The sequence below is a fragment of the Microcaecilia unicolor genome, chromosome 1, assembly GCF_901765095.1.
Source record: "Microcaecilia unicolor chromosome 1, aMicUni1.1, whole genome shotgun sequence".
Classification (NCBI taxonomy): Eukaryota; Metazoa; Chordata; class Amphibia; order Gymnophiona; family Siphonopidae; genus Microcaecilia; species Microcaecilia unicolor.
In genome coordinates, this window is record NC_044031.1 from 642,501,292 (window position 1) to 642,573,380 (window position 72,089).

A 72,089-nucleotide genomic window follows, 5' to 3' on the forward strand; every position below is an offset into this window, starting at 1 on the left:
TTCTGATAGAAAAGCAAGATAGTACCCCTTTTCAAGTGAGCAATCTGCCAAAATTATCAGAACTATTGAAAGAATAAGTTCAAATCAGTTTTCTATAGAGTAAAAAAAAATAAATTTTTGTTAATAAAGCATGAATATTTTAGTTACACTCATAGTAGTTAGAGTAAACAGGTCAGCAGTATTAAGAAAAAATTATATGAGTAGTTCCTGAAAGTCAGACTTAAATTCCTTAAATGACTGTCAGTGAATTTATGTGATTCCTTGCTTACTGTATTCTAGGCAGATGTAGAGAATAACAGCAAATTAAATACTCAAAAAGGGTGCACTTTCCAATAGAAAAGAAAGATAGTACCCCTTTTCAAGTGAGCAATCTGCTAAAAATATCAGAACTATTGAAAAGAATAAGTTCAAATCAGTTTTCTATAGAGTAAAAAAAATAAATTTTAGGAAATAAAGCATGAATATTTAGTTACACTCATAGTTGTTAGAGTAAACAGGTGAGCAGTATAAAGAAAAAAAATATATGAGCACTTAATGAAAGTCAGACTTATTTTCCTGGTGTCACTGGCTGTGAAATTAAGTGTTTCTTTGCTTACTGTATTCTAGGTAGATATAGAGAATAACAGCAAATTAATTACTCAAAAAGGGAGCACTTTCTGATAGAAAAGCAAGATAGTACCCCCTTTCAAGTGAGCAATCTGCCAAAAATATTAGAACTATTGAAAAGAATAAGTTCAAATCAGTTATCTATAAAGATAAATTAAATTAAATTAAAGGAAAAAAAGCATGAACATTTTAGATACACTCATAACTTTGAAAGATATGATGAAAGTGAAGAGAAAATATATAATAACCATTTGCTTTTATTCTCATGACAGATCTGGGTGGACTAGTTTTCTATAGTGTAAACAAATTAAATTTTAGGAAATAAAGGATGAATATTTTAGTTACACTCATAGTTGTTAGAGAGGTCAGCAGTATTAAGGAAAATTATATGAGTAGTACCTGAAAGTCAGACTTAAATTCCTTAAATGATTGTCAGTGAATTTAAGTGTTTCTTTGCTTACTGTATTCTAGGCAGATGTAGAGAATAACAGCAAATTAATTACTCAAAAAGGGAGCACTTTCTGATAGAAAAGCAAGATAGTACCCTTTTTCAAGTGAGCAATCTGCCAAAATTATTAGAACTATTGAAAAGAATAAGTTCAAATCAGTTTTCTATAGAGTAAAAAAATAAATTTTAGGAAATAAAGCATGAATAGCTGTTAGAGTAAACAGGTCAGCAGTACTAAGAAAAAATTATATAAAGAATTCCTGTAATTCAGACTTCAATTCCTTAAGAGTTTGTGAACTTGTTTCTTTGCTTACTGTATTTCAGCTACATATAGAGAATAACAGCAAATCAATTACTCAAAAAGGGTGCACTTTCCAATAGAAAAAAAAAGATAGTACCCCTTTTCAAGTGAGCAATCTGCCAAAATTATCAGAACTATTGAAAAGAATAAGTTCAAATCAGTTATCTATAGAGCAAAGAAAATTAATTTAAAAGAAATAAAGCATGAACATTTTAGTCACACTCATAACTTTGAAAGATCTGAGGACGGTGTTAGCGGTTGTCCCTATAAATGTCTGTGAATGGAATTCTGATAAAGGGAATGTAAAATATTTTTATCATTTTTCCTAATGAATTATCTTGTGGAAGGGATAGCATAGGGATGAACAATTATACATTATTGTTACCTGGGTGAGTTAGTGCAAAAAAGTACTAAGATTAGACATAGACAGAATTTTAAGAGCTGTTGTATTAGGTAAATGGTAGGGTTTTCCTTCTTTTCATTTATTAAAGCTTAGTGTAGTAGGTATTCAGGTTCTGGGTTCCTGCTTCCTGGCAAAAATTTAAAAAACTACTGAGGTGGTTGAACAAAACAGGAGGAGCGACACCAGAATAACAAGTGCACCAATGTCAAGAAAGACCAAAGGTTTTGCATGCAAGAAAGTTCAGCAAAATACAGCTAAGTACACGCATCACAGTCTACAACTGTTCAGGGACACTACATTTAGAATTATATATTTACCTGGAAATTGATGCGTTTGCTCATTTTACTGTATTCTAGGCAGATGTAGAGAATAACAGCAAATTAATTACTCAAAAAGGGAGCACTTTCTAATAGAAAAAAAAGATAGTACCCCTTTTCAAGTGAGCAATCTGCCAAAATTATTAGAACTATTGAAAAGAATAAGTTCAATCAGTTTTCTATAAAGAAAAATTAATTTAAATTAAATAAAGCATGAACATTTTAGTTTCTCATAACTTTGAAAGATATGATGAAAATGATGAGAAAATATGTAAGCTAGATAAACACATACATAGATACAGCTATTTCAACATATAACCAAATCAGAAATTCATTCTCTATATACCATGTTGCAGTCTTTGAATGATACACCCACAAAGGAGGCACTTTCTGGAATTCACAGAAAGAGTGTACTTCTTTGTCAGGTTAACCGTGTGCTCTTATTCTCAAGACAGACTTCACAAACAAAAAACTAAGGTGGCCGGTTATCTAAAATGAGAAATATCAAGCAAACTAAATTTGTTCAAGTCCTCCACAGCACCTGGTGGGAGAGCTGGGCACCTAGGGCGGAGGCCCTGAGTGGATCGGGGTGGACCTGGGCATCACCCCGGATATAGCTGTGAGGAAATGCAGAAGGGCTGCTAGTCCTCCACAGTACCTGGTGGGAGCACTGGGCACCTAGAGCAGAGGCCCTGAGTGGATTGGAGTGGACCGGGGAGTCACCCCGGAGAAGGCTGTAAAGGATATGCAGATGAGCTGCAAGTCCTCCACAGCACTTGAAAGGCAGCCGGGTGTAGAGCTGGGCACCTCTCAGCTGAGGAAAAGGCTTACCAGGGGTTAGGCCGAAGCCAGCATTCCTCCCCCTGAGGGTCGACTAATCCTAGCCAAAAACCACCTGGAAACTCTGGCACCTGGAGCGAGGGCCCTAGGAAGATCAGGGTGGACCTGGGAGTCACCCCGGATACAGCTGTGAGGAAATGCAGAACTATTGAAAAGAATAAGTTCAAATCAGTTTTCTATAGAGTAAAAAAAATAAATTTTAGGAAATAAAGCATGAATATTTAGTTACACTCATAGTTGTTAGAGTAAACAGGTGAGCAGTATAAAGAAAAAAAACATGAGGAGTTAATGAAAGTCAGACTTATTTTCCTGGTGTCACTGGCTGTGAAATTAAGTGTTTCTTTGCTTACTGTATTCTACGTGGATAGAGAATAACAGCAAATTAATTACTCAAAAAGGGGGCACTTTCTGATAGAAAAGCAAGATAGTACCCCTTTTCAAGTGAGCAATCTGCCAAAATTACTACAACTATTGTAAAGAATAAGTTCAAATCAGTTATCTATAAAGAAAAATTAAATTAAATTAAAGAAAATAAAGCATGAATATTTAGTTACACTCATAGTAGTTAGGGTAAACAGGTCATCAGTATTAAGAAAAAATTATATGAGTAGTTCCTGAAAGTCAGACTTAAATTCCTTAAATGACTGTCAGTGAATTTATGTGATTGCTTGCTTACTGTATTCTAGGCAGATGTAGAGAATAACAGCAAATTAAATACTCAAAAAGGGTGCACTTTCCAATAGAAAAGAAAGATAGTACCCCTTTTCAAGTGAGCAATCTGCCAAAAATATCAGAACTATTGAAAAGAATAAGTTCAAATCAGTTTTCTATAGAGTAAAAAAAAAAAAAATTTCAGGAAATAAAGCATGAATATTTTAGTTACAGTCATAGTTAGAGTAAACAGGTCAGCAGTATTAAGAAAAAAATATATGAGCACTTAATGAAAGTCAGACTTATTTTCCTGGTGTCACTGGCTGTGAAATTAAGTGTTTCTTTGCTTACTGTATTCTAGATAGATATAGAGAATAACAGCAAATTAATAACTCAAAAAGGGAGCACTTTCTGATAGAAAAGCAAGATAGTACCCCTTTTCAAGTGAGCAATATGCCAAAAATATTAGAACTATTGAAAAGAATAAGTTCAAATCAGTTATCTATAAAGATAAATAAAATTAAATTAAAGGAAAAAAAGCATGAACATTTTAGATACACTCATAGTTGTTAGAGTTGATGAAAGTGAAGAGAAAATATATAATAACCATTTGCTTTTATTCTCATGACAGATCTGGGTGGACTAGTTTTCTATAGTGTAAAAAAATTAAATTTTAGGAAATAAAGGATGAATATTTTAGTTACACTCATAGTTGTTAAAGAGGTCAGCAGTATTAAGAAAAATTATATGAGTAGTACCTGAAAGTCAGACTTAAATTCCTTAAATGATTGTCAGTGAATTTAAGTGTTTCTTTGCTTACTGTATTCTAGGCAGATGTAGAGAATAACAGCAAATTAATTACTCAAAAAGGGAGCACTTTCTGATAGAAAAGCAAGATAGTACCCTTTTTCAAGTGAGCAATCTGCCAAAATTATTAGAACTATTGAAAAGAATAAGTTCAAATCAGTTTTCTATAGAGTAAAAAAATACATTTTAGGAAATAAAGCATGAATAGCTGTTAGAGTAAACAGGTCAGCAGTACTAAGAAAAAATTATATAAAGAATTCCTGTAATTCAGACTTCAATTCCTTAAGAGTTTGTGAACTTGTTTCTTTGCTTACTGTATTTCAGCTACATATAGAGAATAACAGCAAATCAATTACTCAAAAAGGGTGCACTTTCCAATAGAAAAAAAAAGATAGTACCCCTTTTCAAGTGAGCAATCTGCCAAAATTATCAGAACTATTGAAAAGAATAAGTTCAAATCAGTTATCTATAGAGCAAAGAAAATTAATTTAAAAGAAATAAAGCATGAACATTTTAGTCACACTCATAACTTTGAAAGATCTGAGGACGGTGTTAGCGGTTGTCCCTATAAATGTCTGTGAATGGAATTCTGATAAAGGGAATGTAAAATATTTTTATCATTTTTCCTAATGAATTATCTTGTGGAAGGGATAGCATAGGGATGAACAATTATACATTATTGTTACCTGGGTGAGTTAGTGCAAAAAAGTACTAAGATTAGACATAGACAGAATTTTAAGAGCTGTTGTATTAGGTAAATGGTAGGGTTTTCCTTCTTTTCATTTATTAAAGCTTAGTGTAGTAGGTATTCAGGTTCTGGGTTCCTGCTTCCTGGCAAAAATTTAAAAAACTACTGAGGTGGTTGAACAAAACAGGAGGAGCGACACCAGAATAACAAGTGCACCAATGTCAAGAAAGACCAAAGGTTTTGCATGCAAGAAAGTTCAGCAAAATACAGCTAAGTACACGCATCACAGTCTACAACTGTTCAGGGACACTACATTTAGAATTATATATTTACCTGGAAATTGATGCGTTTGCTCATTTTACTGTATTCTAGGCAGATGTAGAGAATAATAGCAAATTAATTACTCAAAAAGGGAGCACTTTCTAATAGAAAAAAAAGATAGTACCCCTTTTCAAGTGAGCAATCTGCCAAAATTATTAGAACTATTGAAAAGAATAAGTTCAAATCAGTTTTCTATAAAGAAAAATTAATTTAAATTAAAGAAAATAAAGCATGAACATTTTAGTTTCTCATAACTTTGAAAGATATGATGAAAATGATGAGAAAATATGTAAGCTAGATAAACACATACATAGATACAGCTATTTCAACATATAACCAAATCAGAAATTCATTCTCTATATACCATGTTGCAGTCTTTGAATGATACACCCACAAAGGAGGCACTTTCTGGAATTCACAGAAAGAGTGTACTTCTTTGTCAGGTTAACCGTGTGCTCTTATTCTCAAGACAGACTTCACAAACAAAAAACTAAGGTGGCCGGTTATCTAAAATGAGAAATATCAAGCAAACTAAATTTGTTCAAGTCCTCCACAGCACCTGGTGGGAGAGCTGGGCACCTAGGGCGGAGGCCCTGAGTGGATCGGGGTGGACCTGGGCATCACCCCGGATATAGCTGTGAGGAAATGCAGAAGGGCTGCTAGTCCTCCACAGTACCTGGTGGGAGCACTGGGCACCTAGAGCAGAGGCCCTGAGTGGATCGGAGTGGACCGGGGAGTCACCCCGGAGACGACTGTAAAGGATATGCAGATGACCTGCAAGTCCTCCACAGCACCAGAAAGGCAGCCGGGTGTAGAGCTGGGCACCTCTCAGCTGAGGAAAAGGCTTACCAGGGGTTAGGCCAAAGCCAGCATTCCTCCCCCTGAGGGTCGCCTAATCCTAGCCAAAAAGCACCTGGAAACTCTGGCACCTGGAGCGAGGGCCCTAGGAAAATCGGGGTGGATTTGGGAGTCACCCCGGATACAGCTGTGAGGAAATGCAGAAGGGCTGCAAGTCCTCCACAGCACCTGGTGGGAGCGCTGGGCACCTAGAGCGGAGGCCCTGAGTGGATCGGAGTGGACCTGGGAGTCACCCCGGAGAAGGCTGTAAAGGATATGCAGATGAGCTGCAAGTCCTCCACAGACTTATTTTCCAGGTGTCAATGGCTGTGAAATTAAGTGTATCTTTGCTTACTGTATTCTATGTAGATATAGAGAATAACAGCAAATTAATTACTCAAAAAGGGAGCACTTTCTAATAGAAAAAAAAGATAGTACCCCTTTTCAAGTGAGCAATCTGCCAAAATTATTAGAACTATTGAAAAGAATAAGTTCAAATCAGTTATCTATAGAGCAAAGAAAATTAATTTAAAAGAAATAAAGCATGAACATTTTAGTCACAGTCATAACTTTGAAAGATCTGAGGACGGTGTTAGCGGTTGTCCCTATAAATGTCTGTGATTGGAATTCTGATAAAGGGAATGTAAAATATTTTTATCAGTTTTTCTAATGAATTATCTTGTGGAAGGGATAGCATAGGGATGAACAATTATACATTATTTTTACCTGGGTGAGTTAGTGCAAAAAAGTACTAAGATTAGAGATAGACTGAATTTTAAGAGCTGTTGTATTAGGTAATTGGTAGGGTTTTCCTTCTTTTCATTTATTAAAGCTTAGTGTAGTAGGTATTCAGGTTCTGGGTTCCTGCTTCCTGGCAAAAATTTAAAAAACTACTGAGGTGGTTGAACAAAACAGGAGGGCGATACCAGAATAACAAGTGCACCAATGTCAAGAAAGACCAAAGGTTTTGCATGCAAGAAAGTTCAGCAAAATACAGCTAAGTACATGCATCACAGTCTACAACTGTTCAGGGACACTATATTTAGAATTATATATTTACCTGGAAATTGATGCGTTTGCTCATTATAAAGTGGGGAAATTTGATCCCTGAAAAAGAAAAGTGACACAAAGAATCAATTCTTTGATGGGATTATTAGTTGAAATAAATTCTAAGTAACAACATAATTAAGCAGCATTTATACTTATCTGATAGATTTTGATGAAGGCTTGGATAAATGAAGATTAGTAGTTGGAGGTAGACATGTTGTCTACAATTTAAAGGAAAAGTTGCAGTTTACATTTGCTTATTCTTATAATACAATATAAAACTGTTTGCATTTTGGAATTTGTATTTATATATGATTGAACATATAAATATTACGTTTTAAATACAGCTGTTTATTAAAAGAGAAACTATTTATTGCAAGTATTTAAAGAACCCATCTGGTGCAATAAATTATTTCAATTTAATTCATTATTTAGTGTGCAACATTGTTATTATTACAATTCTGAACATCAAGGGAAATTCGACTAACATTCAAAGTTGCACACTCTATAGTTAAAAGAATTTCTAAATTTTTCTGTAAAACTTCACAATGGTGAGTGTGGGCGTGGGGAACCGCTGAACCGTGATCGGAACATCCAATCACCCTATTTGCACCTCATCATTTGTAGAAGTTGTACATTACACTCATAGTTGTTAGAATAAACAGATCAGTAGTATTAAGAAAAAATTATATGAGGAGTACCTGAAAGTCAGACTTAAATTCCATAAATGATTGTCAGTGAATTTAAGTGTTTTGTTTGCTTACTGTATTCTAGGCAGATGTAGAGAATAACAGCAAATTAATTACTCAAAAAGGAGCACTTTCCATAGAAAAGAAAGATAGTACCCCTTTTCAAGTGAGCAATCTGCCAAAATTATCAGAACTATTGAAAGAATAAGTTCCAATCAGTTTTCTATAGAGTAAAAAAAATTAAATTTTTGTTAATAAAGCATAAATATTTTAGTTACAGTCATAGTTAGAGTAAACAGGTCAGCAGTATTAAGAAAAAAATATATGAGCACTTAATGAAAGTCAGACTTGGCTATGAAATTAAGTGTATCTTTGCTTACTGTATTCTACGTAGATATAGGGAATAACAGCAAATAAATTACTCAAAAAGGGAGCACTTTCTGATAGAAAAAAAAAGATTGTACCCCTTTTAAAGTGAGCAATCTGCCAAAATTACTACAACTATTGAAAAGAATAAGTTCAAATCAGTTATCTATAAAGAAAAATAAAATTAAATTAAAGAAAATAAAGCATAAATATTTAGTTACACTCATTGTAGTTAGAGTAAACAGGTCAGCAGTATTAAGAAAAAATTATATGAGTAGTTCCTGAAAGTCAGACTTGAATTCCTTAAATGACTATCAGTGAATTTAAGTGTTTCTTTGCTTACTGTATTCTAGGCAGATGTAGAGAATAACAGCAAATTAATTAGTCAAAAAGGGAGCACTTTTTGATAGAAAAAAAAGATAGAACCCCTTTTCAAGTGAGCAATCTGCCAAAAATACGAGAACTATTGAAAAGAATAAGTTAAAATTAGTTTTCTATAGAGTAAAAAAAATAAATTTCAGGAAATAAAGCATGGATATTTAGTTACACTCATAGTTGTTAGAGTAAACAGGTCAGCAGTATAAAGAAAAAAAACATGAGGGGTTAATGAAAGTCAGACTTATTTTCCTGGTGTCACTGGCTGTGAAATTAAGTGTATCTTTGCTTACTGTATTCTACGTAGATAAAGAATAAAGCAAATTAATTACTCAAAAAGGGGGCACTTTCTGGTAGAAAAGCTAGATAGTACCCCTTTTCAAGTGAGCAATCTGCCAAAATTATCAGAAGTATTGAAAATAAGTTCCAATCAGTTTTCTATAGAGTAAAAAAAATTAAATTTTTGTTAATAAAGCATGAATATTTTAGTTACAGTCATAGTTAGAATAAACAGGTCAGCAGTATTAAGAAAAAAATATATGAGCACTTAATGAAAGTCAGACTTGGCTGTGAAATTAAGTGCATCTTTGCTTACTGTATTCTACGTAGATATAGGGAATAACAGCAAATAAATTACTCAAAAAGGGAGCACTTTCTGATAGAAAAAAAAAAGATTGTACCCCTTTTAAAGTGAGCAATCTGCCAAAATTACTACAACTATTGAAAAGAATAAGATCAAATACAGTTATCTATAAAGAAAAATTAAATTAAATTAAAGAAAATAAAGCATGAATATTTAGTTACACTCATAATAATTAGAGTAAACAGGTCAGCAGTATTAAGAAAAAATTATATGAGTAGTTCCTGAAAGTCAGACTTAAATTCCTTAAATGACTGTCAGTGAATTTATGTGATTCCTTGCTTACTGTATTCTAGGCAGATGTAGAGAATAACAGCAAATTAAATACTCAAAAAGGTTGCACTTTCCAATAGAAAAGAAAGATAGTACCCCTTTTCAAGTGAGCAATCTGCCAAAAATATCAGAACTATTGAAAAGAAAAAGTTCAAATCAGTTTTCTATAGAGTAAAAAAAAAATAAATTTTAGGAAATAAAGCATGAATATTTTAGTTACAGTCATAGTTAGAGTAAACAGGTCAGCAGTATTAAGAAAAAAATATATGAGCACTTAATGAAAGTCAGACTTATTTTCCTGGTGTCACTGGCTGTGAAATTAAGTGTTTCTTTGCTTACTGTATTCTACGTGGATAGAGAATAACAGCAAATTAATTACTCAAAAAGGGGGCACTTTCTGATAGAAAAGCAAGATAGTACCCCTTTTCAAGTGAGCAATCTGCCAAAATTACTACAACTATTGTAAAGAATAAGTTCAAATCAGTTATCCATAAAGAAAAATTAAATTAAATTAAAGAAAATAAAGCATGAATATTTAGTTACACTCATAGTAGTTAGGGTAAACAGGTCAGCAGTATTAAGAAAAAATTATATGAGTAGTTCCTGAAAGTCAGACTTAAATTCCTTAAATGACTGTTAGTGAATTTATGTGATTGCTTGCTTACTGTATTCTAGGCAGATGTAGAGAATAACAGCAAATTAAATACTCAAAAAGGGTGCACTTTCCAATAGAAAAGAAAGATAGTACCCCTTTTCAAGTGAGCAATCTGCCAAAAATATCAGAACTATTGAAAAGAATAAGTTCAAATCAATTTTCTATAGAGTAAAAAAAAAAATAAATTTCTGGAAATAAAGCATGAATATTTTAGTTACAGTCATAGTTAGAGTAAACAGGTCAGCAGTATTAAGAAAAAAATATATGAGCACTTAATGAAAGTCAGACTTATTTTCCTGGTGTCACTGGCTGTGAAATTAAGTGTTTCTTTGCTTACTGTATTCTAGATAGATATAGAGAATAACAGCAAATTAATAACTCAAAAAGGGAGCACTTTCTGATAGAAAAGCAAGATAGTACCCCTTTTCAAGTGAGCAATCTGCCAAAAATACGAGAACTATTGAAAAGAATAAGTTAAAATTAGTTTTCTATAGAGTAAAAAAAATAAATTTCAGGAAATAAAGCATGAATACTTAGTTACACTCATAGTTGTTAGAGTAAACAGGTCAGCAGTATTAAGAAAGAAATATATGAGCAGTTAATGAAAGTCAGACGTCTTTTCCTGGTGTCACTGGCTGTGAAATTAAGTGTATCTTTGCTTACTGTATTCTACGTAGATAGAGAATAAAGCAAATTAATTACTCAAAAGGGGGCACTTTCTGATAGAAAAGCTAGATAGTACCCCTTTTCAAGTGAGCAATCTGCCAAAATTATCAGAACTATTGAAAAGAATAAGTTCCAATCAGTTTTCTATAGGGTAAAAAAAATTAAATTTTAGTTAATAAAGCATGAATATTTTAGTTACAGTCATAGTTAGAGTAAACAGGTCAGCAGTATTAAGAAAAAAATATATGAGCACTTAATGAAAGTCAGACTTGGCTGTGAAATTAAGTGTATCTTTTCTTACTGTATTCTACGTAGATATAGGGAATAACAGCAAATAAATTACTCAAAAAGGGAGCACTTTCTGATAGAAAAAAAAAGATTGTACCCCTTTTCAAGTGAGCAATCTGCCAAAATTACTACAACTATTGAAAAGAATAAGTTCAAATCAGTTATCTATAAAGAAAAATTAAATTAAAGAAAATAAAGCATGAATATTTAGTTACACTCATAGTTGTTAGAGTAAACAGGTGAGCAGTATAAAGAAAAAAAACATGAGGAGTTAATGAAAGTCAGACTTATTTTCCTGGTGTCACTGGCTGTGAAATTAAGTGTTTCTTTGCTTACTGTATTCTACGTGGATAGAGAATAACAGCAAATTAATTACTCAAAAAGGGTGCACTTTCCAATAGAAAAGAAAGATAGTACCCCTTTTCAAGTGAGCAATCTGCCAAAAATATTAGAACTATTGAAAAGAATAAGTTCAAATCAGTTTTCTATAGAGTAAAAAAAATAAATTTGACGAAATAAATCATGAATATTTAGTTACACTCATAATTGTTAGAGTAAACAGGTCAGCAGTATTAAGAAAGAAATATATGAGCAGTTAATGAAAGTCAGACTTATTTTCCTGGTGTCAATGGCTGTGAAATTCAGTGTTTCTTTGCTTACTGTATTCTAGGTAGATATAGAGAATAACAGCAAATTAATTACTCAAAAAGGGGGCACTTTCTGATAGAAAAGCAAGATAGTACCCCCTTTCAAGTGAGCAATCTGCCAAAATTACTACAACTATTGTAAAGAATAAGTTCAAATCAGTTATCTATAAAGAAAAATTAAATTAAATTAAAGAAAATAAAGCATGAATATTTAGTTACACTCATAGTAGTTAGAATAAACAGGTCAGCAGTATTAAGAAAAAAATATATGAGCACTTAATGAAAGTCAGACTTATTTTCCTGGTGTCACTGGCTGTGAAATTAAGTGTTTCTTTGCTTACTGTATTCTAGATAGATATAGAGAATAACAGCAAATTAATAACTCAAAAAGGGAGCACTTTCTGATAGAAAAGCAAGATAGTACCCCTTTTCAAGTGAGCAATCTGCCAAAAATATTAGAACTATTGAAAAGAATAAGTTCAAATCAGTTATCTATAAAGATAAATAAAATTAAATTAAAGGAAAAAAAGCATGAACATTTTAGATACACTCATAGTTGTTAGAGTTGATGAAAGTGAAGAGAAAATATATAATAACCATTTGCTTTTATTCTCATGACAGACCTGGGTGGACTAGTTTTCTATAGTGTAAAAAAAGTAAATTTTAAAAAAATAAAGGATGAATATTTTAGTTACACTCATAGTTGTTAAAGAGGTCAGCAGTATTAAGAAAAATTATATGAGTAGTACCTGAAAGTCAGACTTAAATTCCTTAAATGATTGTCAGTGAATTTAAGTGTTTCTTTGCTTACTGTATTCTAGGCAGATGTAGAAAATAACAGCAAATTAATTACTCAAAAAGGGAGCACTTTCTGATAGAAAAGCAAGATAGTACCCTTTTTCAAGTGAGCAATCTGCCAAAATTATTAGAACTATTGAAAAGAATAAGTTCAAATCAGTTTTCTATAGAGTAAAAAAATAAATTTTAGGAAATAAAGCATGAATAGCTGTTAGAGTAAAAAGGTCAGCAGTACTAAGAAAAAATTATATAAAGAATTCCTGTAATTCAGACTTCAATTCCTTAAGAGTTTGTGAACTTGTTTCTTTGCTTACTGTATTTCAGCTACATATAGAGAATAACAGCAAATCAATTACTCAAAAAGGGTGCACTTTCCAATAGAAAAGCAAGATAGTACCCCTTTTCAAGTGAGCAATCTGCCAAAATTATCAGAACTATTGAAAAGAATAAGTTCAAATCAGTTATCTATAGAGCAAAGAAAATTAATTTAAAAGAAATAAAGCATGAACATTTTAGTCACACTCATAACTTTGAAAGATCTGAGGACGGTGTTAGCGGTTGTACCTATAAATGTCTGTGATTGGAATTCTGATAAAGGGAATGTAAAATATTTTTATCAGTTTTTCTAATGAATTATCTTGTGGAAGGGATAGCATAGGGATGAACAATTATACATTATTGTTACCTGGGTGAGTTAGTGCAAAAAAGTACTAAGATTAGACATAGACAGAATTTTAAGAGCTGTTGTATTAGGTAAATGGTAGGGTTTTCCTTCTTTTCATTTATTAAAGCTTAGTGTAGTAGGTATTCAGGTTCTGGGTTCCTGCTTCCTGGCAAAAATTTAAAAAACTACTGAGGTGGTTGAACAAAACAGGAGGAGCGACACCAGAATAACAAGTGCACCAATGTCAAGAAAGACCAAAGGTTTTGCATGCAAGAAAGTTCAGCAAAATACAGCTAAGTACACGCATCACAGTCTACAACTGTTCAGGGACACTACATTTAGAATTATATATTTACCTGGAAATTGATGTGTTTGCTCATTTTACTGTATTCTAGGCAGATGTAGAGAATAACAGCAAATTAATTACTCAAAAAGGGAGCACTTTCTAATAGAAAAAAAAGATAGTACCCCTTTTCAAGTGAGCAATCTGCCAAAATTATTAGAACTATTGAAAAGAATAAGTTCAAATCAGTTTTCTATAAAGAAAAATTAATTTAAATTAAAGAAAATAAAGCATGAACATTTTAGTTTCTCATAACTTTGAAAGATATGATGAAAATGATGAGAAAATATGTAAGCTAGATAAACACATACATAGATACAGCTATTTCAACATATAACCAAATCAGAAATTCATTCTCTATATACCATGTTGCAGTCTTTGAATGATACACCCACAAAGGAGGCACTTTCTGGAATTCACAGAAAGAGTGTACTTCTTTGTCAGGTTAACCGTGTGCTCTTATTCTCAAGACAGACTTCACAAACAAAAAACTAAGGTGGCCGGTTATCTAAAATGAGAAATATCAAGCAAACTAAATTTGTTCAAGTCCTCCACAGCACCTGGTGGGAGAGCTGGGCACCTAGGGCGGAGGCCCTGAGTGGATCGGGGTGGACCTGGGCATCACCCCGGATATAGCTGTGAGGAAATGCAGAAGGGCTGCTAGTCCTCCACAGTACCTGGTGGGAGCACTGGGCACCTAGAGCAGAGGCCCTGAGTGGATCGGAGTGGACCGGGGAGTCACCCCGGAGAAGGCTGTAAAGGATATGCAGATGAGCTGCAAGTCCTCCACAGCACTTGAAAGGCAGCCGGGTGTAGAGCTGGGCACCTCTCAGCTGAGGAAAAGGCTTACCAGGGGTTAGGCCGAAGCCAGCATTCCTCCCCCTGAGGGTCGACTAATCCTAGCCAAAAAGCACCTGGAAACTCTGGCACCTGGAGCGAGGGCCCTAGGAAGATCAGGGTGGACCTGAGAGTCACCCCGGATACAGCTGTGAGGAAATGCAGAAGGGCTGCAAGTCCTCCACAGCACATGGTGGGAGCTCTGGGCACCTAGAGCGGAGGCCCTGGGTGGATCAGAGAAGTCCTGGGAGTCACCCCGGAGACGACTGTAAAGGATATGCAGATGACCTGCAAGTCCTCCACAGCACCAGAAAGGCAGCCGGGTGTAGAGCTGGGCACCTCTCAGCTGAGGAAAAGGCTTACCAGGGGTTAGGCCAAAGCCAGCATTCCTCCCCCTGAGGGTCGCCTAATCCTAGCCAAAAAGCACCTGGAAACTCTGGCACCTGGAGCGAGGGCCCTAGGAAAATCGGGGTGGATTTGGGAGTCACCCCGGATACAGCTGTGAGGAAATGCAGAAGGGCTGCAAGTCCTCCACAGCACCTGGTGGGAGCGCTGGGCACCTAGAGCGCAGGCCCTGAGTGGATCGGAGTGGACCTGGGAGTCACCCCGGAGAAGGCTGTAAAGGATATGCAGATGAGCTGCAAGTCCTCCACAGACTTATTTTCCAGGTGTCAATGGCTGTGAAATTAAGTGTATCTTTGCTTACTGTATTCTATGTAGATATAGAGAATAACAGCAAATTAATTACTCAAAAAGGGAGCACTTTCTAATAGAAAAAAAAGATAGTACCCCTTTTCAAGTGAGCAATCTGCCAAAATTATTAGAACTATTGAAAAGAATAAGTTCAAATCAGTTTTCTGTAGAGCAAAAAAATAAATTTTAGGAAATAAAGCATGAATAGTTGTTAGAGTAAACAGGTCAGCAGTACTAAGAAAAAATTATATAAAGAGTTCCTGAAATTCAGACTTCAATTCCTTAAGAGACGGTGAACTTATTTCTTTGCTTACTGTATTTCAGCTAGATATAGAGAATAACAGCATATCAATTACTCAAAAAGGGTGCACTTTCCAATAGAAAAAAAAAAAAAGATAGTACCCCTTTTCAAGTGAGCAATCTGCCAAAATTATCAGAACTATTGAAAAGAATAAGTTCAAATCAGTTATCTATAGAGCAAAGAAAATTAATTTAAAAGAAATAAAGCATGAACATTTTAGTCACAGTCATAACTTTGAAAGATCTGAGGACGGTGTTAGCGGTTGTCCCTATAAATGTCTGTGATTGGAATTCTGATAAAGGGAATGTAAAATATTTTTATCAGTTTTTCTAATGAATTATCTTGTGGAAGGGATAGCATAGGGATGAACAATTATACATTATTTTTACCTGGGTGAGTTAGTGCAAAAAAGTACTAAGATTAGAGATAGACTGAATTTTAAGAGCTGTTGTATTAGGTAAATGGTAGGGTTTTCCTTCTTTTCATTTATTAAAGCTTAGTGTAGTAGGTATTCAGGTTCTGGGTTCCTGCTTCCTGGCAAAAATTTAAAAAACTACTGAGGTGGTTGAACAAAACAGGAGGGCGATACCAGAATAACAAGTGCACCAATGTCAAGAAAGACCAAAGGTTTTGCATGAAAGAAAGTTCAGCAAAATACAGCTAAGTACATGCATCACAGTCTACAACTGTTCAGGGACACTATATTTAGAATTATATATTTACCTGGAAATTGATGCGTTTGCTCATTATAAAGTGGGGAAATTTGATCCCTGAAAAAGAAAAGTGACACAAAGAATCAATTCTTTGATGGGATTATTAGTTGAAATAAATTCTAAGTAACAACATAATTAAGCAGCATTTATACTTATCTGATAGATTTTGATGAAGGCTTGGATAAATGAAGATTAGTAGTTGGAGGTAGACATGTTGTCTACAATTTAAAGGAAAAGTTGCAGTTTACATTTGCTTATTCTTATAATACAATATAAAACTGTTTGCATTTTGGAATTTGTATTTATATATGATTGAACATATAAATATTACGTTTTAAATACAGCTGTTTATTAAAAGAGAAACTATTTATTGCAAGTATTTAAAGAACCCATCTGGTGCAATAAATTATTTCAATTTAATTCATTATTTAGTGTGCAACATTGTTATTATTACAATTCTGAACATCAAGGGAAATTCGACTAACATTCAAAGTTGCACACTCTATAGTTAAAAGAATTTCTAAATTTTTCTGTAAAACTTCACAATGGTGAGTGTGGGCGTGGGAAACCCCTGAACCGTGATCGGAACATCCAATCACCCTATTTGCACCTCATCATTTGTAGAAGTTGTACATTACACTCATAGTTGTTAGAATAAACAGATCAGTAGTATTAAGAAAAAATTATATGAGGAGTACCTGAAAGTCAGACTTAAATTCCATAAATGATTGTCAGTGAATTTAAGTGTTTTGTTTGCTTACTGTATTCTAGGCAGATGTAGAGAATAACAGCAAATTAATTACTCAAAAAGGAGCACTTTCCATAGAAAAGAAAGATAGTACCCCTTTTCAAGTGAGCAATCTGCCAAAATTATCAGAACTATTGAAAAAATAAGTTCCAATCAGTTTTCTATAGAGTAAAAAAAATTAAATTTTTGTTAATAAAGCATAAATATTTTAGTTACAGTCATAGTTAGAGTAAACAGGTCAGCAGTATTAAGAAAAAAATATATGAGCACTTAATGAAAGTCAGACTTGGCTGTGAAATTAAGTGCATCTTTGCTTACTGTATTCTACGTAGATATAGGGAATAACAGCAAATAAATTACTCAAAAAGGGAGCACTTTCTGATAGAAAAAAAAAAGATTGTACCCCTTTTAAAGTGAGCAATCTGCCAAAATTACTACAACTATTGAAAAGAATAAGATCAAATACAGTTATCTATAAAGAAAAATTAAATTAAATTAAAGAAAATAAAGCATGAATATTTAGTTACACTCATAATAATTAGAGTAAACAGGTCAGCAGTATTAAGAAAAAATTATATGAGTAGTTCCTGAAAGTCAGACTTAAATTCCTTAAATGACTGTCAGTGAATTTATGTGATTCCTTGCTTACTGTATTCTAGGCAGATGTAGAGAATAACAGCAAATTAAATACTCAAAAAGGTTGCACTTTCCAATAGAAAAGAAAGATAGTACCCCTTTTCAAGTGAGCAATCTGCCAAAAATATCAGAACTATTGAAAAGAAAAAGTTCAAATCAGTTTTCTATAGAGTAAAAAAAAAATAAATTTTAGGAAATAAAGCATGAATATTTTAGTTACAGTCATAGTTAGAGTAAACAGGTCAGCAGTATTAAGAAAAAAATATATGAGCACTTAATGAAAGTCAGACTTATTTTCCTGGTGTCACTGGCTGTGAAATTAAGTGTTTCTTTGCTTACTGTATTCTACGTGGATAGAGAATAACAGCAAATTAATTACTCAAAAAGGGGGCACTTTCTGATAGAAAAGCAAGATAGTACCCCTTTTCAAGTGAGCAATCTGCCAAAATTACTACAACTATTGTAAAGAATAAGTTCAAATCAGTTATCCATAAAGAAAAATTAAATTAAATTAAAGAAAATAAAGCATGAATATTTAGTTACACTCATAGTAGTTAGGGTAAACAGGTCAGCAGTATTAAGAAAAAATTATATGAGTAGTTCCTGAAAGTCAGACTTAAATTCCTTAAATGACTGTTAGTGAATTTATGTGATTGCTTGCTTACTGTATTCTAGGCAGATGTAGAGAATAACAGCAAATTAAATACTCAAAAAGGGTGCACTTTCCAATAGAAAAGAAAGATAGTACCCCTTTTCAAGTGAGCAATCTGCCAAAAATATCAGAACTATTGAAAAGAATAAGTTCAAATCAATTTTCTATAGAGTAAAAAAAAAAATAAATTTCTGGAAATAAAGCATGAATATTTTAGTTACAGTCATAGTTAGAGTAAACAGGTCAGCAGTATTAAGAAAAAAATATATGAGCACTTAATGAAAGTCAGACTTATTTTCCTGGTGTCACTGGCTGTGAAATTAAGTGTTTCTTTGCTTACTGTATTCTAGATAGATATAGAGAATAACAGCAAATTAATAACTCAAAAAGGGAGCACTTTCTGATAGAAAAGCAAGATAGTACCCCTTTTCAAGTGAGCAATCTGCCAAAAATACGAGAACTATTGAAAAGAATAAGTTAAAATTAGTTTTCTATAGAGTAAAAAAAATAAATTTCAGGAAATAAAGCATGAATACTTAGTTACACTCATAGTTGTTAGAGTAAACAGGTCAGCAGTATTAAGAAAGAAATATATGAGCAGTTAATGAAAGTCAGACGTCTTTTCCTGGTGTCACTGGCTGTGAAATTAAGTGTATCTTTGCTTACTGTATTCTACGTAGATAGAGAATAAAGCAAATTAATTACTCAAAAAGGGGGCACTTTCTGATAGAAAAGCTAGATAGTACCCCTTTTCAAGTGAGCAATCTGCCAAAATTATCAGAACTATTGAAAAGAATAAGTTCCAATCAGTTTTCTATAGGGTAAAAAAAATTAAATTTTAGTTAATAAAGCATGAATATTTTAGTTACAGTCATAGTTAGAGTAAACAGGTCAGCAGTATTAAGAAAAAAATATATGAGCACTTAATGAAAGTCAGACTTGGCTGTGAAATTAAGTGTATCTTTTCTTACTGTATTCTACGTAGATATAGGGAATAACAGCAAATAAATTACTCAAAAAGGGAGCACTTTCTGATAGAAAAAAAAAGATTGTACCCCTTTTCAAGTGAGCAATCTGCCAAAATTACTACAACTATTGAAAAGAATAAGTTCAAATCAGTTATCTATAAAGAAAAATTAAATTAAAGAAAATAAAGCATGAATATTTAGTTACACTCATAATTGTTAGAGTAAACAGGTGAGCAGTATAAAGAAAAAAAACATGAGGAGTTAATGAAAGTCAGACTTATTTTCCTGGTGTCACTGGCTGTGAAATTAAGTGTTTCTTTGCTTACTGTATTCTACGTGGATAGAGAATAACAGCAAATTAATTACTCAAAAAGGGTGCACTTTCCAATAGAAAAGAAAGATAGTACCCCTTTTCAAGTGAGCAATCTGCCAAAAATATTAGAACTATTGAAAAGAATAAGTTCAAATCAGTTTTCTATAGAGTAAAAAAAATAAATTTGACGAAATAAATCATGAATATTTAGTTACACTCATAATTGTTAGAGTAAACAGGTCAGCAGTATTAAGAAAGAAATATATGAGCAGTTAATGAAAGTCAGACTTATTTTCCTGGTGTCAATGGCTGTGAAATTCAGTGTTTCTTTGCTTACTGTATTCTAGGTAGATATAGAGAATAACAGCAAATTAATTACTCAAAAAGGGGGCACTTTCTGATAGAAAAGCAAGATAGTACCCCCTTTCAAGTGAGCAATCTGCCAAAATTACTACAACTATTGTAAAGAATAAGTTCAAATCAGTTATCTATAAAGAAAAATTAAATTAAATTAAAGAAAATAAAGCATGAATATTTAGTTACACTCATAGTAGTTAGAATAAACAGGTCAGCAGTATTAAGAAAAAAATATATGAGCACTTAATGAAAGTCAGACTTATTTTCCTGGTGTCACTGGCTGTGAAATTAAGTGTTTCTTTGCTTACTGTATTCTAGATAGATATAGAGAATAACAGCAAATTAATAACTCAAAAAGGGAGCACTTTCTGATAGAAAAGCAAGATAGTACCCCTTTTCAAGTGAGCAATCTGCCAAAAATATTAGAACTATTGAAAAGAATAAGTTCAAATCAGTTATCTATAAAGATAAATAAAATTAAATTAAAGGAAAAAAAGCATGAACATTTTAGATACACTCATAGTTGTTAGAGTTGATGAAAGTGAAGAGAAAATATATAATAACCATTTGCTTTTATTCTCATGACAGACCTGGGTGGACTAGTTTTCTATAGTGTAAAAAAAGTAAATTTTAAAAAAATAAAGGATGAATATTTTAGTTACACTCATAGTTGTTAAAGAGGTCAGCAGTATTAAGAAAAATTATATGAGTAGTACCTGAAAGTCAGACTTAAATTCCTTAAATGATTGTCAGTGAATTTAAGTGTTTCTTTGCTTACTGTATTCTAGGCAGATGTAGAAAATAACAGCAAATTAATTACTCAAAAAGGGAGCACTTTCTGATAGAAAAGCAAGATAGTACCCTTTTTCAAGTGAGCAATCTGCCAAAATTATTAGAACTATTGAAAAGAATAAGTTCAAATCAGTTTTCTATAGAGTAAAAAAATAAATTTTAGGAAATAAAGCATGAATAGCTGTTAGAGTAAACAGGTCAGCAGTACTAAGAAAAAATTATATAAAGAATTCCTGTAATTCAGACTTCAATTCCTTAAGAGTTTGTGAACTTGTTTCTTTGCTTACTGTATTTCAGCTACATATAGAGAATAACAGCAAATCAATTACTCAAAAAGGGTGCACTTTCCAATAGAAAAAAAAAGATAGTACCCCTTTTCAAGTGAGCAATCTGCCAAAATTATCAGAACTATTGAAAAGAATAAGTTCAAATCAGTTATCTATAGAGCAAAGAAAATTAATTTAAAAGAAATAAAGCATGAACATTTTAGTCACACTCATAACTTTGAAAGATCTGAGGACGGTGTTAGCGGTTGTACCTATAAATGTCTGTGATTGGAATTCTGATAAAGGGAATGTAAAATATTTTTATCAGTTTTTCTAATGAATTATCTTGTGGAAGGGATAGCATAGGGATGAACAATTATACATTATTGTTACCTGGGTGAGTTAGTGCAAAAAAGTACTAAGATTAGACATAGACAGAATTTTAAGAGCTGTTGTATTAGGTAAATGGTAGGGTTTTCCTTCTTTTCATTTATTAAAGCTTAGTGTAGTAGGTATTCAGGTTCTGGGTTCCTGCTTCCTGGCAAAAATTTAAAAAACTACTGAGGTGGTTGAACAAAACAGGAGGAGCGACACCAGAATAACAAGTGCACCAATGTCAAGAAAGACCAAAGGTTTTGCATGCAAGAAAGTTCAGCAAAATACAGCTAAGTACACGCATCACAGTCTACAACTGTTCAGGGACACTACATTTAGAATTATATATTTACCTGGAAATTGATGTGTTTGCTCATTTTACTGTATTCTAGGCAGATGTAGAGAATAACAGCAAATTAATTACTCAAAAAGGGAGCACTTTCTAATAGAAAAAAAAGATAGTACCCCTTTTCAAGTGAGCAATCTGCCAAAATTATTAGAACTATTGAAAAGAATAAGTTCAAATCAGTTTTCTATAAAGAAAAATTAATTTAAATTAAAGAAAATAAAGCATGAACATTTTAGTTTCTCATAACTTTGAAAGATATGATGAAAATGATGAGAAAATATGTAAGCTAGATAAACACATACATAGATACAGCTATTTCAACATATAACCAAATCAGAAATTCATTCTCTATATACCATGTTGCAGTCTTTGAATGATACACCCACAAAGGAGGCACTTTCTGGAATTCACAGAAAGAGTGTACTTCTTTGTCAGGTTAACCGTGTGCTCTTATTCTCAAGACAGACTTCACAAACAAAAAACTAAGGTGGCCGGTTATCTAAAATGAGAAATATCAAGCAAACTAAATTTGTTCAAGTCCTCCACAGCACCTGGTGGGAGAGCTGGGCACCTAGGGCGGAGGCCCTGAGTGGATCGGGGTGGACCTGGGCATCACCCCGGATATAGCTGTGAGGAAATGCAGAAGGGCTGCTAGTCCTCCACAGTACCTGGTGGGAGCACTGGGCACCTAGAGCAGAGGCCCTGAGTGGATCGGAGTGGACCGGGGAGTCACCCCGGAGAAGGCTGTAAAGGATATGCAGATGAGCTGCAAGTCCTCCACAGCACTTGAAAGGCAGCCGGGTGTAGAGCTGGGCACCTCTCAGCTGAGGAAAAGGCTTACCAGGGGTTAGGCCGAAGCCAGCATTCCTCCCCCTGAGGGTCGACTAATCCTAGCCAAAAAGCACCTGGAAACTCTGGCACCTGGAGCGAGGGCCCTAGGAAGATCAGGGTGGACCTGAGAGTCACCCCGGATACAGCTGTGAGGAAATGCAGAAGGGCTGCAAGTCCTCCACAGCACATGGTGGGAGCTCTGGGCACCTAGAGCGGAGGCCCTGGGTGGATCAGAGAAGTCCTGGGAGTCACCCCGGAGACGACTGTAAAGGATATGCAGATGACCTGCAAGTCCTCCACAGCACCAGAAAGGCAGCCGGGTGTAGAGCTGGGCACCTCTCAGCTGAGGAAAAGGCTTACCAGGGGTTAGGCCAAAGCCAGCATTCCTCCCCCTGAGGGTCGCCTAATCCTAGCCAAAAAGCACCTGGAAACTCTGGCACCTGGAGCGAGGGCCCTAGGAAAATCGGGGTGGATTTGGGAGTCACCCCGGATACAGCTGTGAGGAAATGCAGAAGGGCTGCAAGTCCTCCACAGCACCTGGTGGGAGCGCTGGGCACCTAGAGCGCAGGCCCTGAGTGGATCGGAGTGGACCTGGGAGTCACCCCGGAGAAGGCTGTAAAGGATATGCAGATGAGCTGCAAGTCCTCCACAGACTTATTTTCCAGGTGTCAATGGCTGTGAAATTAAGTGTATCTTTGCTTACTGTATTCTATGTAGATATAGAGAATAACAGCAAATTAATTACTCAAAAAGGGAGCACTTTCTAATAGAAAAAAAAGATAGTACCCCTTTTCAAGTGAGCAATCTGCCAAAATTATTAGAACTATTGAAAAGAATAAGTTCAAATCAGTTTTCTGTAGAGCAAAAAAATAAATTTTAGGAAATAAAGCATGAATAGTTGTTAGAGTAAACAGGTCAGCAGTACTAAGAAAAAATTATATAAAGAGTTCCTGAAATTCAGACTTCAATTCCTTAAGAGACGGTGAACTTATTTCTTTGCTTACTGTATTTCAGCTAGATATAGAGAATAACAGCATATCAATTACTCAAAAAGGGTGCACTTTCCAATAGAAAAAAAAAAAAAGATAGTACCCCTTTTCAAGTGAGCAATCTGCCAAAATTATCAGAACTATTGAAAAGAATAAGTTCAAATCAGTTATCTATAGAGCAAAGAAAATTAATTTAAAAGAAATAAAGCATGAACATTTTAGTCACAGTCATAACTTTGAAAGATCTGAGGACGGTGTTAGCGGTTGTCCCTATAAATGTCTGTGATTGGAATTCTGATAAAGGGAATGTAAAATATTTTTATCAGTTTTTCTAATGAATTATCTTGTGGAAGGGATAGCATAGGGATGAACAATTATACATTATTTTTACCTGGGTGAGTTAGTGCAAAAAAGTACTAAGATTAGAGATAGACTGAATTTTAAGAGCTGTTGTATTAGGTAAATGGTAGGGTTTTCCTTCTTTTCATTTATTAAAGCTTAGTGTAGTAGGTATTCAGGTTCTGGGTTCCTGCTTCCTGGCAAAAATTTAAAAAACTACTGAGGTGGTTGAACAAAACAGGAGGGCGATACCAGAATAACAAGTGCACCAATGTCAAGAAAGACCAAAGGTTTTGCATGAAAGAAAGTTCAGCAAAATACAGCTAAGTACATGCATCACAGTCTACAACTGTTCAGGGACACTATATTTAGAATTATATATTTACCTGGAAATTGATGCGTTTGCTCATTATAAAGTGGGGAAATTTGATCCCTGAAAAAGAAAAGTGACACAAAGAATCAATTCTTTGATGGGATTATTAGTTGAAATAAATTCTAAGTAACAACATAATTAAGCAGCATTTATACTTATCTGATAGATTTTGATGAAGGCTTGGATAAATGAAGATTAGTAGTTGGAGGTAGACATGTTGTCTACAATTTAAAGGAAAAGTTGCAGTTTACATTTGCTTATTCTTATAATACAATATAAAACTGTTTGCATTTTGGAATTTGTATTTATATATGATTGAACATATAAATATTACGTTTTAAATACAGCTGTTTATTAAAAGAGAAACTATTTATTGCAAGTATTTAAAGAACCCATCTGGTGCAATAAATTATTTCAATTTAATTCATTATTTAGTGTGCAACATTGTTATTATTACAATTCTGAACATCAAGGGAAATTCGACTAACATTCAAAGTTGCACACTCTATAGTTAAAAGAATTTCTAAATTTTTCTGTAAAACTTCACAATGGTGAGTGTGGGCGTGGGAAACCCCTGAACCGTGATCGGAACATCCAATCACCCTATTTGCACCTCATCATTTGTAGAAGTTGTACATTACACTCATAGTTGTTAGAATAAACAGATCAGTAGTATTAAGAAAAAATTATATGAGGAGTACCTGAAAGTCAGACTTAAATTCCATAAATGATTGTCAGTGAATTTAAGTGTTTTGTTTGCTTACTGTATTCTAGGCAGATGTAGAGAATAACAGCAAATTAATTACTCAAAAAGGAGCACTTTCCATAGAAAAGAAAGATAGTACCCCTTTTCAAGTGAGCAATCTGCCAAAATTATCAGAACTATTGAAAAAATAAGTTCCAATCAGTTTTCTATAGAGTAAAAAAAATTAAATTTTTGTTAATAAAGCATAAATATTTTAGTTACAGTCATAGTTAGAGTAAACAGGTCAGCAGTATTAAGAAAAAAATATATGAGCACTTAATGAAAGTCAGACTTATTTTCCTGGTGTCACTGGCTGTGAAATTAAGTGTTTCTTTGCTTACTGTATTCTAGATAGATATAGAGAATAACAGCAAAATTAATAACTCAAAAAGGGAGCACTTTCTGATAGAAAAGCAAGATAGTACCCCTTTTCAAGTGAGCAATCTGCCAAAAATACGAGAACTATTGAAAAGAATAAGTTAAAATTAGTTTTCTATAGAGTAAAAAAAATTAAATTTTAGTTAATAAAGCATGAATATTTTAGTTACAGTCATAGAGTAAACAGGTCAGCAGTATTAAGAAAAAAATATATGAGCACTTAATGAAAGTCAGACTTGGCTGTGAAATTAAGTGTATCTTTTCTTACTGTATTCTACGTAGATATAGGGAATAACAGCAAATAAATTACTCAAAAAGGGAGCACTTTCTGATAGAAAAAAAAAGATTGTACCCCTTTTCAAGTGAGCAATCTGCCAAAATTACTACAACTATTGAAAAGAATAAGTTCAAATCAGTAATCTATAAAGAAAAATTAAATTAAAGAAAATAAAGCATGAATATTTAGTTACACTCATAGTTGTTAGAGTAAACAGGTGAGCAGTATAAAGAAAAAAAACATGAGGAGTTAATGAAAGTCAGACTTATTTTCCTGGTGTCACTGGCTGTGAAATTAAGTGTTTCATTGCTTACTGTATTCTACGTAGATAGAGAATAAAGCAAATTAATTACTCAAAAAGGGGGCACTTTCTGATAGGAAAAAAAAAGATTGTACGCCTTTTCAAGTGAGCAATCTGCCAAAATTACTACAACTATTGAAAAGAATAAGTTCAAATCAGTTATCTATAAAGAAAAATTAAATTAAAGAAAATAAAGCATGAATATTTAGTTACACTCATAATTGTTAGAGTAAACAGGTCAGCAGTATTAAGAAAGAAATATATGAGCAGTTAATGAAAGTCAGACTTATTTTCCTGGTGTCAATGGCTGTGAAATTCAGTGTTTCTTTGCTTACTGTATTCTAGGTAGATATAGAGAATAACTGCAAATTAATTACTCAAAAAGGGGGCACTTTCTGATAGAAAAGCAAGATAGTACCCCCTTTCAAGTGAGCAATCTGCCAAAAATATTAGAACTATTGAAAAGAATAAGTTCAAATCAGTTTTCTATAGAGTAAAAAAAATAAATTTTAGGAAATAAAGCATGAATATTTAGTTACACTCATAGTTGTTAGAGTAAACAGGTGAGCAGTATAAAGAAAAAAAACATGAGGAGTTAATGAAAGTCAGACTTATTTTCCTGGTGTCACTGGCTGTGAAATTAAGTGTTTCTTTGCTTACTGTATTCTACGTGGATAGAGAATAACAGCAAATTAATTACTCAAAAAGGGGGCACTTTCTGATAGAAAAGCAAGATAGTACCCCTTTTCAAGTGAGCAATCTGCCAAAAATACGAGAACTATTGAAAAGAATGTTAAAATTAGTTTTCTATAGAGTAAAAATAAATAAAGTTTAGGAAATAAAGCATGAATATTTAGTTACACTCATAGTAGTTAGGGTAAACAGGTCAGCAGTATTAAGAAAAAATTATATGAGTAGTTCCTGAAAGTCAGACTTAAATTCCTTAAATGACTGTCAGTTAATTTATGTGATTGCTTGCTTACTGTATTCTAGGCAGATGTAGAGAATAACAGCAAATTAAATACTCAAAAAGGGTGCACTTTCCAATAGAAAAGAAAGATAGTACCCCTTTTCAAGTGAGCAATCTGCCAAAAATATCAGAACTATTGAAAAGAATAAGTTCAAATCAGTTTTCTATAGAGTAAAAAAAAAATAAATTTTAGGAAATAAAGCATGAATATTTTAGTTACAGTCATAGTTAGAGTAAACAGGTCAGCAGTATTAAGAAAAAAATATATGAGCACTTAATGAAAGTCAGACTTATTTTCCTGGTGTCACTGGCTGTGAAATTAAGTGTTTCTTTGCTTACTGTATTCTAGGTAGATATAGAGAATAACAGCAAATTAATAACTCAAAAAGGGAGCACTTTCTGATAGAAAAGCAAGATAGTACCCCTTTTCAAGTGAGCAATCTGCCAAAAATACGAGAACTATTGAAAAGAATAAGTTAAAATTAGTTTTCTATAGAGTAAAAAAAATAAATTTCAGGAAATAAAGCATGAATACTTAGTTACACTCATAGTTGTTAGAGTAAACAGGTCAGCAGTATTAAGAAAGAAATATATGAGCAGTTAATGAAAGTCAGACGTCTTTTCCTGGTGTCACTGGCTGTGAAATTAAGTGTATCTTTGCTTACTGTATTCTAAGTAGATAGAGAATAAAGCAAATTAATTACTCAAAAAGGGGGCACTTTCTGATAGAAAAGCTAGATAGTACCCCTTTTCAAGTGAGCAATCTGCCAAAATTATCAGAACTATTGAAAAGAATAAGTTCCAATCAGTTTTCTATAGGGTAAAAAAAAATAAATTTTAGTTAATAAAGCATGAATATTTTAGTTACAGTCATAGAGTAAACAGGTCAGCAGTATTAAGAAAAAAATATATGAGCACTTAATGAAAGTCAGACTTGGCTGTGAAATTAAGTGTATCTTTCCTTACTGTATTCTACGTAGATATAGGGAATAACAGCAAATAAATTACTCAAAAAGAGAGCACTTTCTGATAGAAAAAAAAAGATTGTACCCCTTTTCAAGTGAGCAATCTGCCAAAATTACTACAACTATTGAAAAGAATAAGTTCAAATCAGTTATCTATAAAGAAAAATTAAATTAAAGAAAATAAAGCATGAATATTTAGTTACACTCATAGTTGTTAGAGTAAACAGGTGAGCAGTATAAAGAAAAAAAACATGAGGAGTTAATGAAAGTCAGACTTATTTTACTGGTGTCACTGGCTGTGAAATTAAGTGTTTCTTTGCTTACTGTATTCTACGTGGATAGAGAATAACAGCAAATTAATTACTCAAAAAGGGTGCACGTTCCAATAGAAAAGAAAGATAGTACCCCTTTTCAAGTGAGCAATCTGCCAAAAATATTAGAACTATTGAAAAGAATAAGTTCAGATCAGTTTTCTATAGAGTAAAAAAAAATAAATTTTAGGAAATAAAGCATGAATATTTTAGTTACAGTCATAGTTAGAGTAAACAGGTCAGCAGTATGAAGAAAAAAATATATGAGCACTTAATGAAAGTCAGACTTATTTTCCTGGTGTCACTGGCTGTGAAATTAAGTGTTTCTTTGCTTACTGTATTCTAGGTAGATATAGAAAATAAAGCAAATTAATTACTCAAAAAGGGGGCACTTTCTGATAGAAAAGCTAGATAGTACCCCTTTTCAAGTGAGCAATCTGCCAAAATTATCAGAACTATTGAAATGAATAAGTTCAAATCAGTTTTCTATAGAGTAAAAAATAAATTTTAGGAAATAAAGCATGAACATTTTAGATACACTCATAACTTTGAAAGATATGATGAAAGTGAAGAGAAAATATATAATAACCATTTGCTTTTATTCTCATGACAGATCTGGGTGGACTAGTTTTCTCTAGTGTAAAAAAATTAAATTTTAGGAAATAAAGGATGAATATTTTAGTTACACTCATAGTTGTTAGAGAGGTCAGCAGTATTAAGAAAAATTATATGAGTAGTACCTGAAAGTCAGACTTAAATTCCTTAAATGATTGTCAGTGAATTTAAGTGTTTCTTTGCTTACTGTATTCTAGGCAGATGTAGAGAATAACAGCAAATTAATTACTCAAAAAGGGAGCACTTTCTGATAGAAAAACAAGATAGTACCCTTTTTCAAGTGAGCAATCTGCCAAAATTATTAGAACTATTGAAAAGAATAAGTTCAAATCAGTTTTCTATAGAGTAAAAAAATAAATTTTAGGAAATAAAGCATGAATAGCTGTTAGAGTAAACAGGTCAGCAGTACTAAGAAAAAATTATATAAAGAATTCCTGTAATTCAGACTTCAATTCCTTAAGAGTTTGTGAACTTGTTTCTTTGCTTACTGTATTTCAGCTAAATATAGAGAATAACAGCAAATCAATTACTCAAAAAGGGTGCACTTTCCAATAGAAAAAAAAAGATAGTACCCCTTTTCAAGTGAGCAATCTGCCAAAATTATCAGAACTATTGAAAAGAATAAGTTCAAATAAGTTATCTATAGAGCAAAGAAAATTAATTTAAAAGAAATAAAGCATGAACATTTTAGTCACACTCATAACTTTGAAAGATCTGAGGACGGTGTTAGTGGTTGTCCCTATAAATGTCTGTGATTGGAATTCTGATAAAGGGAATGTAAAATATTTTTATCAGTTTTTCTAATGAATTATCTTGTGGAAGGGATAGCATAGGGATGAACAATTATACATTATTGTTACCTGGGTGAGTTAGTGCAAAAAAGTACTAACATTAGAGATAGACAGAATTTTAAGAGCTGTTGTATTAGGTAAATGGTAGGGTGTTCCTTCTTTTCATTTATTAAAGCTTAGTGTAGTAGGTATTCAGGTTCTGGGTTCCTGCTTCCTGGCAAAAATTTAAAAAACTACTGAGGTGGTTGAACAAAACAGGAGGAGCGACACCAGAATAACAAGTGCACCAATCTCAAGAAAGACCAAAGGTTTTGCATGCAAGAAAGTTCAGCAAAATACAGCTAAGTACACACATCACAGTCTACAACTGTTCAGGGACACTACATTTAGAATTATATATTTACCTGGAAATTGATGCGTTTGCTCATTTTACTGTATTCTAGGCAGATGTAGAGAATAACAGCAAATTAATTACTCAAAAAGGGAGCACTTTCTGATAGAAAAGCAAAATAGTACCCTTTTCAAGTATGCAATCTGCCAAAATTATTAGAACTATTGAAAAGAATAAGTTCAAATCAGTTTTCTATAAAGAAAAATTAATTTAAATTAAAGAAAATAAAGCATGAACATTTTAGTTTCTCATAACTTTGAAAGATATGATGAAAATGATGAGAAAATATGTAAGCTAGATAAATAAATACATAGATACAGCTATTTCAACATATAACCAAATCAGAAATTCATTCTCTATATACCATTTTGCAGTCTTTAAATGATACACCCACAAAGAAGGCACTTTCTGGAATTCACAGAAAGAGTGTACCTCTTTGTCAGGTTAACCGTGTGCTCTTATTCTCAAGACAGACTTCACAAACAAAAAACTAAGGTGGCCGGTTATCTAAAATGAGAAATATCAAGCAAACTAAATTTGTTCAAGTCCTCCACAGCACCTGGTGGGAGAGCTGGGCACATAGAGCAGAGGCCCTGAGTGGATCGGAGTGGACCTGGGAGTCACCCCGGAGAAGGCTGTAAAGGATATGCAGATGAGCTGCAAGTCCTCCACAGCACCTGAAAGGCCTCCGGTGGTAGATCTGGGCACCTCTCAGCTGAGGAAAAGGCTTACCAGGGGTTAGGCCGAAGCCAGCATTCCTCCCCCTGAGGGTCGACTAATCCTAGCCAAAAAGCACCTGGAAACTCTGGCACCTGGAGCGAGGGCCCTAGGAAGATCAGGGTGGACCTGGGAGTCACCCCGGATACAGCTGTGAGGAAATGCAGAAGGGCTGCTAGTCCTCCACAGTACCTGGTGGGAGCACTGGGCACCTAGAGCAGAGGCACTGAGTGGATCGGAGTGGACCTGGGAGTCACCCCGGAGAAGGCTGTAAAGGATATGCAGATGAGCTGCAAGTCCTCCACAGCACCTGAAAGGCCTCCGGTGGTAGATCTGGGCACCTCTCAGCTGAGGAAAAGGCTTACCAGGGGTTAGGCCGAAGCCAGCATTCCTCCCCATGAGGGTCGACTAATCCTAGCCAAAAAGCACCTGGAAACTCTGGCACCTGGAGCGAGGGCCCTAGGAAGATCAGGGTGGACCTGGGAGTCACCCCGGATACAGCTGTGAGGAAATGCAGAAGGGCTGCAAGTCCTCCACAGCACCTGGTGGGAGCGCTGGGCACCTAGAGCGGAGGCCCTGGGTGGATCAGAGAAGTCCTGGGAGTCACCCCGGAGACGACTGTAAAGGATATGCAGATGACCTGCAAGTCCTCCACAGCACCAGAAAGGCAGCCAGGTGTAGAGCTGGGCACCTCTCAGCTGAGGAAAAGGCTTACCAGGGGTTAGGCCAAAGCCAGCATTCCTCCCCCTGAGGGTCGCCTAATCCTAGCCAAAAAGCACCTGGAAACTCTGGCACCTGGAGCGAGGGCCCTAGGAAGATCAGGGTGGACCTGGGAGTCACCCCGGATACAGCTGTGAGGAAATGCAGAAGGACTGCAAGTCCTCCACAGCACCTGGTGGGAGGAGCGCTGGGCATCTAGAGCGGAGGCCCTGGGTGGATCAGAGAAGTCCTGGGAGTCACCCCGGAGAAGACTGTAAAGGATATGCAGATGACCTGCAAGTCCTCCACAGCACCAGAAAGGCAGCCGGGTGTAGAGCTGGGCACCTCTCAGCTGAGGAAAAGGCTTACCAGGGGTTAAGCCAAAGCCAGCATTCCTCCCCCTGAGGGTCGACTAATCCTAACCAAAAAGCACCTGGAAACTCTGGCACCTGGAGCGAGGGCCCTAGGAAGATCGGGGTGGATTTGGGAGTCACCCCGGATACAGCTGTGAGGAAATGCAGAAGGGCTGCAAGTCCTCCACAGCACCTGGTGGGAGCGCTGGGCACCTAGAGCGGAGGCCCTGAGTGGATCGGAGTGGACCTGGGAGTCACCCTGGAGAAGGCGGTAAAGGATATGCAGATGAGCTGCAAGTCCTCCACAGACTTATTTTCCAGGTGTCAATGGCGGTGAAATTAAGTGTATCTTTGCTTACTGTATTCTATGTAGATCTAGAGAATAACAGCAAATTAATTACTCAAAAAGGGAGCACTTTCTGATAGACAGGAAAGATAGTACCCCTTTTCAGGTGAGCAATCTGCCCAAATTATCAGAACTATTGAAAAGAATAAGTTCAAATCAGTTTTCTATAGAGTAAACAAAATTAAATTAAAGGAAAAAAAGAATGAACATTTTAGATACACTCATAACTTTGAAAGATATGATGAAAGTGAAGAGAAAATATATAATAACCATTTGCTTTTATTTTCATGACAGATCTGGGTGGACTAGTTTTCCATAGTGTAAAAAAATCAAATTTTAGGAAATAAAGGATGAATATTTTAGTTACACTCATAGTTGTTAGAGAGGTCAGCAGTATTAAGAAAAATTATATGAGTAGTACCTGAAAGTCAGACTTAAATTCCTTAAATGATTGTCAGTGAATTTAAGTGTTTTGTTTGCTTACTGTATTCTAGGCAGATATAGAGAATAACAGCAAATTAAATACTCAAAAAGGGAGCACTTTCTGATAGAAAAGCAAGATAATACCCCTTTTCAAGTGAGCAATCTGCCAAAATTATCAGAACTATTGAAAGAATAAGTTCCAATCAGTTTTCTATAGAGTAAAAAAAATTAAATTTTTGTTAATAAAGCATAAATATTTTGGTTACAGTCATAGTTAGAGTAAACAGGTCAGCAGTATTAAGAAAAAAATATATGAGCACTTAATGAAAGTCAGACTTGGCTGTGAAATTAAGTGTATCTTTGCTTACTGTATTCTACGCAGATATAGGGAATAACAGCAAATAAATTACTCAAAAAGGGAGCACTTTCTGATAGAAAAAAAAAGATTGTACCCCTTTTAAAGTGAGCAATCTGACAAAATTACTACAACTATTGAAAAGAATAAGTTCAAATCAGTTATCTATAAAGAAAAATAAAATTTAATTAAAGAAAATAAAGCATAAATATTTAGTTACACTCATTGTAGTTAGAGTAAACAGGTCAGCAGTATTAAGAAAAAATTATATGAGTAGTTCCTGAAAGTCAGACTTGAATTCCTTAAATGACTATCAGTGAATTTAAGTGTTTCTTTGCTTACTGTATTCTAGGCAGATGTAGAGAATAACAGCAAATTAATTACTCAAAAAGGGAGCACTTTTTGATAGAAAAAAAAGATAGTACCCCTTTTCAAGTGAGCAATCTGCCAAAAATACGAGAACTATTGAAAAGAATAAGTTAAAATTAGTTTTCTATAGAGTAAAAAAAATAAATTTTAGGAAATAAAGCATGGATATTTTAGTTACACTCATAATTGTTAGAGTAAACAGGTGAGCAGTATAAAGAAAAAAAACATGAGGGGTTAATGAAAGTCAGACTTATTTTCCTGGTGTCACTGGCTGTGAAATTAAGTGTATCTTTGCTTACTGTATTCTACGTAGATAGAGAATAAAGCAAATTAATTACTCAAAAAGGGGGCACTTTCTGATAGAAAAGGTAGATAGTACCCTTTTTCAAGAGAGCAATCTGCCAAAATTATCAGAACTATTGAAAGGAATAAGTTCATCAATCAGTTTTCTATAGAGTAAAAAAACATTAAATTTTAGTTAATAAAACATGAATATTTTAGTTACAGTCATAGTTAGAGTAAGCAGGTCAGCAGTATTAAGAAAAAAAAATATGAGTTAATGAAAGTCAGACTTATTTTCCTGGTGTCAATGGCTGTGAAATTAAGTGTATCTTTGCTTACTGTATTCTACGTAGATAGAGAATAAAGCAAATTAATTACTCAAAAAGGGGGCACTTTCTGATAGAAAAGCAAGATAGTACCCCTTTTCAAGTGAGCAATCTGTCAAAAATACGAGAACTATTGAAAAGAATGTTAAAATTACTTTTCTATAGAGTAAAAAAAATAAATTTTAGAAAATAAAGCATGAATATTTAGTTACACTCATAGTTGTTAGAGTAAACAGGTCAGCAGTATTAAGAAAAAAAACATGAGGAGTTAATGAAAGTCAGACTTAAATTCCTTAAATGACTGTCAGTGAATTTATGTGATTCCTTGCTTACTGTATTCTGGGCAGATGTAGAGAATAACAGCAAATTAATTACTCAAAAAGGGGGCACTTTCTGATAGAAAAAAAAAGATTGTACCCCTTTTCAAGTGAGCAATCTGCCAAAATTACTACAACTATTGAAAAGAATAAGTTCAAATCAGTTATCTATAAAGAAAAATTAAATTAAATTAAAGAAAATAAAGCATGAATATTTAGTTACACTAATTGTAGTTAGAGTAAACAGGTCAGCAGTATTAAGAAAAAATTATATGAGTAGTTCCTGAAAGTCAGACTTAAATTCCTTAAATGACTGTCAGTGAATTTATGTGATTCCTTGCTTACTGTATTCTAGGCAGATGTAGAGAATAACAGCAAATTAAATACTCAAAAAGGGTGCACTTTCCAATAGAAAAGAAAGATAGCACCCCTTTTCAAATGAGCAATCTGCCAAAAATATTAAAACTATTGAAAAGAATAAGTTCAGATCAGTTTTCTATAGAGTAAAAAAAAATAAATTTTAGGAAATAAAGCATGAATATTTTAGTTACAGTCATAGTTAGAGTAAACAGGTCAGCAGTATTAAGAAAAAATATATGAGCACTTAATGAAAGTCAGACTTATTTTCCTGGTGTCACTGGCTGTGAAATTAAGTGTATCTTTGCTTACTGTATTCTAGGTAGATATAGAGAATAACAGCAAATTAATTACTCAAAAAGGGAGCACTTTCTGATCGAAAAGCAAGATAGTACCCCTTTTCAAGTGAGCAATCTGCCAAAAATATCAGAACTATTGAAAAGAATAAGATCAAATCAGTTTTCTATAGAGTAAAAAAAATAAATTTTAGGAAATAAAGCATGAATATTTAGTTACACTCATAGTTGTTAGAGTAAACAGGTCAGCAGTATTAAGAAAAAAATATATGAGCACTTAATGAAAGTCAGACTTATTTCCTGGTGTCACTGGCTGTGAAATTAAGTGTATCTTTGCTTACTGTATTCTACGTAGATAGAGAATAAAGCAAATTAATTACTCAAAAAGGGGGCACTTTCTGGTAGAAAAGCTAGATAGTACCCCTTTTCAAGTGAGCAATCTGCCAAAATTATCAGAAGTATTGAAAGAATAAGTTCCAATCAGTTTTCTATAGAGTAAAAAAAATTAAATTTTTGTTAATAAAGCATGAATATTTTAGTTACAGTCATAGTTAGAGTAAACAGGTCAGCAGTATTAAGAAAAAAATATATGAGCACTTAATGAAAGTCAGACTTGGCTGTGAAATTAAGTGTATCTTTGCTTACTGTATTCTACGTAGATATAGGGAATAACAGCAAATAAATTACTCAAAAAGGGAGCACTTTCTGATAGAAAAAAAAAAGATTGTACCCCTTTTAAAGTGAGCAATCTGCCAAAATTACTACAACTATTGAAAAGAATAAGTTCAAATCAGTTATCTATAAAGAAAAATTAAATTAAATTAAAGAAAATAAAGCATGAATATTTAGTTACACTCATAATAGTTAGAGTAAACAGGTCAGCAGTATTAAGAAAAAATTATATGAGTAGTTCCTGAAAGTCAGACTTAAATTCCTTAAATGACTGCCAGTGAATTTATGTGATTCCTCGCTTACTGTATTCTAGGCAGATGTAGAGAAAGCAGCAAATTAAATACTCAAAAAGGGTGCACTTTCCAATAGAAAAGAAAGATAGTACCCCTTTTCAAGTGAGCAATCTGCCAAAAATATCAGAACTATTGAAAAGAATAAGATCAAATCAGTTTTCTATAGAGTAAAAAAAAATAAATTTTAGGAAATAAAGCATGAAAATTTAGTTACACTCATAGTTGTTAGAGTAAACAGGTGAGAACTATAAAGAAAAAAAATATGAGGAGTTAATGAAAGTCAGACGTCTTTTCCTGTTGTGAATGACTGTGAAATTAAGTGTATCTTTGCTTACTGTATTCTAGGCAGATATAGAGAATAACAGCAAATTAAATACTCAAAAAGGGTGCACTTTCCAATAGAAAAGAAAGATAGTACCCCTTTTCAAGTGAGCAATCTGCCAAAATTATCAGAACTATTGAAATGAATAAGTTCAAATCAGTTTTCTATAGAGTAAAAAATAAATTTTAGGAAATAAAGCATGAACATTTTAGATACACTCATAACTTTGAAAGATATGATGAAAGTGAAGAGAAAATATATAATAACCATTTGCTTTTATTCTCATGACAGATCTGGGTGAACTAGTTTTCTATAGTGTAAAAAAATTAAATTTTAGGAAATAAGGGATGAATATTTTAGTTACCCTCATAGTTGTTAGAGAGGTCAGCAGTATTAAGAAAAATTATATGAGTAGTACCTGAAAGTCAGACTTAAATTCCTTAAATGATTGTCAGTGAATTTAAGTGTTTCTTTGTTTACTGTATTCTAGGCAGATGTAGAGAATAACAGCAAATTAATTACTCAAAAAGGGAGCACTTTCTGATAGAAAAGCAAGATAGTACCCTTTTTCAAGTGAGCAATCTGCCAAAATTATTAGAACTATAGAGTAAAAAAATAAATTTTACGAAATAAAGCATGAATAGCTGTTAGAGTAAACAGGTCAGCAGTACTAAGAAAAAATTATATAAAGAATTCCTGTAATTCAGACTTCAATTCCTTAAGAGTTTGTGAACTTGTTTCTTTGCTTACTGTATTTCAGCTAAATATAGAGAATAACAGCAAATCAATTACTCAAAAAGGGTATTCAGGTTCTGGGTTCCTGCTTCCTGGCAAAAATTTAAAAAACTACTGAGGTGGTTGAACAAAACAGGAAGAGCGACACCAGAATAACAAGTGCACCAATGTCAAGAAAGACTAAAGGTTTTGCATGCAAGAAAGTTCAGCAAAATACAGCTAAGTACACGCATCACAGTCTACAACTGTTCAGGGACACTACATTTAGAATTATATATTTACCTGGAAATTGATGCGTTTGCTCATTTTCTGTATTCTAGGCAGATGTAGAGAATAACAGCAAATTAATTACTCAAAAAGGGAGCACTTTCTAATAGAAAAAAAAGATAGTACCCCTTTTCAAGTGAGCAATCTGCCAAAATTATTAGAACTATTGAAAAGAATAAGTTCAAATCAGTTTTCTATAAAGAAAAATTAATTTAAATTAAAGAAAATAAAGCATGAACATTTTAGTTTCTCATAACTTTGAAAGATATGATGAAAATGATGAGAAAATATGTAAGCTAGATAAACACATACATAGATACAGCTATTTCAACATATAACGAAATCAGAAATTCATTCTCTATATACCATGTTGCAGTCTTTAAATGATACACCCACAAAGAAGGCACTTTCTGGAATTCACAGAAAGAGTGTACCTCTTTGTCAGGTTAACCGTGTGCTCTTATTCTCAAGACAGACTTCACAAACAAAAAACTAAGGTGGCCGGTTATCTAAAATGAGAAATATCAAGCAAACTAAATTTGTTCAAGTCCTCCACAGCACCTGGTGGGAGAGCTGGGCACCTAGGGCGGAGGCCCTGAGTGGATCGGGGTGGACCTGGGCATCACCCCGGATATAGCTGTGAGGAAACGCAGAAGGGCTGCTAGTCCTCCACAGTACCTGGTGGGAGCACTGGGCACCTAGAGCAGAGGCCCTTAGTGGATCGGAGTGGACCTGGGAGTCACCCCGGAGAAGGCTGTAAAGGATATGCAGATGAGCTGCAAGTCCTCCACAGCACTTGAAAGGCAGCCGGGTGTAGAGCTGGGCACCTCTCAGCTGAGGAAAAGGCTTACCAGGGGTTAGGCCGAAGCCAGCATTCCTCCCCCTGAGGGTCGACTAATCCTACCCAAAAAGCACCTGGAAACTCTGGCACCTGGAGCGAGGGCCCTAGGAAGATCAGGGTGGACCTGGGAGTCACCCCGGATACAGCTGTGAGGAAATGCAGAAGGGCTGCAAGTCCTCCACAGCACCTGGTGGGAGCGCTGGGCACCTAGAGCGGAGGCCCTGGGTGGATCAGAGAAGTCCTGGGAGTCACCCCGGAGATGACTGTAAAGTTTATGCAGATGACCTGCAAGTCCTCCACAGCACCAGAAAGGCAGCCGGGTGTAGAGCTGGGCACCTCTCAGCTGAGGAAAAGGCTTACCAGGGGTTAGGCCAAAGCCAGCATTCCTCCCCCTGAGGGTCGCCTAATCCTAGCCAAAAAGCACCTGGAAACTCTGGCACCTGGAGCGAGGGCCCTAGGAAGATCGGGGTGGATTTGGGAGTCACCCCGGATACAGCTGTGAGGAAATGCAGAAGGGCTGCAAGTCCTCCACAGCACCTGGTGGGAGCGCTGGGCACCTAGAGCGGAGGCCCTGAGTGGATCGGAGTGGACCTGGGAGTCACCCCGGAGAAGGCTGTAAAGGATATGCAGATGAGCTGCAAGTCCTCCACAGACTTATTTTCCAGGTGTCAATGGCTGTGAAATTAAGTGTATCTTTGCTTACTGTATTCTAGGTAGATATAGAGAATAACAGCAAATTAATTACTCAAAAGGGAGCACTTTCTGATAGAAAAGCAAGATAGTACCCCTTTTCAAGTGAGCAATCTGCCAAAATTATCAGAACTATTGAAAGAATAAGTTCCAATCAGTTTTCTATAGAGTAAAAAAAATTAAATTTTTGTTAATAAAGCATGAATATTTTAGTTACACTCATAGTAGTTAGAGTAAACAGGTCAGCAGTATTAAGAAAAAATTATATGAGTAGTTCCTGAAAGTCAGACTTAAATTCCTTAAATGACTGTCAGTGAATTTATGTGATTCCTTGCTTACTATATTCTAGGCAGATGTAGAGAATAACAGCAAATTAATTACTCAAAAAGGGAGCACTTTCTGATAGAAAAGCAAGATAGTACCCCCTTTCAAGTGAGCAATCTGCTAAAAATATCAGAACTATTGAAAAGAATAAGTTCAAATCAGTTTTCTATAGAGTAAAAAAAAATAAATTTTAGGAAATAAAGCATGAATATTTTAGTTACACTCATAGTTGTTAGAGTAAACAGGTGAGCAGTATAAAGAAAAAAAACTTGAGGAGTTAATGAAAGTTAGACTTATTTTCCTGGTGTCACTGGCTGTGAAATTAAGTGTTTCTTTGCTTACTGTATTCTAGGTAGATATAGAGAATAACAGCAAATTAATTACTCAAAAAGGGAGCACTTTCTGATAGAAAAGCAAGATAGTACCCCTTTTCAAGTGAGCAATCTGCTAAAAATATCAGAACTATTGAAAAGAATAAGTTCAAATCAGTTTTCTATAGAGTAAAAAAAATAAATTTTAGGAAATAAAGCATGAATATTTAGTTACACTCATAATTGTTAGAGTAAACAGGTGAGCAGTATTAAGAAAAAATATATGAGGAGTTAAAGAAAGTCAGACGTCTTTTCCTGGTGTCAATGGCTGTGAAATTAAGTGTTTCTTTGCTTACTGTATTCTACGTGGATAGAGAATAACAGCAAATTAATTACTCAAAAAGGGGGCACTTTCTGGTAGAAAAGCTAGATAGTACCCCTTTTCAAGTGAGCAATCTGCCAAAACTATCAGAAGTATTGAAAGAATAAGTTCCAATCAGTTTTCTATAGAGTAAAAAAAATTAAATTTTTGTTAAAAAAGCATGAATATTTTAGTTACAGTCATAGTTAGAGTAAACAGGTCAGCAGTATTAAGTAAAAAATATATGAGCACTTAATGAAAGTCAGAGTTGGCTGTGAAATTAAGTGTATCTTTGCTTACTGTATTCTACGTAGATATAGGGAATAACAGCAAATAAATTACTCAAAAAGGGAGCACTTTCTGATAGAAAAAAAAAAAGATTGTACCCCTTTTAAAGTGAGCAATCTGCCAAAATTACTACAACTATTGAAAAGAATAAGTTCAAATCAGTTATCTATAAAGAAAAATAAAATTAAATTAAAGAAAATGAAGCATGAATATTTAGTTACACTCATAGTAGTTAGAGTAAACAGGTCAGCAGTATTAAGAAAAAATTATATGAGTAGTTCCTGAAAGTCAGACTTAAATTCCTTAAATGACTGTCAGTGAATTTATGTGATTCCTTGCTTACTGTATTCTAGGCAGATGTAGAGAATAACAGCAAATTAATTACTCAAAAAGGGAGCACATTCTGATAGAAATGTAAGATAGTACTCCTTTTCAAGTGATCAATCTGCCAAAATTATAAAATGAAAGTCAGACTTCTTTTCCTGTTGTCAATGGCTGTGAAATTAAGTGTATCTTTGCTTACTGTATTCTAGATAGATATAGAGAATAACAGCAAATTAATTACTCAAAAAGGGAGCACTTTCTGATAGAAAAGCAAGATAGTACCCCTTTTCAAGTGAGCAATCTGCCAAAATTATTAGAACTATTGAAAAGAATAAGTTCAAATCAGTTTTCTATAAAGAAAAAATTAAATGAAAGAAAATAAAGCATGAACATTTTAGTTACACTCATACTTGTTAGAGTAAACAGGTCAGCAGAATTAAGAAAAAATTATATGAGTAGTTCCTGAAAGTCAGACTTAAATTCCTTAAATGACTATCAGTGAATTTTATGTGTTTCTTTGCTTAATGTATTCTAGGCAGAAGTAGAGAATAACAGCAAATTAATTACTCAAAAAGGGAGCACTTTCTGATAGAAAAGCAAGATAGTACCCTTTTCAAGTGTGCAATCTGCCAAAATTATTAGAACTATTGAAAAGAATAAGTTCAAATCAGTTATCTATAAAGAAAAATTAAATTAAATTAAAGAAAATAAAGCATGAACATTTTAGTTACACTCATACTTATTAGAGTAAACAGGTCAGCAGTATTAAGAAAAAATTATGTGAGTAGTTTTTGAAAGTCAGACTTAAATTCCTTGAATGACAGTCAGTGAATTTCTTTACTTACTGTATTCTAGGCAGATGTAGAGAATAATAGCAAATTAATTACTCAAAAAGGGTGCACTTTCCGATAGAAAAGAAAGATAGTACCCCTTTTCAAGTGAGCAATCTGCCAAAATTATTAGAAATATGGAAAAGAATAAGTTCAATTCAGTTTTTTATAGAGTAAAAAAAATAAATTTTAGGAAATAAAGCATAAATATTTAGTTACATTCATAGTTGTTAGAGTAAACAGGTGAGCAGTATTAAGAAAAAATTATATGAGTAGTTCCTGAAAGTCAGACTTAAATTCCTTAAATGACTATCAGTGAATTTAAGTGTTTCTTTGCTTACTGTATTCTGGGCAGATGTAGAGAATAACAGCAAATTAATTACTCAAAAAGGGAGTACTTTCTGACAGAAAAGCAAGATAGTACCCTTTTCAAGTGTGCAATCTGCCAAAATTATTAGAACTATTGAAAAGAAGAAGTTCAAATCAGTTTTCTATAAAGAAAAATTAATTTAAATTAAAGAAAATAAAGCATGAACATTTTAGTTACTCATAACTTTGAAAGATATGATGAAAATGATGAGAAAATATATAGCTAGATAAATACATACATAGATACAGCTATTTCAACATATAACCAAATCAGAAATTCATTGTCTATATACCATGTTGCAGTCTTTAAATGATACACCCACAAAGGAGGCACTTTCTGGAATTCACAGAAAGAGTGTACCTCTTTGTCAGGTTAACCGTGTGCTCTTATTCTCAAGACAGACTTCAAAAACAAAAAACTAAGGTGGGCGGTTATCTAAAATGAGAAATATCAAGCAAACTAAATTTGTTCAAGTCCTCCACAGCACATGGTGGGAGAGCTGGGCACCTAGGGCGGAGGCCCTGAGTGGATCGGGGTGGACCTGGGCATCACCCCGGATATAGCTGTGAGGAAATGCAGAAGGGCTGCTAGTCCTCCACAGTATCTGGTGGGAGCACTGGGCACCTAGAGCAGAGGCCCTGAGTGGATCGGAGTGGACCTGGGAGTCACCCCGGAGAAGGCTGTAAAGGATATGCAGATGAGCTGCAAGTCCTCCACAGCACCTGAAAGGCCTCCGGTGGTAGATCTGGGCACCTCTCAGCTGAGGAAAAGGCTTACCAGGGGTTAGGCCGAAGCCAGCATTCCTCCCCCTGAGGGTCGACTAATCCTAGCCAAAAAGCACCTGGAAACTCTGGCACCTGGAGCGAGGGCCCTAGGAAGATCAGGGTGGACCTGGGAGTCACCCCGGATACAGCTGTGAGGAAATGCAGAAGGGCTGCAAGTCCTCCACAGCACCTGGTGGGAGCGCTGGGCACCTAGAGCGGAGGCCCTGGGTGGATCAGAGAAGTCCTGGGAGTCACCCCGGAGACGACTGTAAAGGATATGCAGATGACCTGCAAGTCCTCCACAGCACCAGAAAGGCAGCCGGGTGTAGAGCTGGGCACCTCTCAGCTGAGGAAAAGGCTTACCAGGGGTTAGGCCAAAGCCAGCATTCCTCCCCGTGAGGGTCGCCTAATCCTAGCCAAAAAGCACCTGGAAACTCTGGCACCTGGAGCGAGGGCCCTAGAAAGATCGGGGTGGATTTGGGAGTCACCCCGGATACAGCTGTGAGGAAATGCAGAATGGCTGCAAGTCGTCCACAGCACCTGGTGGGAGCGCTGGGCACCTAGAGCGGAGGCCCTGAGTGGATCGGAGTGGACCTGGGAGTCACCCCGGAGAAGGCTGTAAAGGATATGCAGATGAGCTGCAAGTCCTCTACAGACTTATTTTCCAGGTGTCAATGGCTGTGAAATTAAGTGTATCTTTGCTTACTGTATTCTATGTAGATATAGAGAATAACAGCAAATTAATTACTCAAAAAGGGAGCACTTTCTAATAGAAAAAAAAGATAGTACCCCTTTTCAAGTGAGCAATCTGCCAAAATTATCAGAACTATAGAAAAGAATAAGTTCCAATCAGTTTTCTATAGAGTAATAAAAAATACATTTTAGGAAATAAAGCATGAATATTTAGTTACACTCATAGTTGTTAGAGTAAACAGGTGAGGAGTATAAAGAAAAAAAAATATGAGGAGTTAATGAAAGTCAGACTTAAATTCCACGTGTCACTGGCTGTGAAATTAAGTTTATCTTTGCTTACTGTATTCTAGGTAGATATAGAGAATAACAGCAAATTAATTACTCAAAAAGGGAGCAGTTTTTGATAGAAAAAAAAGATAGTACCCCTTTTCAAGTGAGCAATATGCCAAAATTACCAGAACTATTGAAAAGAATAAGTTCAAATCAGTTTTCTATAGAGTAAACAAAATTAAATTAAAGGAAAAAAAGCATGAACATTTTAGATACACTCATAACTTTGAAAGATATGATGAAAGTGAAGAGAAAATATATAATAACCGTTTGCTTTTATTCTCATGACAGATCTGGGTGGACTAGTTTTCTATAGTGTAAAAAAATTAAATTTTAGGAAATAAAGGATGAATATTTTAGTTACACTCATAGTTGTTAGAGAGGTCAGCAGTATTAAGAAAAATTATATGAGTAGTACCTGAAAGTCAGACTTAAATTCCTTAAATGATTGTCAGTGAATTTAAGTGTTTCTTTGCTTACTGTATTCTAGGCAGATGTACAGAATAACAGCAAATTAATTACTCAAAAAGGGAGCACTTTCTGATAGAAAAGCAAGATAGTACCCCTTTTCAAGTGAGCAATCTGCCAAAATTATTAGAACTATTGAAAAGAATAAGTTCAAATCAGTTTTCTGTAGAGTAAAAAAATAAATTTTAGGAAATAAAGCATGAATAGTTGTTAGAGTAAACAGGTCAGCAGTACTAAGAAAAAATTATATAAAGAGTTCCTGAAATTCAGACTTCAATTCCTTAAGAGACGGTGAACTTATTTCTTTGCTTACTGTATTTCAGCTAGATTTAGAGAATAACAGCAAATCAGTTACTCAAAAAGGGTGCACTTTCCAATAGAAAAAAAAAGATAGTACCCCTTTTCAAGTGAGCAATCTGCCAAAATTATCAGAACTATTGAAAGAATAAGTTCCAATCAGTTTTCTATAGAGTAAAAAAAATTAAATTTTTGTTAATAAAGCATGAATATTTTAGTTACAGTCATAGTTAGAGTAAACAGGTCAGCAGTATTAAGAAAAAAATATATGAGCACTTAATGAAAGTCAGACTTGGCTGTGAAATTAAGTGTATCTTTGCTTACTGTATTCTACGTAGATATAGGGAATAACAGCAAATAAATTACTCAAAAAGGGAGCACTTTCTGATAGAAAAAAAAAGATTGTACCCCTTTTAAAGTGAGCAATCTGCCAAAATTACTACAACTATTGAAAAGAATAAGTTCAAATCAGTTATCTATAAAGATAAATAAAATTAAATTAAAGAAAATAAAGCATAAATATTAGTTACACTCATTGTAGTTAAAGTAAACAGGTCAGCAGTATTAAGAAAAAATTATATGAGTAGTTCCTGAAAGTCAGACTTAAATTACTTAAATGACTGTCAGTGAATTTATGTGATTCCTTGCTTACTGTATTCTAGGCAGATGTAGAGAATAACAGCAAATTAATTACTCAAAAAGGGAGCACTTTCTGATAGAAAAGCAAGATAGTACCCCCTTTCAAGTGAGCAATCTGCCAAAAATATTAGAACTATTGAAAAGAATAAGTTCAAATCAGTTATCTATAAAGAAAAATTAAATTAAATTAAAGAAAATAAAGAATGAATATTTAGTTACACTCATAGTTGTTAGAGTAAACAGGTGAGCAGTATTAAGAAAAAAATATATTAGCACTTAATGAAAGTCAGACTTTTTTTCCTGGTGTCACTGGCTGTGAAATTAAGTGTTTCTTTGCTTACTGTATTCTAGGTAGATATAGAGAATAACAGCAAATTAATTACTCAAAAAGGGAGCACTTTCTGATAGAAAAGCAAGATAGTACCCCCTTTCAAGTGAGCAATCTGCCAAAAATATTAGAACTATTGAAAAGAATAAGTTCAAATCAGTTATCTATAAAGATAATTAAATTAAATTAAAGAAAATAAAGCATGAATATTTAGTTACACTCATAGTTGTTAGAGTAAACAGGTCAGCAGTATTAAGAAAGAAATATATGAGCAGTTAATGAAAGTCAGACTTATTTTCCTGGTGTCACTGGCTGTGAAATTAAGTGTTTCTTTGCTTACTGTATTCTACGTGGATAGAGAATAACAGCAAATTAATTACTTAAAAAAGGGGCACTTTCTGATAGAAAAGCAAGATAGTACCCCCTTTCAAGTGAGCAATCTGCCAAAAATATTAGAACTACTGAAAAGAATAAGTTCAGATCAGTTTTCTATAGAGTAAAAATAAATAAATTTTAGGAAATAAAGCATGAATATTTAGTTACACTGATAAATGTTAGAGTAAACATGTCAGCAGTATTAAGAAAAAATGTATGAGGAGTTAAAGAAAGTCAGACGTCTTTTCCTGGTGTCAATGGCTGTGAAATTAAGTGTATCTTTGCTTACTGTATTCTAGGTAGATATAGAGAATAACAGCAAATTAATTACTCAAAAAGGGGGCACTTTCTGATAGAAAAGCTAGATAGTAACCCTTTTCAAGTGAGCAATCTGCCAAAAATACGAGAACTATTGAAAAGAATAAGTTAAAATTAATTTTCTATAGAGTAAAAAAAATAAATTTTAGGAAATAAAGCAAGAATATTTTAGTTACACTCATAGTTGTTAGAGTAAACAGGTGAGCAGTATAAAGAAAAAAAACTTGAGGAGTTAATGAAAGTTAGACTTATTTTCCTGGTGTCACTGGCTGTGAAATTAAGTGTTTCTTTGCTTACTGTATTCTATGTGGATAGAGAATAACAGCAAATTAATTACTCAAAAAGGGGGCACTTTCTGATAGAAAAATAAAGATTGTACCCCTTTTCAAGTGAGCAACCTGCCAAAATTACTACAACTATTGAAAAGAATAAGTTCAAATCAGTTATCTATAAAGAAAAATTAAATTAAATTAAAGAAAATAAAGCATGAATATTTAGTTACACTCAGAGTAGTTAGAGTAACAGGTCAGCATATTAAGAAAAAATTATATGAGTAGTTCCTGAAAGTCAGACTTAAATTCCTTAAATGACTGTCAGTGAATTTATGTGATTCCTTGCTTACTATATTCTAGGCAGATGTAGAGAATAACAGCAAATTAATTACTCAAAAAAGGGAGCACTTTCCAATAGAAAAGAAAGATAGTACCCCTTTTCAAGTGAGCAATCTGCCAAAATTATCAGAAATATTGAAAAATAAGTTCCAATCAGTTTTCTATAGAGTAAAAAAAAATAAATTTTAGGAAATAAAGCATGAATATTTTAGTTACAGTCATAGTTAGAGTAAACAGGTCAGCAGTATTAAGAAAAAAATATATGAGCACTTAATGAAAGTCAGACTTGGCTGTGAAATTAAGTGTATCTTTGCTTACTGTATTCTACGTAGATATAGGGAATAACAGCAAATAAATTACTCAAAAAGGGAGCACTTTCTGATAGAAAAAAAAAGATTGTACCCCTTTTAAAGTGAGCAATCTGCCAAAATTACTACAACTATTGAAAAGAATAAGTTCAAATCAGTTTTCTATAGAGTAAAAAAAAATAAATTTTAGGAAATAAAGCATGAATATTTTAGTTACAGTCATAGTTAGAGTAATCAGGTCAGCAGTATTAAGAAAAAAATTTATGAGTAGTTCCTGAAAGTCAGACTTAAATTCCTTAAATGACTGTCAGTGAATTTATGTGATTCCTTGCTTACTGTATTCTAGGCAGATGTAGAGAATAACAGCAAATTAAATACTCAAAAAGGGTGCACTTTCCAATAGAAAAGAAAGATAGTACCCCTTTTCAAGTGAGCAATCTGCCAAAAATATCAGAACTATTGAAAAGAATAAGTTCAAATCAGTTTTCTATAGAGTAAAAAAAAAAAAAATTTTAGGAAATAAAGCATGAATATTTTAGTTACAGTCATAGTTAGAGTAAACAGGTCAGCAGTATTAAGAAAAAAATATATGAGCACTTAATGAAAGTCAGACTTATTTTCCTGGTGTCACTGGCTGTGAAATTAAGTGTATCTTTGCTTAATGTATTCTAGAAAGATATAGAGAATAACAGCAAATTAATTACTCAAAAAGGGAGCACTTTCTGATAGAAAAGCTAGATAGTACCCCTTTTCAAGTGAGCAATCTGCCAAAATTATCAGAACTATTGAAATGAATAAGTTCAAATCAGTTTTCTAGAGAGTAAAAAAAATAAATTTTAGGAAATAAAGCATGAATATTTAGTTACACTCATAGTTGTTAGAGTAAACAGGTGAGCAGTATAAAGAAATAAAACATGAGGAGTTAATGAAAGTCAGACTTATTTTCCTGGTGTCACTGGCTGTGAAATTAAGTGTATCTTTGCTTACTGTATTCTACGTAGTGTAAGGAGTATGAAGGAAGGAAAAGGGTGGAGAGGAACCCTAGCTTCCTACAGGGGAAAAGAGAGCTGGAGGTTAGGAGGGAAGACCCTAGGGGGGCTCCTGTTTTGCCTAAGAGGGACATACCAATAAGAAACTACAACTCCCAGAAAGCCCCAGGAGAACCCCGGGTAAAGGGAAATAGGGTGCAAAACCAAGAAGCTCCAGAAGAGGGCTGCCAGAAAAGGGGAAAAGCTGAGTCACCACCCTGGTGGAGGAGGTGGCTGAACCGGGGGTGGGGGAAGGAAAAGCAGCCTAGCCAGGTTAATGAGGAAAAGAGAGATCAGCTGGAAAAGGGGTGGGGAGAGGAGAAAATGGACTGGGCTCCAGAGAGAGAGGAGGAGGAGGAACAGGAGGCCATGGAGCAAGAGGAGCCAGAGAATGTCTCAGAAGAACCGATGGAACTCTTGGCTCTGAGGCAGCCAGAGCAGGAGGTATAGTGGGAATGCCCGGGTCAAGCGGGAGGAGGTCAGGAGAGTAAGGCTGACCAAGAGGGTGGGACCCGAGGCTTTGAGCCCGCGAAAAGCCTGGCTGTAATTGGGACTGTGTTTTGAACAGCCTGGCTATATTGAACTGAGGGGAGAAAAGCCTGGCTGTATTTTGGACTGTGTTTAGCACAGCCTGGCTATATTGAACTGAGTTGAGAAAAGCCTGGCTGTAATTGGGACTGTGTTTTGAACAGCCTGGCTATATTGAACTGAGTTGAGAAAAGCCTGGCTGTAATTGGGACTGTGTTTTGAACAGCCTGGCTATATTGAACTGAGTTGAGAAAGGCCTGGCTGTAATTGGGACTGTGTTTTGAACAGCCTGGCTATATTGAACTGAGTGGAGAAAAGCCTGGCTGTAATTGGGACTGTGTTTTGAACAGCCTGGCTATATTGAACTGAGTGGAGAAAAGCCTGGCTGTATTTTGGACTGGGTCTAGCACAGCCTGGCTATATTGAACTGAGTTGAGAAAAGCCTGGCTGTAATTGGGACTGTGTTTTGAACAGCCTGGCTATATTGAAGGGTGTTTTGTTTGAAAACCCAAAAAGGCCTGCTGAATAAAGAAAAGTAAAGGAGGAAACGAAAGCTCTGGGGCCGGTGGTGTGGTAAGGCCTTCCCGGGCTGGGCCCGACGCGGAGACCTTTTACAAGTGGTGTTAGAAGTGGGATCATCTGCAGGACCTGTCGCTAGAGGAGGCCGCGACCTGCCTAGATGAAAAGCCCCCGAGAGGGCCAACGCTGAGAAAGGCGCAGACCCGTCTTGGGTTCCGGTAAGCGGGCCCAACTTGGGGGAGGGGTAGAGGGAGCAGAGAAAGAGTCCAACATAAGTGGGGTAATCGCACTTGGATGTGGTTCTCTGTGGTTTTTTTTTTCAGGTGACGATTCCAGTGCCAGGATGGACCCCAAGGAGATCTTCGGGTGGATGACTCTGCAGTTCCAAAAACAGCAGGAGCTGACAGCAAAGATAGTCGAGGATTCATTGATGGCGGCCAGGGATCAGCAGCAACCAGTACTAAACATGCTACAAGACTTTTTCCAAAGAGGTGCTAGTGCTCCACGAGAGGGGGACATAGGAGCGAATGGACTGGGGCCCGGAGGAAGCGGTGCGGTAGGACAAGTCTCCATGCATTCACTTAACTGGGGAAAGTTGTCCGAGCAGGATAATGTGGACGATTTTTTGACTGCATTTGAGAGGGTGGCTGGGGCGGCTGGGTGGCCACAAGAGCAGTGGGCCATGAGATTGGTGCCGTCTTTGTCAGGGGAGGCGCTGGCAGCCTTTAGGGATTTGTCTCCTGGGGAGGCTGCCAACTATGGAAGGTTGAAAGAGGCTATTAAGGACAGATATGGACTCAGTACACAAGCTTACAGGCGTAAGTTTAGAGCCACTAAATGGGAAAAGGGGACCCCCCCCTAAAGCGGTAGCAAATAAACTAATGGATTAGTGAAAAAATGGGTGGAGCCCGAGCAACACACCCTGCACGAGGTACTGCAAGAACTGGTAGTGGAGCAATTCCTCCAGGGTCTGCCAGTCGAGATTAGGGCAGAATTAATAAAGAGGGGATGTAAGACGGTAGAGGGGGTGACCTTGGGGTTGGAGTGTTACCTAGAAGCCCAGCAGTGGCGTGGACCAGAGCGGGAGGGAGGCAAGGCTCGGGTGTGAGAAAAAGGGGAGCAAAAAGTTTCCCTAGTTAAGCCGGAGACCCCCGCAGGGAGTAAAAAGACAGGGCTAGACACCGGCCAGAGTAGAAAGGCTACTCCTTTTGGGAGCAAGGTGTGCTTTAAGTGTGGTAAGGCTGGACACTTCAAAAAAGATTGCCAGTGGCGGGAGGGGTGGATCTCTCAGGTGGCCCAAGGGTTTAGGCCCCGATACCTAACTCAGGTTAAGGTGGAGGGAGTGCCCATCACAGCCATGTTAGACTCTGGGGCGGACCAATCCATGATCTCTAGGAGGTTGTGGCAACAAATACGAAAGAGGAGGACCCCGGGTAGGGATACCTATGATGGAGGGGTGTCCATACAATGTATTCATGGGGCCAAGACACGTTATGCACTCCAACGGGTCAACTTACAGGGGCCCACCGGGGAGATAGAGCTGGCCATGGCCGTTCTACCCCGATTGCCCCAGGACATGATTTTGGGGAGGGATTGGCCACCGTTTATAGAGTGTATGGGCGAGAAAAAAGTGTGGGTCACTACCAGAGCTCAGTCTCACCGCGAGGCGGACGGGGAAGAGGAAGGCATAGGGGCTGTTTTTCCTTTTCAGGGGGAGGTCTTGGGCGAGCCGGGCCGAAAAAAAAAGAGAAAAGCGGTGAAAAAAAAAGAACAGAAAGATCGAAGGGAGGCTTTTCAGCGGGTACAGAGGGAGAGTTACCTGCCGGTGGCTCCGGAAGAATTAAGAGAGCAGTTTCCCCAATTTCATAGGGAGCAGGCCACTGACCCTACTTTAGAGTATGCCTGGGAAAGGGAGCGCCAGGGAGAAGGTCAGGTAGCTCCGGGGTTCATGATAGAAGGGAACATATTATATCGAAGGGTGCCAAGCTGGGAAAACTCGGGAGGAGGGAGACAGCTAGTGATCCCCCGGGCTTTTCGTCCTTTGGTGGTAAGGCTGGCCCATGATCATCCTCTGGGCGGACATAAGGGCTCCCAGGCTACCCTGACTCAAATATTGGTGAGGTTTTATTGGCCAGGGGTTTATGGGGAGGTGGAGAAGTACTGCAGGTCCTGCACCAACTGTCAAAAGGTATCAGACAGATTCCCTCCTAAAGCACCGTTAAAGCCTCTTCCGAGGGTAGAGCAACCGGGGAGGCGGATAGCCATGGATATTGTGGGGCCGGTAACTAGGTCACAGAGAGGGTTCCTCTATGTCTTAGTAGTTATGGACATGGCCACCAGGTATCCATGGGCCCTGCCATTAAGGAACATTTCAGCGAAGGGTATTGCCAGGGAACTCATACAAATTTTTTGTGAGGTCGGTTTTCCCCAAGAAGTCTTGACCGACAGGGGGTCCAATTTTATGTCACATACCTTAAGGCAAGTATGGGAGGCGTTTGGGATAAAACATGTATGCACGGCAGCTTACCATCCGCAAACCAATGGGATGGTGGAACGCTTTAACAGGACCTTAAAGGGTATGCTAAAAAAAGCCTTAGGAGAGGATAGGACCGGATGGGACCAGCTTTTACCATTTGTGCTATATGCATACCGGGAGAAGGTGCAAGACTCTTTAGGAGTTTCACCTTATGAGTTAATGTTTGGTAGGAGACCCAGGGGTATGTTAGATATCGTACAGGAGCATTGGGTGCCGCCCGAAACCACCGATCAGTCTGTGGTTGAATATTTACAGGATCTGAGGGGCCGATTGGATAGGATACAGGAATATGCCCGGGACCGGCTGGAACAGAGCCAAGAACAACAAAAGGGGTATTACGATAGAGGGACTCGGGAAAGGGAGTTTGCATCCGGGGATAGGGTCCTTATCCTGATATCGGAAGATCCACATAGGTTCGCCTCTAGGTGGAAAGGACCCTGGGTGGTGAGGAGGAGACTCGGCCCCCTCACATATGAGGTGGCAAATGAGAGGGGTCGGGTTCAGACTTTTCACGTTAATCTTATGAAACCTTGGGTAGCTAGGGTAGGGTTTCAAACTCGTGGGGAAGAGAAGGAAGGAGAGGAGTTAGGGCCTCAAATACGGGAGATTTTCAAGCCCGGCGAGCCCGGAGTTAACCCCCGGCTACCCCAGGGGCAGAAAAAGGAGATAAGAAGGCTTTTAGAACGCTTTAAAGATGTTTTGACGGCATGCCCGGGGAATACCCACCTAGTAGAGCATGATATTGTAACGGAACGGGGTAAGATAGTACGGCAAAGGCCCTATAGACTCTCCCCAATGAAAAGGAGGGAAGTCATTAAACAAGTGCAGGAAATGTTAGATTTTGGGGTAATTGAGGAGTCCCATAGTCCCTGGTCAAGCCCAGTGGTATTAGTCCCAAAACCTGAAGGGGAGTGGAGATTTTGTATTGATTTCCGCCAACTTAATACTATCTCTCGGACGGATGCCTATCCTATGCCTTATATTGAGGAGCTGGTGGACCGGTTGGGGTCAGCACAGTATCTTACGACCCTTGATTTAACAAAAGGATACTGGCAGATTCCCCTGTCTCCGGGAGCTCAAGCCAAGACAGCTTTTAGTACCCCCATAGGCTTGTACCAATTCAAAAGGCTCCCCTTTGGCCTTAATTCGGCGGCGGCGAGCTGCCAAAGATTGCTTGACCGGGTCCTCAGACCACATCAGACATATGCTGCGGCATATATGGATGATGTGGTAATACACAGTGAGGACTGGAACACCCATTTGAAACACGTAGGGGCGGTGATGCAATCTTTTAGGGAGGCCGGACTTACCCTGAACCCGAAGAAATGTTACTTTGCCCAGTATAGGGTGAAGTATTTAGGGTATAACGTAGGATGGGGGGAGGTGAGACCCTTACTGAATAAAGTTAAAAGCATACAAGAATTTCCCAGGCCCAACAGAAAAAAACAATTGCGTAGTTTTCTGGGTATGGTGGGGTATTGCAGGAGGTTCATCCCTCACTTTTCCAAAATGGCCACTCCATTAACGGACATGTTGAAGGGTAAGAGTCCGGATCATCTGAGGTGGGGGGAGGAGGAGTTGGGGGCCTTAGAGCAGATGCAGAAGGCCTTGTGCCAGGAACCGGTGTTGAAAGCCGTAGATTTCGAAAAACCCTTTATTCTGCAAACCGATGCTTCGGGGAGGGGGCTAGGGGCAGTGCTGTCTCAGGAACATGAAGGGGCAGAACATCCGGTACTCCTACCTCATGAGGACCATTACTCCACCATAGAGAAGGAATGTTTAGCAATAAGATGGGCGGTACAAGAGTGTACGGTCTATCTCGAAGGGAGGCCTTTTAAGCTAGTAACGGACCATGCTCCATTGAAGTGGCTGAATTTAATGAAAAATAATAACAGAAGGCTCATGCGCTGGTACTTGGCATTGCAACCCTTCCAGTACACAGTGGAGCATCGTCCGGGGAGATGTTTGGGAAATGTGGATGCCCTATCCCGGGTAGGAGAGGATAAGGAGGAAAAGGGAAAAGAATTGGGGAGTGAAATCTTAAGGGGGGGGGGTATGTAAGGAGTATGAAGGAAGGAAAAGGGTGGAGAGGAACCCCAGCTTCCTACAGGGGAAAAGAGAGCTGGAGGTTAGGAGGGAAGACCCTAGGGGGGCTCCTGTTTTGCCTAAGAGGGACATACCAATAAAAAACTACAACTCCCAGAAAGCCCCAGGAGAACCCCGGGTAAAGGGAAATAGGGTGCAAAACCAAGAAGCTCTAGAAGAGGGCTGCCAGAAAAGGGGAAAAGCTGAGTCACCACCCTGGTGGAGGAGGTGGCTGAACCGGGGGTGGGGGAAGGAAAAGCAGCCTAGCCAGGTTAATGAGGAAAAGAGAGATCAGCTGGAAAAGGGGTGGGGAGAGGAGAAAATGGACTGGGCTCCAGAGAGAGAGGAGGAGGAGGAACAGGAGGCCATGGAGCAAGAGGAGCCAGAGAATGTCTCAGAAGAACCGATGGAACTCTTGGCTCTGAGGCAGCCAGAGCAGGAGGTATAGTGGGAATGCCCGGGTCAAGCGGGAGGAGGTCAGGAGAGTAAGGCTGACCAAGAGGGTGGGACCCGAGGCTTTGAGCCCGCGAAAAGCCTGGCTGTAATTGGGACTGTGTTTTGAACAGCCTGGCTATATTGAACTGAGGGGAGAAAAGCCTGGCTGTATTTTGGACTGTGTTTAGCACAGCCTGGCTATATTGAACTGAGTTGAGAAAAGCCTGGCTGTAATTGGGACTGTATTTTGAACAGCCTGGCTATATTGAACTGAGTTGAGAAAGGCCTGGCTGTAATTGGGACTGTGTTTTGAACAGCCTGGCTATATTGAACTGAGTGGAGAAAAGTCTGGCTGTATTTTGGACTGTGTTTAGCACAGCCTGGCTATATTGAACTGAGTGGAGAAAAGTCTGGCTGTATTTTGGACTGTGTTTAGCACAGCCTGGCTATATTGAACTGAGTTGAGAAAAGCCTGGCTGTAATTGGGACTGTGTTTTGAACAGCCTGGCTGTATTGAACTGAGTTGAGAAAAGCCTGGCTGTAATTGGGACTGTGTTTTGAACAGCCTGGCTATATTGAACTGAGTGGAGAAAAGCCTGGCTGTATTTTGGACTGGGTCTAGCACAGCCTGGCTATATTGAACTGAGTTGAGAAAAGCCTGGCTGTAATTGGGACTGTGTTTTGAAAAGCCTGGCTATATTGAAGGGTGTTTTGTTTGAAAACCCAAAAAGGCCTGCTGAATAAAGAAAAGTAAAGGAGGAAACGAAAGCTCTGGGGCCGGTGGTGTGGTAAGGCCTTCCCGGGCTGGGCCCGACACGGAGACCTTTTACAGTAGATAGAGAATAAAGCAAATTAATTACTCAAAAAGGGGGCACTTTCTGGTAGAAAAGCTAGATAGTACCCCTTTTCAAGTGAGCAATCTGCCAAAATTATCAGAAGTATTGAAAGAATAAGTTCCAAACAGTTTTCTATAAAGATAATTAAATTAAATTAAAGAAAATAAAGCATGAATATTTTAGTTACAGTCATAGTTAGAGTAAACAGGTCAGCAGTATTAAGAAAAAAATATATGAGTCACCCCGGATACAGCTGTGAGGAAATGCAGAAGGGCTGCAAGTCCTCCACAGCACCTGGTGGGAGCGCTGGGCACCTAGAGCGGAGGCCCTGAGTGGATCGGAGTGGACCTGGGAGTCACCCCGGAGAAGGCTGTAAAGGATATGCAGATGAGCTGCAAGTCCTCCACAGACTTATTTTCCAGGTGTCAATAGCTGTGAAATTAAGTGTATCTTTGCTTACTGTATTCTATGTAGATATAGAGAATAACAGCAAATTAATTACTCAAAAAGGGAGCACTTTCTAATAGAAAAAAAAGATAGTACCCCTTTTCAAGTGTGCAGTCTGCCAAAATTATTAGAACTATTGAAAAGAATAAGTTCAAATCAGTTTTCTATAGAGTAAAAAAATAAATTTTAGGAAATAAAGCATGAATAGTTGTTAGAGTAAACAGGTCAGCAGTACTAAGAAAAAATTATATAAAGAATTCCTGTAATTCAGACTTCAATTCCTTAAGAGACTGTGAACTTGTTTCTTTGCTTACTGTATTTCAGCTAGATATAGAGAATAACAGCAAATCAATTACTCAAAAAGGGTGCACTTTCCAATAGAAAAAAAAAGATAGTACCCCTTTTCAAGTGAGCAATCTGCCAAAATTATCAGAACTATTGAAAAGAATAAGTTCAAATCAGTTATCTATAGAGCAAAGAAAATTAATTTAAAAGAAATAAAGCATGAACATTTTAGTCACAGTCATAACTTTGAAAGATCTGAGGACGGTGTTAGCGGTTGTCCCTATAAATGTCTGTGATTGGAATTCTGATAAAGGGAATGTAAAATATTTTTATCAGTTTTTCTAATGAATTATCTTGTGGAAGGGATAGCATAGGGATGAACAATTATACATTATTGTTACCTGGGTGAGTTAGTGCAAAAAAGTACTAAGATTAGAGATAGACTGAATTTTAAGAGCTGTTGTATTAGGTAAATGGTAGGGTTTTCCTTCTTTTCATTTATTAAAGCTTAGTGTAGTAGGTATTCAGGTTCTGGGTTCCTGCTTCCTGGCAAAAATTTAAAAAACTACTGAGGTGGTTGAACAAAACAGGAGGAGCGACACCAGAATAACAAGTACACCAATGTCAAGAAAGACCAAAGGTTTTGCATGCAAGAAAGTTCAGCAAAATACAGCTAAGTACAAGCATCACAGTCTACAACTGTTCATGGACACTACATTTAGAATTATATATTTACCTGGAAATTGATGTGTTTGCTCATTTTACTGTATTCTAGGCAGATGTAGAGAATAACAGCAAATTAATTACTCAAAAAAGGAGCACTTTCTGATAGAAAAGCAAGATAGTACCCTTTTCAAGTATGCAATCTGCCAAAATTATTAGAACTATTGAAAAGAATAAGTTCAAATGAGTTTTCTATAAAGAAAAATTAATTTAAATTGAAAATAAAGCATGAACATTTTAGTTTCTCATAACTTTGAAAGATATGATGAAAATGATGAGAAAATATGTAAGCTAGATAAATACATACATAGATACAGATATTTCAACATATAACCAAATCAGAAATTCATTCTCTATATACCATGTTGCAGTTTTAAATTATACACCCACAAAGGAGGCACTTTCTGGAATTCACAGAAAGAGTGTACCTCTTTGTCAGGTTAACCGTGAGCTCTTATTCTCAAGACAGACTTCACAAACAAAAAACTAAGGTGGCCGGTTATCTAAAATGAGAAATATCAAGCAAACTAAATTTGTTCAAGTCCTCCACAGCACCTGGTGGGAGAGCTGGGCACCTAGGGCGGAGGCCCTGAGTGGATCGGGGTGGATCTGGGCATCACCCTGGATATAGCTGTGAGGAAATGCAGAAGGGCTGCTAGTCCTCCACAGTACCTGGTGGGAGCACTGGGCACCTAGAGCAGAGGCCCTGAGTGGATCGGAGTGGACCTGGGAGTCACCCCGGAGAAGGCTGTAAAGGATATGCAGATGAGCTGCAAGTCCTCCACAGCACCAGAAAGGCCTCCGGTGGTAGATCTGGGCACCTCTCAGCTGAGGAAAAGGCTTACCAGGGGTTAGGCCAAAGCCAGCATTCCTCCCCCTGAGGGTCGCCTAATCCTAGCCAAAAAACACCTGGAAACTCTGGCACCTGGAGCGAGGGCCCTAGGAAGATAGGGGTGGATTTGGGAGTCACCCCGGATACAGCTGTGAGGAAATGCAGAAGGGCTGCCATTCCTCCACAGCACCTGGTGGGAGCGCTGGGCACCTAGAGCGGAGGCCCTGAGTGGATCGGAGTGGACCTGGGAGTCACCCCGGAGAAGGCTGTAAAGGATATGCAGATGAGCTGCAAGTCCTCCACAGACTTATTTTCCAGGTGTCAATGGCTGTGAAATTAAGTGTATCTTTGCTTACTGTATTCTATGTAGATATAGAGAATAACAGCAAATTAATTACTCAAAAAGGGAGCACTTTCTAATAGAAAAAAAAGATAGTACCCCTTTTCAAGTGTGCAGTCTGCCAAAATCATTAGAACTATTGAAAAGAATAAGTTCAAATCAGTTTTCTATAGAGTAAAAAAATAAATTTTAGGAAATAAAGCATGAATAGTTGTTAGAGTAAACAGGTCAGCAGTACTAAGAAAAAATTATATAAAGAGTTCCTGAAATTCAGACTTCAATTCCTTAAGAGACGGTGAACTTATTTCTTTGCTTACTGTATTTCAGCTAGATATAGAGAATAACAGCAAATCAATTACTCAAAAAGGGTGCACTTTCCAATAGAAAAAAAAAAGATAGTACCCCTTTTCAAGTGAGCAATCTGCCAAAATTATCAGAACTATTGAAAAGAATAAGTTCAAATCAGTTATCTATAGAGCAAAGAAAATTAATTTAAAAGAAATAAAGCATGAACATTTTAGTCACAGTCATAACTTTGAAAGATCTGAGGACGGTGTTAGCGGTTGTCCCTATAAATGTCTGTGATTGGAATTCTGATAAAGGGAATGTAAAATATTTTTATCAGTTTTTCTAATGAATTATCTTGTGGAAGGGATAACATAGGGATGAACAATTATACATTATTGTTACCTGGGTGAGTTAGTGCAAAAAAGTACTAAGATTAGAGATAGACTGAATTTTAAGAGCTGTTGTATTAGGTAAATGGTAGGGTTTTCCTTCTTTTCATTTATTAAAGCTTAGTGTAGTAGGTATTCAGGTTCTGGGTTCCTGCTTCCTGGCAAAAATTTAAAAAACTACTGAGGTGGTTGAACAAAACAGGAGGAGCGACACCAGAATAACAAGTGCACCAATGTCAAGAAAGACCAAAGGTTTTGCATGCAAGAAAGTTCAGCAAAATACAGCTAAGTACACGCATCACAGTCTACAACTGTTCAGGGACACTACATTTAGAATTATATATTTACCTGGAAATTGATGCGATTGCTCATTTTACTGTATTCTAGGCAGATGTAGAGAATAACAGCAAATTAATTACTCAAAAAGGGAGCACTTTCTAATAGAAAAAAAAGATAGTACCCCTTTTCAAGTGAGCAATCTGCCAAAATTATTAGAACTATTGAAAAGAATAAGTTCAAATCAGTTTTCTATAAAGAAAAATTAATTTAAATTAAAGAAAATAAAGCATGAACATTTTAGTTTCTCATAACTTTGAAAGATATGATGAAAATGATGAGAAAATATGTAAGCTAGATAAACACATACATAGATACAGCTATTTCAACATATAACCAAATCAGAAATTCATTCTCTATATACCATGTTGCAGTCTTTGAACGATACACCCACAAAGGAGGCACTTTCTGGAATTCACAGAAAGAGTGTACTTCTTTGTCAGGTTAACCGTGTGCTCTTATTCTCAAGACAGACTTCACAAACAAAAAACTAAGGTGGCCGGTTATCTAAAATGAGAAATATCAAGCAAACTAAATTTGTTCAAGTCCTCCACAGCACCTGGTGGGAGAGCTGGGCACCTAGGGCGGAGGCCCTGAGTGGATCGGGGTGGACCTGGGCATCACCCCGGATATAGCTGTGAGAAAATGCAGAAGGGCTGCTAGTCCTCCACAGTACCTGGTGGGAGCACTGGGCACCTAGAGCAGAGGCCCTGAGTGGATCGGAGTGGACCTGGGAGTCACCCCGGAGAAGGCTGTAAAGGATATGCAGATGAGCTGCAAGTCCTCCACAGCACTTGTAAGGCAGCCGGGTGTAGAGCTGGGCACCTCTCAGCTGAGGAAAAGGCTTACCAGGGGTTAGGCCGAAGCCAGCATTCCTCCCCCTGAGGGTCGACTAATCCTAGCCAAAAAGCACCTGGAAACTCTGGCACCTGGAGCGAGGGCCCTAGGAAGATCAGGGTGGACCTGGGAGTCACCCCGGATACAGCTGTGAGGAAATGCAGAAGGGCTGCAAGTCCTCCACAGCACCTGGTGGGAGCGCTGGGCACCTAGAGCGGAGGCCCTGGGTGGATCAGAGAAGTCCTGGGAGTCACCCCGGAGACGACTGTAAAGGATATGCAGATGACCTGCAAGTCCTCCACAGCACCAGAAAGGCAGCCGGGTGTAGAGCTGGGCACCTCTCAGCTGAGGAAAAGGCTTACCAGGGGTTAGGCCAAAGCCAGCATTCCTCCCCCTGAGGGTCGCCTAATCCTAGCCAAAAAGCACCTGGAAACTCTGGCACCTGGAGCGAGGGCCCTAGGAAAATCGGGGTGGATTTGGGAGTCACCCCGGATACAGCTGTGAGGAAATGCAGAAGGGCTGCAAGTCCTCCACAGCACCTGGTGGGAGCACTGGGCACCTAGAGCGGAGGCCCTGAGTGGATCGGAGTGGACCTGGGAGTCACCCCGGAGAAGGCTGTAAAGGATATGCAGATGAGCTGCAAGTCCTCCACAGACTTATTTTCCAGGTGTCAATGGCTGTGAAATTAAGTGTATCTTTGCTTACTGTATTCTATGTAGATATAGAGAATAACAGCAAATTAATTACTCAAAAAGGGAGCACTTTCTAATAGAAAAAAAAGATAGTACCCCTTTTCAAGTGAGCAATCTGCCAAAATTATTAGAACTATTGAAAAGAATAAGTTCAAATCAGTTTTCTGTAGAGCAAAAAAATAAATTTTAGGAAATAAAGCATGAATAGTTGTTAGAGTAAACAGGTCAGCAGTACTAAGAAAAAATTATATAAAGAGTTCCTGAAATTCAGACTTCAATTCCTTAAGAGACGGTGAACTTATTTCTTTGCTTACTGTATTTCAGCTAGATATAGAGAATAACAGCATATCAATTACTCAAAAAGGGTGCACTTTCCAATAGAAAAAAAAAGATAGTACCCCTTTTCAAGTGAGCAATCTGCCAAAATTATCAGAACTATTGAAAAGAATAAGTTCAAATCAGTTATCTATAGAGCAAAGAAAATTAATTTAAAAGAAATAAAGCATGAACATTTTAGTCACAGTCATAACTTTGAAAGATCTGAGGACGGTGTTAGCGGTTGTCCCTATAAATGTCTGTGATTGGAATTCTGATAAAGGGAATGTAAAATATTTTTATCAGTTTTTCTAATGAATTATCTTGTGGAAGGGATAGCATAGGGATGAACAATTATACATTATTGTTACCTGGGTGAGTTAGTGCAAAAAAGTACTAAGATTAGAGATAGACTGAATTTTAAGAGCTGTTGTATTAGGTAAATGGTAGGGTTTTCCTTCTTTTCATTTATTAAAGCTTAGTGTAGTAGGTATTCAGGTTCTGGGTTCCTGCTTCCTGGCAAAAATTTAAAAAACTACTGAGGTGGTTGAACAAAACAGGAGGGCGATACCAGAATAACAAGTGCACCAATGTCAAGAAAGACCAAAGGTTTTGCATGCAAGAAAGTTCAGCAAAATACAGCTAAGTACATGCATCACAGTCTACAACTGTTCAGGGACACTATATTTAGAATTATATATTTACCTGGAAATTGATGCGTTTGCTCATTATAAAGTGGGGAAATTTGATCCCTGAAAAAGAAAAGTGACACAAAGAATCAATTCTTTGATGGGATTATTAGTTGAAATAAATTCTAAGTAACAACATAATTTAGCAGCATTTATACTTATCTGATAGATTTTGATGAAGGCTTGGATAAATGAAGATTAGTAGTTGGAGGTAGACATGTTGTCTACAATTTAAAGGAAAAGTTGCAGTTTACATTTGCTTATTCTTATAATACAATATAAAACTGTTTGCATTTTGGAATTTGTATTTATATATGATTGAACATATAAATATTACGTTTTAAATACAGCTGTTTATTAAAAGAGAAACTATTTATTGCAAGTATTTAAAGAACCCATCTGGTGCAATAAATTATTTCAATTTAATTCATTATTTAGTGTGCAACATTGTTATTATTACAATTCTGAACATCAAGGGAAATTCGACTAACATTCAAAGTTGCACACTCTATAGTTAAAAGAATTTCTAAATTTTTCTGTAAAACTTCACAATGGTGAGTGTGGGCGTGGGGAACCCCTGAACCGTGATCGGAACATCCAATCACCCTATTTGCACCTCATCATTTGTAGGAGTTGTACATTACACTCATAGTTGTAAGAATAAACAGATCAGTAGTATTAAGAAAAAATTATATGAGGAGTACCTGAAAGTCAGTCTTAAATTCCTTAAGAGTCCGTCTTTGAATTTAAGTGCTTCTCTGCTTAATGTATTCTAGGTAGATCTAGAGAATAACAGCTGTGAGGAAATGCAGAAGGGCTGCTAGTCCTCCACAGTACCTGGTGGGAGCACTGGGCACCTAGAGCAGAGGCCCTGAGTGGATCGGAGTGGACCTGGGAGTCACCCCGGAGAAGGCTGTAAAGGATATGCAGATGAGCTGCAAGTCCTCCACAGCACCTGAAAGGCAGCCGGTGGTAGAGCTGGGCACCTCTCAGCTAAGGAAAAGGCTTACCAGGGGTTAGGTCGAAGCCAGCATTCCTCCCCCTGAGGGTCGCCTAATCCTAGCCAAAAAGCACCTGGAAACTCTGGCACCTGGAGCGAGGGCCTTAGGAAGATCGGGGTGGATTTGGGAGTCACCCCGGATACAGCTGTGAGGAAATGCAGAAGGGCTGCAAGTCCTCCACAGCACCTGGTGGGAGCGCTGGGCACCTAGAGCGGAGGCCCTGAGTGGATCGGAGTGGACCTGGGAGTCACCCTGGAGAAGGCGGTAAAGGATATGCAGATGAGCTGCAAGTCCTCCACAGACTTATTTTCCAGGTGTCAATGGCTTTGAAATTAAGTGTATCTTTGCTTACTGTATTCTATGTAGATATAGAGAATAACAGCAAATTAATTACTCAAAAAGGGAGCACTTTCTCATAGAAAAAAAAGATAGTACCCCTTTTCAAGTGAGCAATCTGCCAAAATTATTAGAACTATTGAAAAGAATAAGTTCAAATCAGTTTTCTGTAGAGTAAAAAAATAAATTTTAGGAAATAAAGCATGAAGAGTTGTTAGAGTAAACAGGTCAGCAGTACTAAGAAAAAATTATATAAAGAGTTCCTGAAATTCAGACTTCAATTCCTTAAGAGACGGTGAACTTATTTCTTTGCTTACTGTATTTCAGCTAGATATAGAGAATAACAGCAAATCAATTACTCAAAAAGGGTGCACTTTCCAATAGAAAAAAAAAGATAGTACCCCTTTTCAAGTGAGCAATCTGCCAAAATTATCAGAACTATTGAAAAGAATAAGTTCAAATCAGTTATCTATAGAGCAAAGAAAATTAATTTAAAAGAAATAAAGCATGAACATTTTAATCACACTCATAACTTTGAAAGATCTGAGGACGGTGTTAGCGGTTGTCCCTATAAATGTCTGTGATTGGAATTCTGATAAAGGGAATGTAAAATATTTTTATCAGTTTTTCTAATGAATTATCTTGTGGAAGGGATAGCATAGGGATGAACAATTATACATTATTGTTACCTGGGTGAGTTAGTGCAAAAAAGTACTAAGATTAGAGATAGACTGAATTTTAAGAGCTGTTGTATTAGGTAAATGGTAGGGTTTTCCTTCTTTTCATTTATTAAAGCTTAGTGTAGTAGGTATTCAGGTTCTGGGTTCCTGCTTCCTGGCAAAAATTTAAAAAACTACTGAGGTGGTTGAACAAAACAGGAGGGCGATACCAGAATAACAAGTGCACCAATGTCAAGAAAGACCAAAGGTTTTGCATGCAAGAAAGTTCAGTAAAATACAGCTAAGTACATGCATCACAGTCTACAACTGTTCAGGGACACTACATTTAGAATTATATATTTACCTGGAAATTGATGCGTTTGCTCATTTTAAAGTGGGAAATTTGATCCCTGAAAAAGAAAAGTGACACAAAGAATCAATTCTTTGATGGGATTATTAGTTGAAATAAATTCTAAGTAACAACATAATTAAGCAGCATTTATACTTATCTGATAGATTTTGATGAAGGCTTGGATAAATGAAGATTAGTAGTTGGAGATAGACATGTTGTCTACAATTTAAAGGAAAAGTTGCAGTTTACATTTGCTTATTCTTATAATACAATATAAAACTGTTTGCATTTTGGAATTTGTATTTATATATGATTGAACATATAAATATTACGTTTTAAATACAGCTGTTTATTAAAAGAGAAACTATTTATTGCAAGTATTTAAAGAACCCATCTGGTGCAATAAATTATTTCAATTTAATTCATTATTTAGTGTGCAACATTGTTATTATTACAATTCTGAACATCAAGGGAAATTCGACTAACATTCAAAGTTGCACACTCTATAGTTAAAAGAATTTCTAAATTTTTCTGTAAAACTTCACAATGGTGAGTGTGGGCGTGGGGAACCCCTGAACCGTGATCGGAACATCCAATCACCCTATTTGCACCTCATCATTTGTAGGAGTTGTACATTACACTCATAGTTGTTAGAATAAACAGATCAGTAGTATTAAGAAAAAATTATATGAGGAGTACCTGAAAGTCAGTCTTAATTCCATAAGAGTCCTTCTTTGAATTTAAGTGCTTCTCTGCTTAATGTATTCTAGGTAGATCTAGAGAATAACAGCTGTGAGGAAATGCAGAAGGGCTGCTAGTCCTCCACAGTACCTGGTGGGAGCGCTGGGAACCTAGAGCAGAGGCCCTGAGTGGATCGGAGTGGACCTGGGAGTCACCGCGGAGAAGGCTGTAAAGGATATGCAGATGAGCTGCAAGTCCTCCACAGCACCTGAAAGGCAGCCGGTGGTAGAGCTGGGCACCTCTCAGCTAAGGAAAAGGCTTACCAGGGGTTAGGTCGAAGCCAGCATTCCTCCCCCTGAGGGTCGACTAATCCTAGCTAAAAAGCACCTGGAAACTCTGGCACCTGGAGCGAGGGCCCTAGGAAGATCGGGGTGGATTTGGGAGTCACCCCGGATACAGCTGTGAGGAAATGCAGAAGGGCTGCAAGTCCTCCACAGCACCTGGTGGGAGCGCTGGGCACCTAGAGCGGAGGCCCTGAGTGGATCGGAGTGGACCTGGGAGTCAACCTGGAGAAGGCGGTAAAGGATATGCAGATGAGCTGCAAGTCTTCCACAGACTTATTTTCCAGGTGTCAATGGCGGTGAAATTAAGTGTATCTTTGCTTACTGTATTCTATGTAGATCTAGAGAATAACAGCAAATTAATTACTCAAAAAGGGAGCACTTTCTGATAGACAGGAAAGATAGTACCCCTTTTCAGGTGAGCAATCTGCCCAAATTATCAGAACTATTGAAAAGAATAAGTTCAAATCAGTTTTCTATAGAGTAAACAAAATTAAATTGAAGGAAAAAAAGCATGAACATTTTAGATACACTCATAACTTTGAAAGATATGATGAAAGTGAAGAGAAAATATATAATAACCATTTGCTTTTATTTTCATGACAGATCTGGGTGGACTAGTTTTCCATAGTGTAAAAAAGTCAAATTTTAGGAAATAAAGGATGAATATTTAGTTACACTCATAGTTGTTAGAGAGGTCAGCAGTATTAAGAAAAATTATATGAGTAGTACCTGAAAGTCAGACTTAAATTCCTTAAATGATTGTCAGTGAATTTAAGTGTTTCTTTGCTTACTGTATTCTAGGCAGATGTAGAGAATAACAGCAAATTAATTACTCAAAAAGGGAGCACTTTCCATAGAAAAGAAAGATAGTACCCTTTTTCAAGTGAGCAATCTGCCAAAATTATCAGAACTATTGAAAGAATAAGTTCCAATCAGTTTTCTATAGAGTAAAAAAATTTAAATTTTTGTTAATAAAGCATGAATATTTTAGTTACAGTCATAGTAGTTAGAGTAAACAGGTCAGCAGTATTAAGAAAAAAATATATGAGCACTTAATGAAAGTCAGACTTGGCTGTGAAATTAAGTGTATCTTTGCTTACTGTATTCTACGTAGATATAGGGAATAACAGCAAATAAATTACTCAAAAAGGGAGCACTTTCTGATAGAAAAAAAAGATTGTACCCCTTTTAAAGTGAGCAATCTGCCAAAATTACTACAACTATTGAAAAGAATAAGTTCAAATCAGTTATCTATAAAGAAAAATAAAATTAAATTAAAGAAAATAAAGCATGAATATTTAGTTACACTCATACTTGTTAGAGAAAACAGGTCAGCAGAATTAAGAAAAAATTATATGAGTAGTTCCTGAAAGTCAGACTTAAATTCCTTAAATGACTATCAGTGAATTTTATGTGTTTCTTTGCTTACTGTATTCTAGGCAGATGTAGAGAATAACAGCAAATTAATTACTCAAAAAGGGAGCACTTTCTGATAGAAAAGCAAGATAGTACCCTTTTCAAGTGTGCAATCTGCCAAAATTATTAGAACTATTGAAAAGAATAAGTTCAAATCAGTTATCTATAAAGAAAAATAAAATTAAATTAAAGAAAATAAAGCATGAACATTTTAGTTACACTCATACTTATTAGAGTAAACAGGTCAGCAGTATTAAGAAAAAATTATGTGAGTAGTTTTTGAAAGTCAGACTTAAATTCCTTGAATGACAGTCAGTGAATTTCTTTACTTACTGTATTCTAGGCAGATGTAGAGAATAATAGCAAATTAATTACTCAAAAAGGGTGCACTTTCCGATAGAAAAGAAAGATAGTACCCCTTTTCAAGTGAGCAATCTGCCAAAATTATTAGAAATATGGAAAAGAATAAGTTCAATTCAGTTTTTTATAGAGTAAAAAAAATAAATTTTAGGAAATAAAGCATAAATATTTAGTTACATTCATAGTTGTTAGAGTAAACAGGTGAGCAGTATAAAGAAAAAATTATATGAGTAGTTCCTGAAAGTCAGACTTAAATTCCTTAAATGACTATCAGTGAATTTAAGTGTTTCTTTGCTTACTGTATTCTGGGCAGATGTAGAGAATAACAGCAAATTAATTACTCAAAAAGGGAGTACTTTCTGATAGAAAAGCAAGATAGTACCCTTTTCAAGTGTGCAATCTGCCAAAATTATTAGAACTATTGAAAAGAAGAAGTTCAAATCAGTTTTCTATAAAGAAAAATTAATTTAAATTAAAGAAAATAAAGCATGAACATTTTAGTTACTCATAACTTTGAAAGATATGATGAAAATGATGAGAAAATATATAGCTAGATAAATACATACATAGATACAGCTATTTCAACATATAACCAAATCAGAAATTCATTGTCTATATACCATGTTGCAGTCTTTAAATGATACACCCACAAAGGAGGCACTTTCTGGAATTCACAGAAAGAGTGTACCTCTTTGTCAGGTTAACCGTGTGCTCTTATTCTCAAGACAGACTTCAAAAACAAAAAACTAAGGTTGGCGGTTATCTAAAATGAGAAATATCAAGCAAACTAAATTTGTTCAAGTCCTCCACAGCACATGGTGGGAGAGCTGGGCACCTAGGGCGGAGGCCCTGAGTGGATCGGGGTGGACCTGGGCATCACCCCGGATATAGCTGTGAGGAAATGCAGAAGGGCTGCTAGTCCTCCACAGTATCTGGTGGGAGCACTGGGCACCTAGAGCAGAGGCCCTGAGTGGATCGGAGTGGACCTGGGAGTCACCCCGGAGAAGGCTGTAAATGATATGCAGATGAGCTGCAAGTCCTCCACAGCACCTGAAAGGCCTCCGGTGGTAGATCTGGGCACCTCTCAGCTGAGGAAAAGGCTTACCAGGGGTTAGGCCGAAGCCAGCATTCCTCCCCCTGAGGGTCGACTAATCCTAGCCAAAAAGCACCTGGAAACTCTGGCACCTGGAGCGAGGGCCCTAGGAAGATCAGGGTGGACCTGGGAGTCACCCCGGATACAGCTGTGAGGAAATGCAGAAGGGCTGCAAGTCCTCCACAGCACCTGGTGGGAGCGCTGGGCACCTAGAGCGGAGGCCCTGGGTGGATCAGAGAAGTCCTGGGAGTCACCCCGGAGACGACTGTAAAGGATATGCAGATGACCTGCAAGTCCTCCACAGCACCAGAAAGGCAGCCGGGTGTAGAGCTGGGCACCTCTCAGCTGAGGAAAAGGCTTACCAGGGGTTAGGCCAAAGCCAGCATTCCTCCCCGTGAGGGTCGCCTAATCCTAGCCAAAAAGCACCTGGAAACTCTGGCACCTGGAGCGAGGGCCCTAGAAAGATCGGGGTGGATTTGGGAGTCACCCCGGATACAGCTGTGAGGAAATGCAGAATGGTGCAAGTCGTCCACAGCACCTGGTGGGAGCGCTGGGCACCTAGAGCGGAGGCCCTGAGTGGATCGGAGTGGACCTGGGAGTCACCCCGGAGAAGGCTGTAAAGGATATGCAGATGAGCTGCAAGTCCTCTACAGACTTATTTTCCAGGTGTCAATGGCTGTGAAATTAAGTGTATCTTTGCTTACTGTATTCTATGTAGATATAGAGAATAACAGCAAATTAATTACTCAAAAAGGGAGCACTTTCTAATAGAAAAAAAAGATAGTACCCCTTTTCAAGTGAGCAATCTGCCAAAATTATCAGAACTATAGAAAAGAATAAGTTCCAATCAGTTTTCTATAGAGTAAAAAAAATTAAATTTTAGTTAATAAAGCATGAATATTTTAGCTACAGTCATGGTTAGAGTAAACAGGTCAGCAATATTAAGAAAAAAAATATATGAGCACTTAATGAAAGTCAGACTTATTTTCCTGGTGTCACTGGCTGTGAAATTAAGTGTTTCTTTGCTTACTGTATTCTACATGGATAGAGAATAACAGCAAATCAATTACTCAAAAAGGGGGCACTTTCTGATAGAAAAGCTAGATAGTACCCCTTTTCAAGTGAGCAATCTGCCAAAATTATCAGAACTATAGAAAAGAATAAGTTCCAATCAGTTTTCTATAGAGTAATAAAAAATACATTTTAGGAAATAAAGCATGAATATTTAGTTACACTCATAGTTGTTAGAGTAAACAGGTGAGGAGTATAAAGAAAAAAAAATATGAGGAGTTAATGAAAGTCAGACTTAAATTCCACGTGTCACTGGCTGTGAAATTAAGTTTATCTTTGCTTACTGTATTCTAGGTAGATATAGAGAATAACAGCAAATTAATTACTCAAAAAGGGAGCAGTTTTTGATAGAAAAAAAAGATAGTACCCCTTTTCAAGTGAGCAATATGCCAAATTACCAGAACTATTGAAAAGAATAAGTTCAAATCAGTTTTCTATAGAGTAAACAAAATTAAATTAAAGGAAAAAAAGCATGAACATTTTAGATACACTCATAACTTTGAAAGATATGATGAAAGTGAAGAGAAAATATATAATAACCGTTTGCTTTTATTCTCATGACAGATCTGGGTGGACTAGTTTTCTATAGTGTAAAAAAATTAAATTTTAGGAAATAAAGGATGAATATTTTAGTTACACTCATAGTTGTTAGAGAGGTCAGCAGTATTAAGAAAAATTATATGCGTAGTACCTGAAAGTCAGACTTAAATTCCTTAAATGATTGTCAGTGAATTTAAGTGTTTCTTTGCTTACTGTATTCTAGGCAGATGTACAGAATAACAGCAAATTAATTACTCAAAAAGGGAGCACTTTCTGATAGAAAAGCAAGATAGTACCCCTTTTCAAGTGAGCAATCTGCCAAAATTATTAGAACTATTGAAAAGAATAAGTTCAAATCAGTTTTCTGTAGAGTAAAAAAATAAATTTTAGGAAATAAAGCATGAATAGTTGTTAGAGTAAACAGGTCAGCAGTACTAAGAAAAAATTATATAAAGAGTTCCTGAAATTCAGACTTCAATTCCTTAAGAGACGGTGAACTTATTTCTTTGCTTACTGTATTTCAGCTAGATTTAGAGAATAACAGCAAATCAGTTACTCAAAAAGGGTGCACTTTCCAATAGAAAAAAAAAGATAGTACCCCTTTTCAAGTGAGCAATTTGCCAAAATTATCAGAACTATTGAAAAGAATAAGTTCAAATCAGTTATTTATAGAGCAAAGAAAATTAATTTAAAAGAAATAAAGCATGAACATTTTAGTCACACTCATAACTTTGAAAGATCTGAGGACGGTGTTAGCGGTTGTCCCTATAAATGTCTGTGATTGGAATTCTGATAAAGGGAATGTAAAATATTTTTATCAGTTTTTCTAATGAATTATCTTGTGGAAGGGATAGCATAGGGATGAACAATTATACATTATTGTTACCTGGGTGTGTTAGTGCAAAAAAGTACTAAGATTAGAGATAGACTGAATTTTAAGAGCTATTGTATTAGGTAAATGGTAGGGTTTTCCTTCTTTTCATTTATTAAAGCTTAGTGTAGTAGGTATTCAGGTTCTGGGTTCCTGCTTCCTGGCAAAAATTTAAAAAACTACTGAGGTGGTGGAACAAAACAGGAGGAGCGACGCCAGAATAACAAGTGCACCAATGTCAAGAAAGACCAAAGGTTTTGCATGCAAGAAAGTTCAGCAAAATACCGCTAAGTACACGCATCACAGTCTACAACTGTTCAGGGACACTACATTTAGAATTATATATTTACCTGGAAATTGATGCGTTTGCTCATTTTACTGTAATCTAGGCAGATGTAGAGAATAACAGCAAATTAATCACTCAAAAAGGGAGCACTTTCTGATAGAAAAGCAAGATAGTACCCTTTTCAAGTGTGCAATCTGCCAAAATTATTAGAACTATTGAAAAGAATAAGTTCAAATCAGTTTTCTCTAAAGAAAAATTAATTTAAATTAAAGAAAATTAAGCATGAACATTTCAGTTTCTCATAACTTTGAAAGATATGATGAAAATGATGAGAAAATATGTAAGCTAGATAAATACATACATAGATACAGATATTTCAACATATAACCAAATGAAAAATTCATTCTCTATATACCATGTTGCAGTCTTTAAATGATACACCCACAAAGGAGGCACTTTCTGGAATTCACAGAAAGAGTATACCTCTTTGTCAGGTTAACCGTGTGCTCTTATTCTCAAGACAGACTTCACAAACAAAAAACTAAGGTGGCCGGTTATCTAAAATGAGAAATATCAAGAAAACTAAATTTGTTCAAGTCCTCCACAGCACCTGGTGGGAGAGCTGGGCACATAGGGCGGAGGCCCTGAGTGGATCGGAGTGGACCTGGGCATCACCACAGATATAGCTGTGAGGAAATGCAGAAGGGCTGCTAGTCCTCCATAGTACCTGGTGGGAGCACTAGGCACCTAGATCAGAGGCCCTGAGTGGATCAGAGTGGACCTGGGAGTCATCCCGGAGAAGGCTGTAAAGGATATGCAGATGAGCTGCAAGTCCTCCACAGCACCTGAAAGGCAGCCGGTGGTAGAGCTGGGCACCTCTCAGCTGAGGAAAAGGCTTACCAGGGGTTAGGCCGAAACCAGCATTCCTCCCCCTGAGGGTCGACTAATCCTAGCCAAAAAGCACCTGGAAACTCTGGCACCTGGAGCGAGGGCCCTAGGAAGATCAGGGTGGACCTGGGAGTCACCCTGGATACAGCCGTGAGGAAATGCAGAAGGGCTGCAAGTCCTCCACAGCACCTGGTGGGAGGAGCGCTGGGCACCTAGAGCGGAGGCCCTGGGTGGATCGGAGAAGTCCTGGGAGTCACCCCGGAGAAGACTGTAAAGGATATGCAGATGAACTGCAAGTCCTCCACAGCACCAGACAGGCATCCGGGTGTAGAGCTGGGCACCTCTCAGCTGAGGAAAAGGCTTACCAGGGGTTAGGCCGAAGCCAGCATTCCTCCCCCTGAGGGTTGACTAATCCTAGCCAAAAAGCACCGGGAAACTCTGGCACCTGGAGCGAGGGCCCTAGGAAGATCAGGGTGGACCTGGGAGTCACCCCGGATACAGCTGTGAGGAAATGCAGAAGGGCTGCTAGTCCTCCACAGTACCTGGTGGGAGCACTGGGCACCTAGAGCAGAGGCCCTGAGTGGATCGGAGTGGACCTGGGAGTCACCCCGGAGAAGGCTGTAAAGGATATGCAGATGACCTGCAAGTCCTCCACAGCACCAGAAAGGGAGCCGAGTGTAGAGCTGGGCACCTCTCAGCTGAGGAAAAGGCTTACCAGGGGTTAGGCCAAAGCCAGCATTCCTCCCCCTGAGGGTCGACTAATCCTAGCCAAAAAGCACCTGGAAACTCTGGCACCTGGAGCGAGGGCCCTAGAAAGATCAGGGTGGACTGGGAGTCACCCCGGATACAGCTGTGAGGAAGTGCAGAAGGGCTGCAAGTTCTCCACAGCACCTGGTGGGAGCTCTGGGCACCTAGAGCGGAGGCCCTGAGTGGATCGGAGTGGACCTGGGAGTCACCCCGGAGAAGGCTGTAAAGGATATGCAGATGAGCTGCAAGTCCTCCACAGACTTATTTTCCAGGTGTCAATGGCTGTGAAATTAAGTGTATCTTTGCTTACTGTATTCTATGTAGATATAGAGAATAACAGCAAATTAATTACTCAAAAAGGGAGCACTTTCTAATAGAAAAAAAAGATAGTACCCCTTTTCAAGTGAGCAATCTGCCAATATTATTAGAACTATTGAAAATAATAAGTTCAAATCAGTTTTCTGTAGAGTAAAAAAATAAATTTTAGGAAATAAAGCATGAATAGTTGTTAGAGTAAACAGGTCAGCAGTACTAAGAAAAAATTATATAAAGAGTTCCTGAAATTCAGACTTCAATTCCTTAAGAGACGGTGAACTTATTCTTTCCTTACTGTATTTCAGCTACATATAGAGAATAACAGCAAATCAATTACTCAAAAAGGGTGCACTTTCCAATAGAAAAAAAAGATAGTACCCCTTTTCAAGTGAGCAATCTGCCAAAATTATCAGAACTATTGAAAAGAATAAGTTCAAATCAGTT